This window comes from Coffea arabica, chromosome 10e (genome assembly GCF_036785885.1).
Source record: "Coffea arabica cultivar ET-39 chromosome 10e, Coffea Arabica ET-39 HiFi, whole genome shotgun sequence".
Taxonomy (NCBI): domain Eukaryota; kingdom Viridiplantae; phylum Streptophyta; class Magnoliopsida; order Gentianales; family Rubiaceae; genus Coffea; species Coffea arabica.
This window is the reverse complement of record NC_092328.1, coordinates 17,938,446-18,010,534: the sequence shown is the minus strand read 5'-3', so window position 1 is coordinate 18,010,534 and position 72,089 is coordinate 17,938,446. Positions and strand designations below refer to the sequence as shown.

General features: G+C 38.3%; 2 protein-coding genes across 4 annotated transcripts; one reads left to right on the top strand and one right to left on the bottom strand.

Annotated features, from left to right (window-relative positions):
• Window positions 1-15,233: 15,233 nt before the first annotated feature.
• Window positions 15,234-21,337, top strand: LOC113710844 (inositol transporter 4-like). Of its 3 annotated transcripts, none has more exons than XR_003453013.2 (3): window positions 15,235-16,032; window positions 16,188-17,351; window positions 20,977-21,337. XR_003453013.2 is itself a non-coding variant. In XM_027233892.2 (2 exons), exons 1-2 carry the CDS (start codon window positions 15,382-15,384, stop codon window positions 17,292-17,294), a joined length of 1,758 nt encoding a protein of 585 aa, XP_027089693.1. In that variant the 5' UTR covers window positions 15,234-15,381; the 3' UTR covers window positions 17,295-17,525. The 3 variants fall into 3 exon arrangements, 1 of the variants encoding a protein (XP_027089693.1); XR_003453012.2 differs by having other exon boundaries at window positions 15,236-16,032; window positions 20,968-21,337; XM_027233892.2 differs by lacking the exon at window positions 20,977-21,337 and having other exon boundaries at window positions 15,234-16,032; window positions 16,188-17,525.
• A 16,714-nt stretch (window positions 21,338-38,051) lies between these two features.
• Window positions 38,052-43,030, bottom strand: LOC140014967 (uncharacterized). Its single transcript, XM_072066708.1, has 4 exons — window positions 42,866-43,030; window positions 41,849-41,934; window positions 39,257-41,311; window positions 38,052-39,065 (listed from the first exon to the last, which is right to left on the bottom strand). Exons 3-4 carry the CDS (start codon window positions 41,294-41,296, stop codon window positions 38,175-38,177), a joined length of 2,931 nt encoding a protein of 976 aa, XP_071922809.1. The 5' UTR covers window positions 41,297-41,311; window positions 41,849-41,934; window positions 42,866-43,030; the 3' UTR covers window positions 38,052-38,174.
• Between the last annotated feature and the right edge of the window lie 29,059 nt (window positions 43,031-72,089).

Below are 72,089 nucleotides of genomic sequence, written 5' to 3'. Positions count from 1 at the left end.
TGTCATCTGTCTCAAATAGCTGAAGTATAGGAGTTGCCTTGTCCCCAATGTTCTTTTTAAGCAGTGGCACATGGAAAATGGGGTGTACCTTTGATAATGCAGGTCATTTCAACTTGTAAGCTATATCACCAATTCTCTCTTCTATCCTATAAGGTCCAAAGTACTTAGGTGAAAGTTTGGTGTTTCTTCTCAAGGCCACTGAGCTCTGCCTATATGGTTGTAGTCTTAGATATACCCAATCTCCTTCATTGAATACTCCCCAATTTCTCCTTTCATCCGCATAATTCATCATTCTTTCTCGAGCTAACTTCATATTCTACTTCAGCATATTGTCCATCTGTTGGCTGTCCTTGATGTAATCTCCAACTACAGCTACCCTTGTATGTAAGAAAGGTCCCAAGACTAGCTAGGGAGGAGATATGCCATACAAGGCTTCAAATGGTGTCATCTAAATGGCTATGTGGTACATGGTGTTATACCACCATTCAGCCCAAAGATAGCCACTAATTCCACCTCTTGGGTTCCAAATGAGTTAGGCACCTGATGTACATTTCTAGCACCTGATTAACCCTCTCAGTTTGTCCATCTATTTGAGGGTGGTAAGTTGTATTGTAATCCAATTTGGCCCCTAGCATTGTAAATAATTCTCCCTAGAACTAATTGATAAAGATTTTATCCTTGTCTAACAGCATGCTTTGAGGTATTCCATGGAGTTTACTGACTTGGTCAATGAAAATCCTGGATATTTTTGGTGCATCAAAGGGGTATGATAAACTGATAAAATGAGCATACTTGGTAAATCTGTCCACAACCGCCATGATAGTATCTCCCTCTTCTAAACTTGGCAAGACCTCAATGAAGTCCATGGTGACATGGCTTCATGATACTGTGGAATAGGGAGGGGTTGGAGTAGTCTTGGATATGCCACATGTTCATCTTTGCACTTCCTGCAAATATCACACTCAAGAACTGCCTTCCTGATTTCTTTGTACATCCCTGGCCAATAAAACAATTGTTTAGCCCTCATGAAGTTGGCTTGGATGCCCGAATGTCCCCCCACCTAGGAGTCATGTAATGTAGTGATAAGCTTCTGTCTTATGCCTCCATGTTCTTCTGCCACCAGTCTTTTGTTATACCTCAGAATTCCATCTTGATAAGTATAAGTTGGTACTTGAGCAGGGGTTATCAGCACCTCATTTATAATATTTTGCACCCATTCATCACCCTTATAGCTTTCTATCACTTCCTTGATCCAAGTTGGCATTGTGCATTCCCCAATTACTTCTTTTTCTTATTTGGAGAGGGCATCAGTAGGTGCATTGTCCCTTCCTTTCTTATATTGAATCTCATAACTCAACCCCAATAGTTCAGAGAGCCACTTTTGTTGGCGAGGAGTAGTGATCCTTTGTTCCAATAGGTATTTCAGCCTTTGGTGATCAGTGTGAATAATAAAATGATGTCCCTCCAAATAGTGTCTCCATTTGGCTACAATAGTTACTAGTGCCAACAACTCTTTCTCATATATTGATAATCCGATATTGTTTTGTCCCAAAGTAGATAAGCTACTGGCCTTTTGCCTTGCATTAGTACATCCCCTATGCCAGTTTGACATGCATCTATTTCAATGATGAATGGTCGAGAAAAATTTGGAACTGCTAAAACAGGAGCGTTGCACATAGCTCTTTTTAGCTCCTGAAATGCTCCTTCAAAATTCTCTCCCCACTGGAACTTGTCTTTCTTCAGCTACATAGTTAGTGGTTTGGCAATGGCTCCATAGCCCTTAACAAACCTCCTACAATAGCCTGTTAAACCCAGGAATCCCTTCAGCTGCTTAACATTTTCTGGCCTAGGCCAGTTCTTCATGCACTCCACCTTATTGGGGTCAGCTTGGACTCTTTTTGCTGAGATTATGTGCCCCAGGTACTCCGATTGTAGCTATGCAAAAGAGCATTTGCTCATCTTGGCATATAACTGGTGTTGTCTCAGGATGTTCAGTACTTCAGTTACATGCTCCCCGTGCCCCTCCAGTGTAGGACTATACACCAGAATGTTATCAAAGAATACTAACATATATTTCCTCTACTAGTTCTGGAAAACCTGATTCATTAGACTCTAGAAAGTTGCTGGTGCATTGGTCAGGCCAAAGGGTATGACCTTGAATTCATAGAGTCCCAAATGAGTTCTAAAAGCTGTCTTTGGTATATCCTCCACTTTTACTTTGATCTGGAAGTATCCTGCCCTCAGATCAATTTTAGTAAAGTACCTAACTCCATGAAATTCATCAATCAGTTCATCAATAAGAGGCATAGGAATTTTGTTCTTCACTGTTAGTTCATTCAACTGCCTGTAATCCACACAAAACCTCCCAAGTCCCATCCTTCTTCTTGACTAGCAACATTGGTGAGGCAAATGAACTGTTGCTAGGCTGTATTATACCAATCTCCAACATCTCTTCCACCAACGTCTCAATCTCAATTTTCTTTACATAAAGGCATCTATATGACCTTACTTGGAATGGTTTGGCTCTTTCTTTTAGGATAATTTGATGATCGTGGCTCCTAGATGGTGGCATGCCTTTTGGTTTTTCAAAGACACCATTGAATTGGTCTAACACCTTATTGATTTCAATAGGGATTGGTTCTGATTCTCTATTGTCTTCTGTTGACATTATCTGTGCCACTACTCAATAAGCTTGTTTGCTCAGCCATTTCTTCATCCTATTTCCCTTAAGCATCTTTAGTTTCACCTCATTGCCTAGCCCAAACAGCTCTACTGCCTGGTCTCCCTTCTGGAACTTCACACTCAGTCTTTTGAAGTCAAACACCATGGGACTATGTCTGGCCAACCAATCCACCTGTAATATCATATCACAGCTTCCCAATCTTAGGCTGTTGAAAGAGTGTTGAAATTTACAGCCCTGTGTCTCCCAACTAAGTGGATTAGCCAACCCCTTGGATACCAGTTTCTTCCCATTGGCTACATTCACAGTTAGTTTTGGCCCATAGTGTTTAGTTTCAATTCACCTGCTAATTGTTCATCCAAGAAACAGTAGGTACTACCACTGTCAATTAGTCTAGTCGCCTTCTTCCCTTTGATTATCCCACTCATTCTGATTGTTTTATGTTCATTTCCCCCAGCTAATGCATGTATGGATACCTCCATTTGTTCATTCACCAGTTCTCCATTAATGAAGTCACAGATGTCGCGCCCCATTTTTATAACTAAAAATAAATAGTTTAAAGAGTGAATTTTTGATTTGAAAAATGATTTTTATTTACAAAGAAAATAAAGAAAAATATGGGTCTAAATGGGACTTGAAAATGCGACGATTTGACCCAAAATATAGTTTAAAAAGGGTTCTTTTGAATGAGAAATGGAGTCGCCACTTGGTATTGAGTTAAGGTGTACCAAGTCACCAAAAATGAGTTTTCAAAGGAAAAAGTAGAAAAACCCCTTTTAAACTACTCCTATTCTACGAAAATCAAAGGAAAGGTTCGGGAGTCACATTTGACGAAGGGGAGGCAAGGATAAAAATCCAAGGCACCCCTTCGACCTAGCCAAGGCTAGTTGCGTGATTTAGTCAAAGATTTTCTTGTTTTAACCTAAAGATTTATCACATTTGAATGTACTATATGAATGCAAACCCTAGACTTAGGAGGGTATCGGGGCAAAATTTCTCTTCAAAGTCTGAATGGTGCCAATCACATTAATAGTGATGCCCAATAATGACTCTTTGGAGAGGTCACGAATAATGCTAATGATGTAAAAATGAGTGGAATGAATGTATGCAATGTGAAAATATGAGTTTGTGTGAAGTGAAAAAGTAATAAAAAAAACAATAGTATGTAAGTGGAAGTGCGCAAATGGATGTGCAAAGTAAGGTGAGTAAAGTGATAGCATGAAGTGCGTGTGTGCACGTGATCGTATATAAAGTGCTAGCGGTAGAGTGAGAATGTGTAAGATAAGCGTCATGTGCAATATGAAATGCATGAGCCCTAGAGGAATGCAAGCAAGATGGGTATGGGGGGACTCTAAATCGTGACTTTTGATTTACCTTTTGGTTAGAAAAAGAATGAGCGTGCTAAGGCTATGTATAGCCAAACTCGTCCATCCCCCTTACCAAAAGAGTGACTCCCTAACCTATACAAGCAAATGAGCTAATCTAAATGAAAATGTAATCCTAAATGTGTAAGGGAAAAGGAGTGAAGGGTCATGCAAAAATGTAAAACTAAAAGGAAAGAATGAATGAAGATGTAGTGAAGACATGCGAGTATGTACTAGCGAGAGGAAGTCCTATTGGATCTAGCATTGGACTAGTCCTTCACTAACGCTCTCTCACAAGCATTGGACTTGCAAGAGTTCGAGGGGAAGACCATGACTAGCGTTGGACTAGCCACGGTTTCGTGCATTTGCATCCATCATACATACATAAGTAACTGTGCATAATTAAAGCGAGTAGACATGTGAGCACGTAATTCACATAACACATAACACATAAGCATGCATATCTAGATGCCAAACCCTAAGAAAGCAATTAAACACATAGCACATACGCATGCAAATCACACAACGAAAAAAACAAAGAAACCCTAACTATTACATTAGGAGGGGGAAGCCTACTACAATCTAAAAAGGGGAAATAAGAAGGAATAAAACAATTAAATCCCTAACTATTACAATTTTGGCATTCGAGTGCCTCCCAAATGATAAAATTGAACTAAAATTAAAGCAAAACTAAGCCATTAAAGAAATAAATAAAGTGAAAATAAAATAAACACTTAAAGTCATGCAATTGCACACATAAGACATATATACGCACATAGGGTCAAATAAAGTCAAAAATAAAGGATAAGGTGTACCTCCCTTGAGTTGGAGCTCTAATGGGGTGAAATAACTTATTTACCCTCCAAAAAATAAAGAAAAGGTCAAGGCACCAATTTAATTTGAGACAATTAAAGAAAATATGCAAATACAAACTCACTTGATCATAAAGCTCTTAAAATCATGAATTAAGTGCAATTTAAACAAAGCATGGTGGTTAATTGAAGCAAACAAGCAATGAAAAGTTGTAAAATTAGAGCTGCCAAGGACCAAATTGAGGAAATTAATCAATTGGTTGGGTCATAGTGGAACAAGGGGAGACTTGGGGGCCCAAACTGCAATTTTCAGAAAGACTTTCATGCAAAAAGCATGCAAATGCTATGAGGAAAGCAAAGGAATGCTTGCTGCAATTTCAACTTCCAAACGCAAATTTCAATCCACATGCACAATTTTGATCTAAACTTTACCCACCAAACATCAAAACTCTAAACTAAACAACCGAGTATAGAACTTTAACATCTAAACAAGCAGCAAAAGACAATCATTTTTCTGAAGTTTTCATGCAAATGTTGCGAGGAAAACTACTGCAACAGAAAAGAAAGCTTGCTGCAATTTTCTCATTCCAACCGAGACTCACTGACGTGAAACAAATCAAACCAAAACAAACACAAGTGCAATGACCTCAGGACCATATTGTTAACATCAACCAAATGCCATTGTTTACTTCACTGAAAGCAACAAGGAAACTGAACATAGAATCAGCAAAAAAAAGGGAACTTGGAGCAGCGAATGCTTTTACTCATCTATCGAGCAAAGTTTGTGCTATGGCCTGCTATCATACCATACTTTGCTGCGACAAATTGCAGCAAACGCACACAATGGCATCACCTTCCAACAACCAACAGACCCAAGAAGAATTCTAGCTAAACAACACTTCAGTCACCAACAAGAAACGACTCTACCAACATCGCTGCAACAAAAAAAAAAAACTTAAGACCTGTTGCAGCAGACTTTCATGCACTCGAACGTCGATAAACATTTCAAAGCTAAACCCAACCTCAAATTCCTACCCCAAATTATAATTCCAAATACTCCATCATGCATACAAAATCACACACCGAATGCAAAGCTAACGGGATCTATCATGCAAATAGGCTGATATGCGACGGCTTTAGAAGCTGCTAACTTCGTGAGCTATAAAAACGTAGTGCAGCAAATAATCCTCAACTTTGGTTTGAAATTGCCAACCAAACGTTCAAGAAAACATGCTTAAGCTCAGACCCTAAGACAAACAAGATGCCAAACATGCCATGGGTTTAAACATTTAACAGAAAAACACATGCAAAGCTGGAAATTTTTTTGTTCTTCCCACAGCACTTTGTCTTTGGCTTCAAGAAGACGCAGGAAAACAGCCATGAATACTAGTTGAAAATTCAAACTCCAGCTCTTAAAGGTATCAGATTCCAAACCATAAAATGAACAAGAAAATGAACGCCAAAAACAAGATTCACTTTCCCTTTCCCTACTGGTAATCATGCGGGTTTAAAGGTTCTGAGCTTACACGGCTCAAATGAGCTCCAAATGTTTCGACCCCAAGCCAAATGCTAGCAGCCAGATCACCGTGAAAAGGGAAAAATATCATGCCAGGCCATCATAAAGGCACAACAAGCAGACAAGAGAAAAAGCAAAGCCCCTAGATTTCATGAACAGATTTGAGCAAGACTCCATTTTTCTTGAGAAAAGACTTCTGACCGGATATTCCCAGACCAAAGACTCATAGCCATGATAGTTCCATCAACACAAAACAACAAACAAGAAACAGGCAGCTTGGTCGGATGAACAAAACTGACTTTTGCAGCCCAAATCTTAAAGCGAACAGAGAAAAGATTGAAAATTACCTATTTCAATTGCTCTAGGACTTGAATCTGCAGCAGGAACCCGTAAGAGATTGAATATGCCCCAACAGGGATCGAAAAGGATGAATTTTGCAAATTTCAGTGAAGAAACGCGGGCTTGAAATTCTGGCCTCTGAATTTCTTCTCTTCTTTGTCTGGTTTCACTACTTCCTCCCAAACTTTTCCTTAGCTTTCTCGCTCCTCCCCCCTCGGTAGCCTTTGAAGTTCTCACTCAGTCCCTCTTTCTCTAGTTTCTTTTTCCAGCCGAGCTTCCTCACTTGCTTTTGTTTCTCTACCCGATCCTTTCTCCTAGCTCTCTCTCGGTTTCTCTCCTTTAGCCGTCCTTAGCCTCTCCTCCGCTGTTTTTCTTTTCCGCCGTCACAGAACACTCCCCCTCATTCCGTTTCCGCCGCCGCTATTTACTCTCTGTTTTCCTTCCTTTGCTGTTTTCTTCCTAGCCCCCCCAGCCGTTGTTCCCAAAACCTTTTCCAGCTCTCTTTTCTTTTACCCTAGCCCTCCCAAAACTATCTCTAGCTGCCCACCTCTTCCTTCCTTTTATAACAAACAAAACACTAAACCCTCCTCTCAAAGGTCCTGATGGAAGCCAAGTCATTAGCTTTGTGGATCATCCGATGGTGAACAAAGAAAACAAGGAGTTCGGATGCACATTTTTCTCTGGTTCCGTTTCTTATTTTTCTGCTTGAAATAAGAAATGGGCACGGATCCTGTGTAGCTCAGGTGCATGGGCTTGTTTCCTTCTTTTTTTTTCTAATTAAATAACAATGAACTTGAATCTAAAATAACTGAAGCATATTTTTTTTGTGAATGATTTTCTCTTTTGACAAATTTTATGCTAAAAATCTTAACAATAAAAATAAACAACTAAAAAGGCAAAATGAATACAAAAATAAAAATAAAAACTAAAAAAAATAAAATAATAGATAATAATAATAATCTGAAACGCTATACAAATGCTAAAAAAATCTAAACTAAAATCATGAAGTTAACAAATAAAAATAGATAAGAATTATCACTAAAAGCAAAAATAAAATAGAATAAAAATTATTTAAAAATTTGGTGTCTACAACAGAAAACTTCATTCTCCTATTCATCATTACTTTCCCATCTTTCTGGTACCTCAGCATCATCTACTAATAGGAAATGAATATGGGACTATTTGCATACATGCCTTAAGGTGTATGGTTCAGCACATTTATAGCATAATTCTTTTTCTCTTCTCAAGTTAAACTTAGCAGGAGAGATCTTTCTAAATTGGTTTTGGTTATGACTAAGATTTTTAGTGTTCTAAAAAGGAGCCTTATCAAAGTTTTTGGAGCCAATGCGATTCCATTTGGAGTGGGGTTGGCTTTTTGAATTGTCCTTATGGTTATTATAATTTGTAAAAGGAGATTTATGCATCTTCTGTATGGCTTTCAGATTCTTTTCTTGCAACTTGGTTGCCTCAATGGCATTAGCCAAAGTTCTTGGTTTGGCCAATTTCACCATATTGACTATCTCTTCTTTTAGACCACTCATGAAACAGGCTTTATAATAAGAATCAGACAAATGGGGTAAGGATGGCATTATTAGTGTTTTGAGGATCTCAAACTTCTCCAAGTATTCTGCCACAGACCCTGTCTGCACCAGTTTGTTGAAGTCTTCAATGGCCTCCTTAGGTGTACCTTCTCCAAATTTGATGCACAGAGCAGTTGCTAATTCTGTCCAGGGGATCCTTTCCCTTCCATTGAAAACCCCATGAAACCAGATGTTTGCTCTGTCTCTAAAATGTAGGTCAGCAATTTCAGCTTTCATGTCTTCTTCTATCCCATGAATTTTGAAGTACTTATTAGCCTTTCGGATCCATTCCCTTGGGTTTTCTCCATAAAAAATGGATCTTAGGTAGCTTGTTAAGAATTTTGGTTTCCCTTTTTCCAAATACCTCTTTCTGCAGTTCCAACTTAGATTCAATTTGTTGTGCTTCTCCTCCTGAGTTACTACTCCCCTCTAGCTCCTTACCCTTGTCACTGATCATAGCCATTAGTTGTGCCATCATGATCATCATCCCTTCATACTTTTGATATAATCCCTTTAGTAGCTTCTCAATAGAATCCTGCCTTATCTCTATAGCTCTAATTGCCCTTTCCATTCCTTCACTTTTGTTAGTAAATGTTCTCACTACACTGCCTAGTTCAACTACATCTCATTTCAACATTTCATCCTGAGGTTTTGTCATCCTTATGGCTCGTAGCTAAGCTCTGATACCACTATCGTGATTTAGAACCAGAAATGAATAAATGGGTTAAACCAACAAAGGCAAACAATCTCACAAATAAACTATAAATTTGGGAGTTTAAAAGAGGACTCAACTTTCATTGATGATAATCAATTAAAAAGAGTAATTACAGAAATAGAGTAAATGAAATAAGATAAGAAGCGGAAGAGGTTGAAGGAAGCTTGGGGAGGGCGAAAACAGTAGAGAGGGTATCCCTTCTCTGATACAAATCAAATCTGCCAAAAGTTGAACTAACTATTACAAATCCTTCATGGTTTATACCACTATCATCCTAACTAACTTTCAAGTGAACTAATAATGTTCTAACATGTGGCCATCAAGAATCTTTAGCTGAAATGGTCCCCAACTACAACTCAAGCAATGTGAACCCAGCAAAGGCATGTTTCCCGAATCATGCTTTCCTTCCTATCTTCTTTAACAACTCTCACGCCTTCTCTTCCTTCTTCATCACGCCTTCTCCTCTGCTATTCCTTGATCCTACTACAACCACTGTTAATTTCATTGCATAAATATTGGGAATTTCTTCACAAATTTGGGGGAAAATGCCTTTTTATATCCCTTGTGATTACAACAAATGAAGACAAAAAATTCCAATATCCATAAATATTGTGAAAACCCAAGAATATAGCTCTGATACTTTGATGATGTGAGAATTTTCTTTAAAAAAATTCATCGACCCACTAGCAAAGCCTTAATAAATTGCAATAGGAGTGCAAAACTCCACTTTTCATGAAGTTGAAGAAGTTGAGACCTTATTTCCCCAATTTGGATTTCGTCAGAAATTTCTTAGATTTAAGGAGTAGAATGAATACAGTACAGAGGGTCTCGCTTTCCTTAGTTCGTTATGTTTTTTTCACTTTTTTACTATTTGCGGGTAAGGAGTTCTCCAAACGCAGTCTTGTTACTACTCAATTTTCAATTTTCTTTTCCCCATATGAAACAATAATGTTGCATTGTTATCCCAATAAGAACTCAATCGTGGCTTTATCCTGACCGTCCTTTTATCCCAACTTAATCCTGATCGTGAAATTGTCACAAATGGAAAGTGCCTCAAATTGTGAGGCCTGGCCCCGCTGTAGCTGAACGTAAGTTGGGAGATTGTCTGTTTGTGCGTTGGCCGTTGGATTTATTGGCTTTGAATGCTCGCCATCGATTCACTTTCGGTGCTCAACTCAAATCAAAACACGCTCTTCCTTTAGGCAGGAGTGTTCCTCACCTAGGTGCTGTGGAGGGAATTCGCGAGTTTGCTGCTCCACTGAGGTTATATTTTGCTTTCTTTTGTACTGGCAGGTGAATTAGTTTATTTTCCCTTGAATCGTATTATAATTGTTTCTGCTCAGCTGGATTTTTGCGCATGCATTTGGTTTTTCTTCTTTTTTTTTTTTTTTGAAAAATGAAAGGTTGTATTAATCAATTAGATTGCTGGAAATCGTCCGGTACCAACTGTTTGACAAAAGCTGGGGAAGGGGGAGGGGATTGGGAGTTCCAAAGAGATTCAAGGAGGTTAGATGATCTAGCAAATTTGCTAAAATATGCGCAATCTTATTTGCATCTTATAAATCCAGACTACATCCACAATGTATTAGTCAAACAAGGAAATACGGATATCCTCTATAACAGTGCCTAAGTCGGAGAGGATCTCGTCCGAGCTACTAATTTGCTTTATAACTGAGGACGCGTCTCCTTCACGAATGAAGCTTGGGATCATCAATATCTTGGCTGACAAAACCGCCTCCCTTGCAGCAAGAGCCTCAGCCAACTCTGCACTAGATAGGATGCGCACTTTCCTGGATAAACCTTCTTTGTGATGTTCCTATTCGCCCAGATTCCTTTTGCATCTTTTGCTTTGTGCGTGGGTTCCACGATAGCTTTATTTTTCTCTCTTATTCTATTGGTGTTTTCCTGGTGCATGTATTATTCCATCAGTTACGTGAAGCAAATTGGTCTGCTTGGAGGTTGGACTCATGCAAAAATATGTCTTTCTGTATCTTTTTGATCGTGCATGCTTTTGCCAATGCTTCGAATGATATTTTCTTGCTTTATCCGTCTGTTGGTTTTCATCTTTTGTATTCTTCTGCTGCGGTGTGCCTTAGGTTTGGCTGCCGATTATATGCTTAATTTTTTGGCATGGATGCATGCTATGTTTTTGGTTTCTGGTAGTTTCATTTGTATTTTTTATATGATCTTTCCATGACCCGCCTACATGTCGCTTGTGACTTATTGTGGTTTTAGAATTACGATTACATTAAGGTGCCTCGGCTTAGTTCAGCTGGCATGGCACTATGGATTACGTAGATACAGAGGAATGTCAGTGTTAATTAATGGTGTTACTTATTAGTTGAATTCATTGTGTGGCGTCCATGTTTGCCCTTGAGGTTTACATGTTTGTTGAATTCATTGTGTGGACTCCATGTTCTTTTGTTTTTTTTTTGAAAAAATGATTGAAAGTTATTTTAGTTCATTTATCTATGCATCCATGTAGCTTAGTATAAATTTATACCTCTGCATTTAACAATCAATCTCCTCATTTAACTACGAGGAAAAAAAGAAAATATCAGAATAATGCCTGGTCAACCTCGTGCTCTAGCACGAGGCCACCAACTGACTTAAAGTCGTCATAGAAAGTCTCTCGAGTGATGTTTTGTTTTATCAATTTGTATGAGAATTGATGGTATGGACCACTTAATTAATGACTGGTTGGATTAGTCCATCTCCAAGAATAAGCCGGCCAAAAATTGACAATTTACTAAATAAGTTCCACACACTCTATTAAGCAGATGATCTTGCAATTGTTCTTCATTAAAGTGAACGAGTACAAATATAAAAAAGTTTAAACTTGTTTTTTGAAAGCTCTTTACAATATTTGTACGGGTTTATACTTCTTTTTATGTTGAAAATCTCGCTCAATACATTCAATAAGACTTGATAAACTCTCTCTCTTTTTTTTCACTCAATTTTTTATAAGCAAAACATTTTGGTGGTTTTTAATCTATAAAAAGGTTGAAGCTAAAAAAAGAATAAACAGATGTATCAAGAAATTCAAATGCACATATAAATTTTGGAAAAGCAAAAAAAATTCTAAGTAAATAGCCTTCATGATCTTGACGTGCCCATATAGCGGGCCATTGGGTAGAAAATTTGCCAACGTTCCGAGTCCGGCAACTACCCACCAAACAAAGTCATGACCCACTATAGAAAATACTACTTTCTTGTTGGAGACATATTCTGTTTTGAATTAATGAAAATGTTTTGAATCCCCACAAGTTGATTGTGAACTTGATCTGTTTATTTTACATTATCACACAAAAAGATTTTAACCCTCTCCTTGACAATATAAATTAATTTAAAATATTTTGGCAGAAAATCACAAGTTGATTGAAAATTTGCCAAATATCCTAAACAAAATAGGTCCACGATAAAAAAGTGAGCAAGTAAATTAGTTTTTCATGATAATAATAACAAAATCTAAAGCATGAGGGGCAAAATTACTGTTTAAAAAACTAATCTAGGTTCAGGTACATTGCATGTTAGATGAATACCAATAAAGGTGCACAATTTATCAAAAAGGTTTTGGATAGGTTTTGAATTTGTATTTGTGTACTTCTTCATTATCAAAATTTGATCTCTTAAAAAGTTTGAATCCTTTGAAAAAGAGGCTCGAGCATTCAAAAAATATAAATATATAAAGTGAATTATCAATAGTACAACAATAACCTCAATTGGATGACCTCTATTAGTTTCTCTCAAAGGACATATAAGCAAAAAAACTCTTTGTATTCCTGACTTCCGTTCCAATAGTTTCTGTCAAAGGACGTATAAGTAAAAAACTCTTTGTATTCCTGACTTCCGTTCCAAAACAACTCCATCGAAGATCCCATATTCTCCTCCTCCTCTTCCTCCTCCGCCAAGAAAGATACTAAAAAACTACATCGAGGCCTACCAGGAGGATTTCGTCTGGCCCTTTGTTGTATTTTCTTTTTCCAATTGATGCATCTCCTTCTGATCAGGAGGAAGTTGTGCATGGGCGCTTTTTGAGCAAATGACCTAAAAAAATCCTTCAATTATTTTGCTAAAACCAAAATGGTCCTTCTTCTTTAATTTTAACCAGATTAGTCCTCTAACTAAATATTTATAACCACTTAAAACCTTACATGGCGCGCCACCCAAATTTGCGAGCTTTTTAAAATTGGACCGGTTTGGCTTGGGGCAAAATGGGCAACAAACATTTTGTCGGTCTTATTGGTTATGGAAACGAGGGAAACGAAAAGGCAATGAGTTCAAAATTGGGAATCTTGGGGCAAAAAACCTAATCCCAAAAGTGAGCTCGGTGGGGAGGTAATTGACAGGAAAATCGAAAAGTTGCGGCTAACTTCGCAGCAGCAGGTAAGATCGAATCGAAAGTTTAAAAGTATGCGAATTAGAGCCTTAGAGGCCAATTTGGCGAGGGGGCCTCAGCAAACAATGGCGTCCAGTCAAAAAAAAAAAGCTATCAAGTCAAGACTGATTTTTGGTGGACATTAGGGAAAATGAATTTACATATTTTGAACTGTAGCAGAAGTGATGGAAGACTAGTACCTGAATTTCCATAGCGCAACTATTGACTGACTTTGTTTAGCAGTGACAATGACTTTTGTAATTAAACTTAGCTACTGACATTTAGCTATCCAGAAATAAAGTTTTTTCTGGCTTTTTGCTTCTACGTTGGCTGTAATTACTCAGTCCCATCACAACTTGTTCATTGGAAATATGTAATGGCAGATTCTATCTTCTTTGTCCAATTGCCTTTTAAAAAAGTTTTTTTCTGGCTTTTGACTTCTATGTTGGCTGTAGTTACTCAATTCCATCACAACTTGTTAATTGGAAATCTGTAATGGGAGATTCTATCTTCTTTGTCCAATTGCCTTTTATTTCCACACATTATATGACTATGTCATGGCCAGATTATACAGTGGCTATTTCATGCTTAGATACTATGTCGGCTCATGCCACCAATATTCATAGTAAAGACGTCAAACAAGAGTCATGTATAATACTGCAGGATAATTTTAGAAACCTCCCTTAAGGTTTCTGATAATTTTACTGACCTCCCTTAAGGTTTGTAAAATTACACTTACATTTCTTGATAGAATTGTGGGCCCAATTATTTATATCACATGGGGAGAAATTACTCATATGCCCTGTGACATTATGTCTTATTAGAAACTAATATCTAATGATTGAGTAATCAAAGCACTAATTAACTCGTAGTAACTAATTAATGGAAATAACAATTGAAAATTTCTTTAATGATAAACGATGACTTGCAATTATAAAGTAATGCCAATTGATATATCAAATGGCGCTATTTTGTGATTCATAGAATTTGACAATGACCAAAAATCAATTGTACACAACGTGAGAAGAAAGGTTTTAGTAGAAGACAAAACACAGGGCAAAAGAAGGTTGTTCATGAGGAAAATTTCTTTGAAACTCTTAAATCTATGATAGTTGTAAAATAATTTTGTGGAAGCAAAGGAGAAAGAAGGGAAAAGAAAGGCAAATTTTAAATTTTTTTTTGTTCAAATTTATAAGAATCATAGTAAACTTCAAGTTAAGAGAGATGACTGGTTTCTTTTGCTTAATCTTGTGATCATTAGTGTCGTTTTGTTGTATATTTGTGTTGTTTAATATATTAAATGTAAATATTTTGAGTAGTGAAATATGTGTGTTAATTGTTTTTAATTTTTCTTTATTTGTATTCTTTCACTAATATAACTTACATACATGTATAAGGGATATTTATAAAATAAAAGTTTCATCTCTCTTTTTAAAGCACTTTTTTTATGTTACTTTTTCTTATTTGGACTCATTTTATTATCAAAATCTTAACCTTAGGAGAGGTTTGTGTAATTTTATAAACCTCAGGGGAGGCTAGTGAAATTAATAGAAACCTCAGGAGAGATTTCTGAAATCATCCCTAATACTGTAGCCTTTTCTTTTTCTAATTTAATGTACTTCAAGTCCTCCAACAATTTTACTAAAACCAAAATGTTTGCTACCTGTTAGTTCAGATTGGTCAAATTTTAGACAGTTTGAAAATTTTTGGTGGTGCTACCGGATAGGGCTGTAAGTGGCCTAATCTGGCCATAATTAAACAATAGGGACCATTTTACTTTTACTTTTAGTAAAATAGTTGGAGGATTTTTTAGGCCATTTGCTCACGTTTTTTTTTCTAGTTGATAAGGAGCCTTTCGGCTAAGAAAACTGCTGTGTACATGTCTATAAAAGGGAAAACAAAGTTTTCTTGATCCCGGGAGCATCTATTGAAACTTTCTTCTTTCTTTACCCGTTTGGAAACTTGTTTGGTGAAGTTACTACCCAGTTGGAATCAAGATGGTGGAGGGGGGTGTTACTAGTGTGAGTAGAACAGAGCTCACGGAATTCTGGCGGACAATATGGAGAACGCCTTATATTATGCGCCTTGCCTTATCAGCTGGAATTGGAGGGCTTCTGTTTGGCTATGATACTGGTGTTATTTCTGGTGCCTTGCTCTACATCCGGGATGATTTCAAATCTGTTAAAAACAACACATGGCTGCGAGAAACTATTGTTAGCATGGCAGTAGCAGGAGCTGCGATTGGTGCTGCAATTGGTGGTTGGCTCAATGACAAGTGTGGTCGAAAGAAATCAATTCTTTTAGCTGATGTGCTGTTTGTTGCAGGTGCCATACTTATGGCTGCTGCTCCTGCTCCCTGGATGATCATTCTTGGAAGAATATTTGTGGGATTGGGAGTTGGAATGGCATCCATGACAGCACCTCTCTATATTTCGGAAGCTTCTCCAGCTAGAGTTAGAGGTGCATTGGTTAGCACCAACGGCATGCTGATTACCGGAGGAGCTTTTCTGTCTTACGTGATCAACTATGCATTCACCAAGATACATGGGACATGGCGCTGGATGCTTGGAGTAGCAGGTTTACCGGCTCTGATCCAATTTCTTTTGATGCTTTGGCTTCCTGAGTCTCCTAGATGGCTTTATAGGGAGGTAAACATGCAGAATACATCTCTAGTAGTAACTAGTAATGCAAATTTTCTGCTGCAGTCTAGTGTTTAAATAATAACAATTTTGTTTAAATAATACCAATTCTCTGTCAATTTTCATCAAATTTGATGTTGGCAACCTTGCATTTTGTTGATTAGAATAAAACGGACGAAGCTAGGAAGGTTATGGAGAAGATTTATCCTGCTGATGAAGTTGATGAAGAAGTCAAGGCATTAAAAGCCTCTATCGAAGCTGAGAAAGCTCAGGAAGGGTCTATAGGTGAAAACTTTTTCACAAAGCTAAAAGGGGCCTGGAGTAATGTAATAGTCCGGAGGGGACTGTATGCTGGTATCACCGTTCAAGTAGCTCAACAGTTTGTTGGTATCAACACCGTTATGTACTATAGTCCTACCATAGTACAATTTGCAGGATTTGCTTCAAATTCGACAGCTTTGGCGCTATCTCTGATTACCTCTGGTCTTAATGTTGTGGGTACCATTATCAGTATGCTTTTTGTTGACAGATATGGCAGGAGGAGATTGATGATAGTTTCCATGTTTGGGATCATAGCCTGTCTGGTGGTGTTGTCCCTCATGTTTTTTGAAGCTGCCTCTCATGCCCCACGAGTCAGTCACTCCGAATCCTTCAATTTTAACGTCAATTCTACCTGTCCTGGATTCGTCCAAGCCTCAAATCCAGCATCTTGGAATTGTATGACATGCTTGAAGGCATCTCCTAAGTGTGCCTTTTGTTCTAATGGAGCGAGCCAATACCAACCTGGGGCATGCTTAGTGTCGGATGATGATATAATGTATAAATGCCACAGCGAACATCGTGTTTGGTTCACCGAAGGCTGTCCGAGCAAATTCGGAATTTTCACCGTCCTACTCCTAGGATTGTACATCATTTCATATGCTCCTGGGATGGGGACTGCTCCTTGGATTGTCAACTCCGAAATATATCCGTTGAGATTCAGAGGGATAGGTGGTGGAACTGCTGCAGTTGCTAATTGGGTATCTAATCTAATTGTTAGTGAGACGTTCTTGACCCTAAAAGAAGCACTTGGCTCTGCCGGTACTTTCCTTTTGTTTGCTGGATTCTCCTTTCTTGGACTGGTGGCCATTTTCTTCCTTGTACCTGAAACCAAAGGTTTGCCACTGGAGGAGATTGAGAGCATGCTCCAAGAGGGTTACAAGCCAACCTTATTCTGCTGCAAAGGAAAAGCAGAGGAAAAGGATAGCGCCAAGAGAATATCCAACAAATGATGCTGCTGCTGCTGCTGCCGCGTAAATAAAGTCTGCCCACGAATACATACAAGCGGGGTAATGTTTATTTAACTTTTTTAAGTTTAATTTCCAGCTACTCTTGGGTTGGTTAAATTTTAAGTTTGATCTCCAAGACTCCAACTACTACTCCTAGGTTGGTTTGTTTGCTCCTAGGTTGGTCTAGTGAGTTAGTGTATTATTTGACCAAATACAATTTCAAACTTGGACCAATTTGCTATGTTGAGAATTTTCCTTAAAAAAAATAGACAAACAACTTGGAATTTAGATTTCAAATCAAGAAAAATAAAAGAATATCGTAAATGTGTAGCCTGCAAGATCTGGACGTGCACGCATCTACAAGGGGTTAGGATGGCAGTTTACGGATTCCAAAACTTTCAATCGCTGTAGGGTCGCAACGAAGTTTTGAACTATTCATGCCTGTGATTTATATTAGACCTATTAATCCAATCATCTGAGTCAGGTTTTAATAAGTTCAGACTCAACTAATACAGTTAGTATCATTTTTAGATTTCAGTTTATGAATTTTAAATTGATAAATATGAAACTCATAATTGATTTACAAAAGTTTCAAACTGTGAGTCTAAAATCAACATCCACAAAACCACAATATTAAAACTATACATAAATAAGTAATAGTTAGTTAAAAAGTATACAAACCGAGATTTTTCGAATAATAGTATATTCAATTTGTTCAAAATACATGAAAAATAGTAATAAAACATGATCAATAGCCAATATATCTTCAAAGATCCTCAAGTTGCTCGTATTAAGATTTGTCTTTCTGAATCTTTTGACATAATTTTGTATATTTAATATTTAATATATATATATATTAATATATTTTGACACGTAACTCATAAGTATAAAGTATTAGGATTATGTATTTAGATAAATAATTATGTATATCAAAATATGAATATATTATATATAAATATATATATATATATATGTGCAGATTAAAGGGTTGAACCTATATCAAATTTGAGTCTAATAAGGTTCAAACTCGATTCCCATTTAATTTAGGTATAATATTTAGATCCAAACTCAACTCAATTCAATAAAATGTTAGACTTATCAAACTTTTTCTCGAATCGAATGAGCTAATCTTGGGCTGGCCCGGCCTTGTTCACCGTCCTAATTTAGATGGATCATTTTAGAAGGAAAAGTCTGCTTGGATAAAGCCACCCTATTTGACAATGACGTCAAATTCAAAACTTTATCCAAAAACCAATCCATGTATGGTTGGCGTACAAAATGCCAAATGACGTATTAATTGTATGCATGTAGTCCAGGAAAAATCTCGATTGGGTGGAGATTCTTGGCAATTGCATCATGCAATTCACCTAATTCATGGAAATTAATCCCTAGACTTTGAAAAGTTTACGAGTATATATGGAGACTTTTGACGGATACATGTAATTAGCTTCAAGAATTGACTTAAGCTGATGATATCTTGAAATCCAATCTTCATCTAAAATTTATGTGTGGTGAAAATTAAACAGGGAAACCCAGTAAAACCAAACATGTTTGGTGGGGATTTAATTCGATCTTAAAACTTGGCCTTTATATGCCTCATAGATAAGTCATCAAGAGGCTGATCTTCAATAGCATATTTGTATATAGATGGTCAGTAGACTGATTGACAGCGCATTCAAATGAAGAAAATCAGAATCCGTGCTAACTATATATCTTTTTCCATGACCTTTTTTTTGAGAGAAATCTTTTTTCATATACAAAGAAAAGTCTGAAGTCCCCAGAACAAACAATTTAGTGGTGGATATGATGCCATAGGTAGGTTTTAACCTGCGATCATAAATTCACTACGGACAACATTGTGATAGTAAATTTGGTGTAACTAATAGTAAGTTTTTGCACAAAACAAGTAAGTTTTATAATTTTTGTAACTTGCTATTTAAGTATAATAAATCTTACTAGATTTTTTTTAAGCAAAAACTACTACTTCTTTTTCCAAAACTTACCATTTTTATATAAAACTTACTATTTTTCAAGAAAATATTATAACTTCATTAACAAATCTTACCACCTTTTTAGTAAAATTTACTATATCGTTAACAAAACCTTACTATTTCTTAAGCAAAACTTATTGCATTTTGTACAGAACTTACTATTCGTTCGAACAAAATGAATGACTTCATTAATAAATCTTTCCATTTTTTCATGCAAAATATACCAATAAAGATCTAAATAATGATAAGCTTGTCACTACTGCCAAATGGGAATTGGCTGGAGACTTGAATAAAACTGAATAAGAGCAGTAGCAGTAAAGATGGAAAGATTTATTTTTCACACTCAAAGTTGCTGAAAATGATAGTATAATCAGTCATGATTATTGTTCACAAGGGAATCGGAGCTAGTGATGTGGCCGCTTAAGAATCACATGGTCAATGAATGGAGCCATGGAACGGTCTATCCAAGTTTTTGCCTTTTTATACACAAGTTTCTTAGCCTCATATGTAGGCTAATTTTGTAAACTCTGTATTTCTGTGTGAAGTATTAAGAACAACTTCAAAAAGATTTGAGTTAATTACATTTACCTCCCTCAAAGTTAGGCCAAAGTACTAATCAATCCTTATGGTTTCAAAAAATAACAGATAACCCCACAAAATAACTTCTGACACATATGCTTAATGGAAGTAAGGAAAAAGACTAAATGCCCTTAAACATGTCTGATCAAATTTTAAAACAAAAAATTATTTTAAAATTATGCAAATACCCTTTTTGGTGGGAAAAACTATAGAGGTCTCCCATATGTTTGCCACTACTCTTCCAATCATCGTATTCATCATCATACTTCTACACTCTCTCTCCCTCTTTATTAACCCATTCTCCTTTGCATAGCTCACAGTTTTAATCTTTAAACTCTCATTATTTTACTTCTTCTTGTTTATTCAAATATTTTACTTTTTAATCCTATTGATAACCAAAACAAAACAGAAGATCGTAGTAGTGTTGTTTGGCTTCTTGAAAGTGACAAGAGTTTGGAAGGATGGTACATCATTAAACTCATCATAGTTTGCACGGCTAACTTGTAGCATTTTAACCAAAAGTTTTACTCACCTACATAGTGATCTATCAATGGAAACAACTCGTAATGATTTGGAAAAGATCTTTATGATATTTATTGGAAAGGATTTAGGGGGTTTTTCTGTATTGTGAACTGTCCATGTTTTATTTTCACGAATATTAAATTTTCATTGTATATTACATGTACTGGACTTTGAAAAGTTGATCTATTGTCATGAAAAGTGAGTATCTATAACTATGTATACACAACTAAGGTTATTTTTTCCCTATTTTGGATTTTTGTTTAAGTGTAAGATATTTCTTCTGTTACCAACAAAGACATGTGATTTTTACATGTTTAATGACTAGTATGGCAATATATTTGAGATAAAGATTCACAATCCAAGATTTATGTAAATTCATGCATTATTGTGCAACTGTTTTTTAAATCTATTATTCTAGTTGAAATTTTGTTTATAAAAAAGTTTGTTTAAGTTGTGCATTATTGTGTGACTATTTCTTTAAATTTGTTACGCCTGTAAAGTTTTTAATTGAAGAGAAGTTTGTTATCAATTTTTATGATTAATTAGTTTATAAAAATATTGAAATGTTGCTCCTAATTCACCAGCTACTGCAGAGGCTTTAGCTATGCGAGGAACAAGAGCAGCTGCAAATACTAATGGAGAAGAGACATTTGCACATTCTAGTACCAGCCCTTCTACCTTATCTGTTGGACCAACTGCTGGAAAATCTTTTATATATTAATATGTTATGTATTGAGTCCTATGTTACAAGTACTTTATTTTGGTTGCAAACTTCATTAACTTAATGCTTTTAGCAAGTCTTTTGTGGTATCAACAAAAATTGGATAGCTGCTTGGGTCTTATGCAGCATTTCATAAGTCCTATCAACAACTATTTATCTAGTCTTGCTTATGATGTAATAAATTGATACAACTTGGCTTTATATATTATTGATGGTTCCTTATCTAGCATAAATGGACTTATCTAGTAGTGAAGTTCTATATAATATTAGTACTACTAATTACTATGCTATTAATGATATTCGTGACCCTGATGCATCCATTCTATTTATCCCCTTGTGTAGTGATCTAGAATTGATGATAGAGTAAGGATTTTTCAGTTCTCTGTGTAGACAAAGAAAATTTATTTAATTTATTTTTGTCAAGATTTATTTAAACTAAATCGATCTTGATTAAATTAAATTAAATTATAGAAGTCCATCATGTTTTGGACTGGCAAATCGGGCCAATATTATATGGGTTATTAAATCAAATTAAATCCGTAATGTCCATTTAAGTTGGACTGAATTAATTGATTTATTAATTCACAATGGACTATCTGGGTTGGCCCAATATTTAAGCCCAAGTTAAATGGATTTCTTGGGTAACAAGTGATCCAAAATGCAGGAAGATTCTGAGGGTTTTCTTGAAGTCCTGGCCTACATATTTTGGCTATAAATAGAGGTCTTTCCTCAAGGCAAAGATATAGAAAAATCCCTAACATTCGGAGAAACTCTGTCAAATTCCCTCAAGAGCTTTCTTCCTCAAATCCAAGTCCAAATCAAGTCAAACAAATTCTCCTGCTATCGGTGTTGAAGACTCGAAGTTCCAAGTGTTTGACGCCATCATCAAATCAACCGTTTTCTACGCCGAAATTGTAGGAAACACCTTTTCGATTGTAGAACAAGTCTTTTCGACCCTTCAATTGAAGCTATTCGAAGAAAAGAATCAGGGGATTAATTTCTTTGATTCAAGAATTTTCAGAGATTGTAGCCTACTTATTATTTAATTTAATAAATTTGATATTTGTGCAAGTTTTCTTGTCTTTTATTTTAGGCAACAAAATTTGTGCTTACAAATTTCTGGCACGCCCAGTGGGACAATCTCTGCCTCTCATCTCTTTTCTTCCAACAACTTACCAGTTTCAAAATTCGATGGAGTTCAAGAAGGTGAACTTTTCTCTTGAAGGCTTAGTTGCTGATGTCTCAACCACTCAAGGGACGCAGTATACTGCACCTCTGACAAGGAGTAAGGCCAAGGAGTTAGCAGAGAAGGCTAAGGCGAACGTTGTGACTGAAGAAGCAAATCTCGAGATGCTTCCTAACAAGAAAGGAGCCCATGATGAATCCATTGGTAGCCCAAGTGATTCGGCTGCCTCTGTGGTGATGCCCGTCATGATGACCAATACCACAACTGTGGAAGACCAGATCTCGAATCTAGCCAAAATTGTCGAAGGGCTAGTAGTGCATGCACAAAGTCAGGATGCCAAGATAGTCAAATTAATGGATATGGTGGAAAATATAGGCGAAAATAGCCTTAGCATGTCCAAACAGAAATTCAAAGTGCAAGATGAAGGGGACTCGTCATCAAGGGAGAAGGAGAAAGAGGATGCGAAGTCACAAGCCGCGAAGGAGTTTTCGATCTCCCCTGATGGCACCATTCATGTTGACAATCCGAAGGAATTTATCGAAGGCACAATCAAGGACAAGATTGGTGGAGGTGCCAAGTCATATAGTGGTTACACCAAACCTTACACCGCTAGAGTGGAAAGTTTGAAAATGCCTGTGGGGTATCAACCTCCAAAATTTCAACAATTTGATGGCAAGGGCAACCCTAAGCAACATGTAGCACACTTCGTGGAAACTTGTAACAATGCGGGCACTGATGGTGACTTGCTGGTTAAGCAGTTTGTTCGCTCGCTGAAGGGTAATGCCTTTGATTGGTACACGGATCTGGAGTCTGGAACCATTGACAGTTGGGAGCAGCTAGAGCATGAATTCCTTAGTCGCTTCTATAGCACAAAGAGAACTGTCAGCATGACTGAACTCTCTAATACACGTCAATGGAAGAGTGAACCTGTCATTGATTTTATCGACCGTTGGAGGAATCTAAGCTTAAATTGCAAAGATCGAATTTCTGAATCTTCTGCGATCGAGATGTGCATTCAAGGTATGCACTGGGGACTCAGATACATCTTACAAGGTGTACAGCCAGAAACATTTGATGAATTGTCCACAAAAGCCCATAAGTTAGAGATTAATCTTGATGGACAAGAACCGCCAGTTCCTGACCCTTACAAGGCCAAAGAGAGACAAGAAGCGAGGAAAGGGGGCAAGCCACCATTTAAAAATGAAAAGAAGGAGGCTATGGCTACAAGCGTAACGCCCTTTAAGGTTGTTCCCAAAACTGCCAGGAGAGAAGACAGCAAAATCAATGCACATCAAGAACAAGGAAAGAGGAAACCAACTCTCAAGGAGATGCAGGATAAGGAGTACCCTTTCCTTGATTCTGATGTCCCTGGTATGTTTGACGATCTGTTAAGTATAAACTTGATCACGCTTCCTGAGATGAAGCGACCTGATGAGGCCAGGAACACTGACGATCGAAATTACTGTAAGTATCACCGATTGGTCGGGCATCCCATTCAAAAATGCTTTGTCTTCAAAGACAAAGTAATGGAGTTGGCAAGACAGGGAAAAATTCTCCTTGAAGAAGACAAGGCGAGTGTGAATCAAACGTCCATTGGTTCCCTGCAGTCCATGGAGGATAAAAGGGTCATGGTACCTGTATTGCCAATAATTCAATTTGGATCACTTGATCCTATAGAAATCAAACAAGAAGGTGCTCCTTCAACTCTTCAGGAACATGTATATGAAGATGAAAAGGCGCTACAGTCTGATGTAAATGATGAAGGATGGACTCTAGTCACGCGAAGAAGGAGGCGGAAGTCTTGTCCATCTAGTAGGGCGAGCAAGGTCTTAACAAGAAGTATGGTGATTTGGAAGGGGAAAGAGAAAGACGTAAAGAAAACTAATGATTGTCATAATTTTCAAGGAGGCCGAATCTTCAGGCAAAAGTCGCGAACTCCTATCACTTTAAAAGAATTTTTGCCAAAGGAATTCTTTGACGTTGATGTGGTCGCAAGTCACACAACGCGAGTAGATCATATCGAGGAGCAAAAAGATAATACTTGCGAATCTCTCTGTGAGATGGCCCGTGCGTCCACCGGCAATGAAGAAGGTCGTGTGCCTACCAGCAATGAAGAGGTGAACGTCACAAGTATCACTTTTACTAGTGAAGACTTGTTGCTTGGGTCAACACCGCATAACCGTCCTTTGTTTGTGACTGGTTATGCAAAGGAGCAAAAAGTGAATAGAATGTTGATAGATGGAGGTTCCGCAGTCAATATTCTCCCTTTAAAAATCCTGAAGGAGCTTGGTATCCCGGTTGATGAACTCTCCAATAGCCGACTGATGATTCAAGGCTTCAACCAAGGAGGGCAAAGAGCTCTTGGGTCACTAAATTTGGAGATAATCATTGATGACATGACGTCCAGAACACTATTGTATGTGATAGATGCTAAAACAACATACAATGTATTGTTGGGAAGGCCCTGGATTCATGAAAATGGAGTTGTACCTTCAACTCTTCATCAATGCTTCAAGTACTATCAAAACGGGGTGGCAAGAAGTGTGAAAGCTGATGATAATCCTTTCACTGAGGCGGAAGCATATATCGCCGATGCCAAATTTTACATCAAAAGGCACATTGCGAAGGATAAAACTGAACAACCTCTATTTGGGGATAAAATCCAGAACCCCGAATCTCCAAATGCAAAAGGGGAGAAAGTGATGACTTCAAAATCAAAAGAGGAAGTTCATGAAGAAACTGATGTTTCATTGCCAAACAATGAATCAGTTGTCTTTCGCTGCCCTCCCAAATCAAGAATGGAACAGGGACAGTCACCTGCAATTCAGCATGAAACTCTAAAAGATTTGACTCTTCCGATAGTTCATCTTGATATAAAAAAGGCGTCATCTTCTCAACTTAAAAGGGCTAATCTTTTAAGCAAAGAATCTGAAGTTGAACAAGACACCATACCAAAGTCAAGAACCGTTGAAGGTTTTGATCCTATCGCTTGTAAGCTTCTCGCTAAGGCTGGATACGATCTCAAAAAATCTGCGGTGTTAAATGTTCCATCTCGTCAATCTACTAGTGACATGATTCATGGGTTGAATTCTACCCAAAAGATGTTGAAGGAAAAGGGATACGCTGTTGAAAATCCCAAATTTGGCCTTGGCTACTCCTCTCCTACACCAATCCGTATCAAGATCAATAGAGTTAGTAGCCAATATATTGCTGTGGAGGATGAGTCTTCTCAAATAGTTGGTAAATTTCAAGTTTTTCATGAAAAGGAGAATAAAACTCCACGGGTATCTGTTTTTAAGAGATTAGGACCACAAAGAAGACAAAAGCCTCAAAACTCTCATAAGAGTAAAGGAAAAACGGCAAAGTCATTGCAAAATCTTGAAAACCTTCTAATGGTTCTCATAAATTTGGTAGTATCATTCCTTCGAGAATGAGAAGATGCACAGATCTTGTAATAAAGTGTGGGACTGAATTGAGGGTCAGGGAGCATACCGTGGTGTACACAAGACCAAAAGAGGATGATGAAGAGAGTGTTGCTTCATGCAATCATATAACCATAATTGACGGTGACTCGCCTGAAGAAGAAGAAGATGCTGAAGACGCTCCACCTGAACTGGAGGAAGGTATTAAGGCCACTGTGGATGATCTAAAGGAGATCAATCTTGGTACTTCAGAGGACCCGCGTCCAATATATGTAAGTGCTTCATTGAGCCCTGACGAAGAGAAGGCATATATTGAACTCTTGTGGGAGTATCAAGATATTTTTGCATGGACTTATAAAGAAATGCCGGGTTTAAACCCAAAAGTGGCCGTCCACCATTTGGCTGTTAAAAAGGGAGTTCGACCTGTGAAGCAAGCACAACGGCGATTTAGACCCGATTTGATTCCGTTGATCGAAATTGAAGTCAATAAACTCATTGAAGCCGGGTTTATTCGTGAAGTTAAATATCCCACATGGATTTCGAGTATCGTGCCTGTGCGAAAGAAGAATGGACAAATCCGCATCTGTGTCGATTTCAGGGATGTTAACAATGCTTGTCCCAAAAATGACTTCCCTTTACCAATCACTGAGCTCATGATTGATGCAACTACGGGGCATGAAGTTCTGTCGTTTATGGATGGCTCTTCTGGATATAATCAAATTCGATTGGCACCGGAGGATGAGGAGCTCACTGCATTTCGTACTCCTAAGGGTATTTATTGTTATAAAGTGATGCCCTTTGGTCTCAAAAATGCTGGTGCCACATATCAAAGAGCAATGCAAAGTATCTTTGACGACATGCTTCATAAGAATATCGAGTGTTATGTGGATGATTTAGTTGTGAAATCAAAGAAAAGAAATAATCACTTGGAGGATTTGAGACAAGTTTTCGATCGGTTGAGAAGGTATCAACTCAAAATGAACCCTCTCAAGTGTGCATTTGGAGTCACGTCGGGGAAATTTCTTGGTTTTGTGGTTCGCCATCGAGGCATTGAAATTGATCAGGCCAAAATTGATGCTATATTGAGGATGCCTGAACCTCGTGACATTCATGAATTGAAAAGTCTTCAAGGGCGATTAGCTTATCTGCGGAGATTTATCTCAAATTTAGCAGGAAGGTGTCAGCCATTTAGTCGCTTGATGAAGAAAGATGTGCCATTTCAATGGGATGAGGCATGTAGTAATGCATTCAATAGCATTAAGTCTTATCTTATGAAAGCACCTGTGTTGGCTGCACCTATTCATGGAAAGCCCTTACTCCTTTATATTGCCGCCCAAGAACGATCGATGGGGGCATTGCTCGCTCAAGAAAATAATGAAGGAAAGGAGGTTGCCCTTTATTATTTAAGCAGAATGATGACCCCCAACGAACTAAATTACTCGCCAATTGAAAAGTTGTGCTTAGCCCTTATTTTTGCAATACAGAAGTTAAAGCACTACTTTCAAGCGCATAGTGTGAGGCTCATTTCCAGGGCGAATCCCATAAAATATGTGATGAGTAGACCAGTGTTGTCCGACCGTCTAGCTAGATGGTATCTTCAACTACAACAGTTTGAAATTATTTATGTGCCTCAAAAAGCTGTGAAGGGACAAGTTCTGGCAGATTTTCTTGCTGATCACCCGATACCTCCTGAATGGGAACTAAGTGATGACTTACCGGATGAGGATGTACTTCTTATCGAGATTCGTCCACCATGGAAGATGTATTTTGATGGTGCGGCTCATCGTCATGGAGCTGGAGCAGGGATTGTATTCGTGACTCCTGATGGAGGGATATTGCTATACTCCTTTACTCTAAGTCATCATTGTTCAAACAATGTCGCTGAGTACCAAGCTCTCATACTCGGACTTGAAATAGCTGTTGATATGGAACAGTTGGACATTCAAATCTATGGTGACTCTCAATTAGTGGTTAACCAACTCTTGGGAAGTTATGAAGTCAAAAAGTCCGAGTTAATTCCGTATCACAAATATGCAACGCAACTAATGAGGCGGCTTGGAGGTGCAAGTATTAAGCATGTTCCTAGAAGGGAAAATAAGCAAGCTGATGCATTAGCTGCGCTAGCCTCTTCACTTACCATGCCCGATCATGAGATACAAGTCCGTGTGTGCCGAAAGTGGGTAGTTCCATCACTGATTGATGATGAAAATATTGAAGGAGGCGACGCTCATGTGGTCTCAACCTATGAAATTGACAAAGAAGATTGGAGACAACCCCTCGTTGATTATCTCAAGTATCAAAAATTACCTGAGGAGCAACGTAGAAGAACTGACATCCGTCGTCGAGCCCCTCGTTTTATCTTGTACAAGGACACGCTGTACCGAAAATCATTTGAAGGTGTACTGTTGCGCTGTCTAAGCGAAGACGAGGCATATCGGGCGATGCACAAGGCTACACTATTGATTTTAACAACGACTAAAGTTTGGTGAAGCCTAATTTGCAGCAGCAACAAGTGCAAGAAAATTAAAATTCCAGCAACAGCAAACGTGAGAAAATTGACTTTCTTGGCATGAAAGTTTCCAGATGAAATTGTGAATTACCTGGTGTGAAGCTTACGGGTGTAATTCTTTAAGAAAGCTGGAGAATTTCTCTGTGGTTGGGATATGTTCTAGCAAATTTTGCCACTTTGTATAGAACTTATATAAGTTAGGTCCAAGGAAACCAACTTTCGTACTCCAAGGTTGTAAGAACTGGTTTTGGTATCATATGGTTTAAGAAGCTTTTGAAATTTAGAAAAGTCCATATTCCTGAATTTGGCACTTTCTGGTTTCAATTCTTTGCTAGATACTGAAAAGAAAATTGAGGAGTTTTGGAAAGTGGAGTAATGCATGGCGGTTGTCCAGAAACTTGAGTCCCCCAATGATCGTGATTAATCACTCATTCAGTTCAATGTAGTTTTTTTTTTTTCGGGCAAGTCTTGGTTGTTTTAAAAATCATACCACCTGGAAATATGGGTCCAGTAGCCAAGTCGGATGCTGCGTATTGACTTCAAAGGATTTGTGTTGAAGTTGGAAAGCTGTTGGAAGTTGTGAACTTGTGTTGCCTAATTTGAGTTTTGGCAATTCCCAAATTGATGAACATTGTTTGGCAGACAAAGGTAATTGCCTGGGCATTGATTCTAGCAATTACTCCTTGCTCGTAAGACTCGACTTAGATGACTACTAGTTGCCGCATCATGAGAAATGGAAATGGTTGAAAGTGGTTATCTAATTGTCATGGAATCCACCGCAAGTCAAATGGAAAGTGGCCTCATGACTTCTTAAAAAAAAAAAAAAAATTTCTGAGCAAATGAAGCCACTGCATTATGATTCTATACATGAATCAATTGGAAGCTACAAGTTTCGGCAATTGTGCTTCTTTAAATCAAGTTTAAGAAATTAATTCCAATTTGGAAGCTACAAGTTTCGGCAATGGCACTTCTTTTCAAGTTTAAGAAATCAATGCCAATTTGCTTGTGAATAAGATTCGGCAACCATCAATTTTGTTTCCTGGTTTGAAACCTCATGCAAGGTGGTGAGAATTAACATGTTTGGTTGGCGGTTACCTAAGTTAAGAAGGTTCCAAATATTTGTGACCAGTTTCTCGTAGCATGTGGAAATATAAAATTCAATGGGTCTTGCTCCTTCAAATCGAGCTGGTGCCAGGTTGCCAAAAAAAAAAAAAAAAAAAGAAAAAAGAAAAAAAAAGAAACCGATGGCCGTCTGGAATTTGCAAAGGCTAGTTATAACAAGATCATGAACTTGGAAGCTGCCAAATTCGAGTAACTTCCAATTAGCCGAGATGCGAATTGGAAATTATCTTCGATTTAGCAAGTCTGCCGCATATAATTTTGAGTGCCGAAGTGTGAAGACATTTCCTAATCTTTGCACCACGTCTCGGCTCTCTAAAGTGGAAGTTTCATGATAAGTATTCCACCGAACAAAGTGATAGCCATGCTTTGATTATTAGATGTTGGGCTTGAGTGCCGAAGTGTGAAGACATTTCCTAATCTTTGCACCATGTCTCGGCTCTGTAGACAAAGAAAATTTATTTAATTTATTTTAGTCAAGATTTATTTAAACTAAATCGATCTTGATTAAATTAAATTAAATTATAGAAGTCCATCATGTTTTGGACTGGCAAATCGGGCCAATATTATATGGGTTATTAAATCAAATTAAATCCGTAATGTCCATTTAAGTTGGAGTGAATTAATTGATTTATTAATTCACAATGGACTATCTGGGTTGGCCCAATATTTAAGCCCAAGTTAAATGGATTTCTTGGGTAACAAGTGATCCAAAATGCAGGAAGATTCTGAGGGTTTTCTTGAAGTCCTGGCCTACATATTTTGGCTATAAATAGAGGTCTTTCCTCAAGGCAAAGATATAGAAAAATCCCTAACATTCGGAGAAACTCTGTCAAATTCCCTCAAGAGCTTTCTTCCTCAAATCCAAGTCCAAATCAAGTCAAACAAATTCTCCTGCTATCGGTGTTGAAGACTCGAAGTTCCAAGTGTTTGACGCCATCATCAAATCAACCGTTTTCTACGCCGAAATTGTAGGAAACACCTTTTCGATTGTAGAACAAGTCTTTTCGACCCTTCAATTGAAGCTATTCGAAGAAAAGAATCAGGGGATTAATTTCTTTGATTCAAGAATTTTCAGAGATTGTAGCCTACTTATTATTTAATTTAATAAATTTGATATTTGTGCAAGTTTTCTTGTCTTTTATTTTAGGCAACAAAATTTGTGCTTACAAATTTCTGGCACGCCCAGTGGGACCATCTCTACCTCTCATCTCTTTTCTTCCAACAACTTATCAGTTCCAAAATTCAATGGAGTTCAAGAAGGTGAACTTTTCTCTTGAAGGTTTAGTTGCTGATGTCTCAACCACTCAAGGGACGCAGTATACTGCACCTCTGACAAGGAGTAAGGCCAAGAAGTTAGCAGAGAAGGCTAAGGCGAACGTTGTGACTGAAGAAGCAAATCTCGAGATGCTTCCCAGCAAGAAAGGAGCCCATGATGAATCTATTGGTAGCCCAAGTGATTCGGCTGCCTCCGTGGTGATGCCCGTCATGATGACCAATACCACAACTGTGGAAGACCAGATCTCGAATCTAGCCAAAATTGTCGAAGGGCTAGTAGTGCATGCGCAAAGTCAAGATGCCAAGATAGTCAAGTTAATGGATATGGTGGAAAATATAGGCGAAAATAGCCTTAGTATGTCCAAACAGAAATTCAAAATGCAAGATGAAGAGGACTCGTCATCAAGGGAAAAGGAAAAAGAGGATGCGAAGTCACAAGCCGCGAAGGAATTTTCAATTTCCCCTGATGGCACCATTCATGTTGACAATCTAAAGGAATTTATCGAAGGCACAATCAAGGATAAGATTGGTGGAAGCTCCAAATCATATAGCGGTTACACTAAACCTTACACCGCTAGAGTGGAAGGTTTGAAGATGCCTGTAGGATATCAACCTCCAAAATTTCAACAATTTGATGGCAAGGGCAACCCTAAGCAACATATAGCACACTTCGTGGAAACTTGTAACAATGCGGGCACTGATGGTGACTTGCTCGTTAAGCAGTTTGTTCGCTCGCTGAAGGGTAATGCCTTCGATTGGTACACGGATCTGGAGTCTGGAGCCATTGACAGTTGGGAACAGTTAGAGCATGAATTCCTTAGTCGCTTCTATAGCACAAAGAGAACTGTCAGCATGACTGAACTCTCTAATACACGTCAATGGAAAAGTGAACCTGTCATTGATTTTATCAACCGTTGGAGGAATCTAAGCTTAAATTGCAAAGATCGAATTTCTGAATCTTCCGCGATCGAGATGTGCATTCAAGGCATGCACTGGGGACTCAGATACATCTTACAAGGTGTACAACCAGAAACATTTGATGAATTGTCCACAAAAGCCCATAAGTTGGAGATTAATCTTGATGGACAAGAACCGCCAGTTCCTGACCCTTACAAGGCTAAAGAGAGACAAGAAGCGAGGAAAGGGGGCAAGCCACCATTTAAAAATGAAAAGAAGGAGGCTATGGCTACAAGTGTAACGCCCTTTAAGGTTGTTCCCAAAACTGTCAGGAGAGAAGACAGCAAGATCAATGCACATCAAGAACAAGGAAAGAGAAAACCAACTCTCAAGGAGATGCAGGATAAGGAGTACCCTTTCCTTGATTCTGATGTCCCTGGTATGTTTGACGATCTGTTAAGTATAAACTTGATCACGCTTCCTGAGATGAAGCGACCTGATGAGGCCAGGAACACTGACGATCCAAATTACTGTAAGTATCACCGATTGGTCGGGCATCCCATTCAAAAATGCTTTGTCTTCAAAGATAAAGTAATGGAGTTGGCAAGACAGGGAAAAATTCTCCTTGAGGAAGACAAGGCGAGTGTGAATCAAACGTCCATTGGTTCCCTGCAGTCCATGGAGGATAAAAGGGTCATGGCGCCTGTATTGCCAATAATTCAATTTGGATCACTTGATCCTATAGAAATCAAACAAGAAGGTGCTCCTTCAACTCTTCAGGAACATGTATATGAAGATGAAAAGGCGCTACAGTCTGATGTGGATGATGAAGGATGGACTCTAGTCACGCGAAGAAGGAGGCGGAAGTCTTGTCCATCTAGTAGGGCGAGCAAGGTCTTAACAAGAAGTATGGTGATTTGGAAGGGGAAAGAGAAAGACGTAAAGAAAACTAATGATTGTCATAATCTTCGAGGAGGCCGAATCTTCAAGCAAAAGTCGCGAACTCCTATCACTTTAAAAGAATTTTTGCCAAAGGAATTCTTTGATGTTGATGTGGTCGCAAGTCACACAACGCGAGTAGATCATATCGAGGAACAAAAAGATAATACTTGCGAATCTCTCTGTGAGATGGCCCGTGCGTCCACCGGCAATGAAGAAGGTCGTGTGCCTACCAGCAATGAAGAGGTGAACGTCACAAGTATTACTTTTACTAGTGAAGACTTGTTGCTTGGGTCAACACCGCATAACCGTCCTTTGTTTGTGACTGGTTATGCAAAAGAGCAAAAAGTGAATAGAATGTTGATAGATGGAGGTTCCGCAGTCAATATTCTCCCTTTAAAAATCCTGAAGGAGCTTGGTATCCCGGTTGATGAACTCTCCAATAGCCGACTGATGATTCAAGGCTTCAACCAAGGAGGGCAAAGAGCTCTTGGGTCACTAAATTTGGAGATAATCATTGATGACATGACGTCCAGAACACTATTGTATGTGATAGATGCTAAAACAACATACAATGTATTGTTGGGAAGGCCCTGGATTCATGAAAATGGAGTTGTACCTTCAACTCTTCATCAATGCTTCAAGTACTATCAAAACGGGGTGGCAAGAAGTGTGAAAGCTGATGATAATCCTTTCACTGAGGCGGAAGCATATATCGCCGATGCCAAATTTTACATCAAAAGGCACATTGCGAAGGATAAATCTGAGCAACCTCTATCTGGGGATAAAATCCAGAACCCCGAATCTCCAAATGCAAAAGGGGAGAAAGTGATGATTTTGAAATCAAAGGAGGAAGTTCGTGAAGAAACTGATGTTTCATTGCCACACAATGAATCAGTTGTCTTTCGTTGCCCTCCCAAATCAAGAATGGAACAGGGACAGTCACCTGCAATTCAGCATGAAACTCTAAAAGATTTGACTCTTCCGATAGTTCATCTTGATATAAAAAAGGCGTCATCTTCTCAACTTAAAAGGGCTAATCTTTTAAGCAAAGAATCTGAAGTTGAACAAGACACCATACCAAAGTCAAGAACCGTTGAAGGTTTTGATCCTATCGCTTATAAGCTTCTCGCTAAGGCTGGATACGATCTCAAAGAATCTGCGGTGTTAAATGTTCCATCTCGTCAATCTACTAGTGACATGATTCATGGGTTGAATTCTACCCAAAAGATGTTGAAGGAAAAGGGATACGCTGTTGAAAATCCCAAATTTGGCCTTGGCTACTCCTCTCCTACACCAATCCGTATCAAGATCAATAGAGTTAGTAGCCAATATATTGCTGTGGAGGATGAGTCTTCTCAAATAGTTGGTAAATTTCAAGCTTTTCATGAAAAGGAGAATAAAACTCCACGGGTATCTGTTTTTAAGAGATTAGGACCACAAAGAAGACAAAAGCCTCAAAACTCTCATAAGAGTAAAGGAAAAATGGCAAAGTCATTGCAAAATCTTGAAAAACCTTCTAATGGTTCTCATAAATTTGGTAGTATCATTCCTTCGAGAATGAGAAGATGCACAGATCTTGTAATAAAGTGTGGGACTGAATTGAGGGTCAGGGAGCATACCGTGGTGTACACAAGACCAAAAGAGGATGATGAAGAGAGTGTTGCTTCATGCAATCATATAACCATAATTGACGGTGACTCGCCTGAAGAAGAAGAAGATGCTGAAGACGCTCCACCTGAATTGGAGGAAGGTGTTAAGGCCACTGTGGATGATCTAAAGGAGGTCAATCTTGGTACTTCAGAGAACCCACGTCCAATATATGTAAGTGCTTCATTGAGTCCTGACGAAGAGAAGGCATATATTGAACTCTTGTGGGAGTATCAAGATATTTTTGCATGGACTTATAAAGAAATGCCGGGTTTAAACCCAAAAGTGGCCGTCCACCATTTGGCTGTTAAAAAGGGAGTTCGACCTGTGAAGCAAGCACAACGGCGATTTAGACCCGATTTGATTCCGTTGATCGAAATTGAAGTCAATAAACTCATTGAAGCCGGGTTTATTCGTGAAGTTAAATATCCCACATGGATTTCGAGTATCGTGCCTGTGCGAAAGAAGAATGGACAAATCCGCATTTGTGTCGATTTCAGGGATGTTAACAATGCTTGTCCCAAAGATGACTTCCCTTTACCAATCACTGAACTCATGATTGATGCAACTACTGGGCATGAAGTTCTGTCGTTTATGGATGGCTCTTCTGGATATAATCAAATTCGATTGGCACCGGAGGATGAGGAGCTCACTGCATTTCGTACTCCTAAGGGTATTTATTGTTATAAAGTGATGCCCTTTGGTCTCAAAAATGCTGGTGCCACATATCAAAGAGCAATGCAAAGTATCTTTGACGACATGCTTCATAAGAATATCGAGTGTTATGTGGATGATTTAGTTGTGAAATCAAAGAAAAGAAATAATCACTTGGAGGATTTGAGACAAGTTTTCGATCGGTTGAGAAGGTATCAACTCAAAATGAACCCTCTCAAGTGTGCATTTGGAGTCACGTCGGGGAAATTTCTTGGTTTTGTGGTTCGCCATCGAGGCATTGAAATTGATCAGGCCAAAATTGATGCTATATTGAGGATGCCTGAACCTCGTGACATTCATGAATTGAAAAGTCTTCAAGGGCGATTAGCTTATCTGCGGAGATTTATCTCAAATTTAGCAGGAAGGTGTCAGCCATTTAGTCGCTTGATGAAGAAAGATGTGCCATTTCAATGGGATGAGGCATGTAGTAATGCATTCAATAGCATTAAGTCTTATCTTATGAAAGCACCTGTGTTGGCTGCACCTATTCATGGAAAGCCCTTACTCCTTTATATTGCCGCCCAAGAACGATCGATGGGGGCATTGCTCGCTCAAGAAAATAATGAAGGAAAGGAGGTTGCCCTTTATTATTTAAGCAGAATGATGACCCCCAACGAACTAAATTACTCGCCAATTGAAAAGTTGTGCTTAGCCCTTATTTTTGCAATACAGAAGTTAAAGCACTACTTTCAAGCGCATAGTGTGAGGCTCATTTCCAGGGCGAATCCCATAAAATATGTGATGAGCAGACCAGTGCTGTCCGACCGTCTAGCTAGATGGTATCTTCAACTACAACAGTTTGAAATTATTTATGTGCCTCAAAAAGCTGTGAAGGGACAAGTTCTGGCAGATTTTCTTGCTGATCACCCGATACCTGCTGAATGGGAACTAAGTGATGACTTACCGGATGAGGATGTACTCCTTATCGAGATTCGTCCACCATGGAAGATGTATTTTGATGGTGCGGCTCATCGTCATGGAGCTGGAGCAGGGATTGTATTCGTGACTCCTGATGGAGGGATATTGCTATACTCTTTTACTCTAAGTCATCATTGTTCAAACAATGTCGCTGAGTACCAAGCTCTCATACTCGGACTTGAAATAGCTGTTGATATGGAACAGTTGGACATTCAAATCTATGGTGACTCTCAATTAGTGGTTAACCAACTCTTGGGAAGTTATGAAGTCAAAAAGTCCGAGTTAATTCCGTATCACAAATATGCAACGCAACTAATGAGGCGGCTTGGAGGTGCAAGTATTAAGCATGTTCCTAGAAGGGAAAATAAGCAAGCTGATGCATTAGCTGCGCTAGCCTCTTCACTTACCATGCCGGATCATGAGATACAAGTCCGTGTGTGCCGAAAGTGGGTAGTTCCATCACTGATTGATGATGAAAATATTGAAGGAGGCGACGCTCATGTGGTCTCAACCTATGAAATTGACAAAGAAGATTGGAGACAACCCCTCGTTGATTATCTCAAGTATCAAAAATTACCTGAGGAGCAACGTAGAAGAATTGACATCCGTCGTCGAGCCCCTCGTTTTATCTTGTACAAGGACACGCTGTACCGAAGATCATTTGAAGGTGTACTGTTGCGCTGTCTAAACGAAGACGAGGCATATCGGGCGATGCACGAAGCACATTCTGGAATATGTGGAGCACATCAATCCGGTCCCAAGTTACATTTTCGGATTAAAAGGATGGGCTACTATTGGCCTACTATGGTCAAAGATTGCATAGAATATGCTCAAAGATGTCAAGCTTGCCAGTTTCATGCAAATTACATTCATCAACCACCTGAGCCGTTACACCCGACCGTTGCTTCTTGGCCTTTTGATGCTTGGGGCCTTGATGTTGTGGGGCCATTACCAAAGTCGTCCGGTCAACACTTATATATATTGGCTGCGACCGACTACTTTTCTAAGTGGGCTGAAGCCATACCGCTCAAGCAAGTTAGAAAGGAAGATGTGGTGAATTTTATTCGTGTGAATATTATTTACCGTTATGGAGTTCCCCGGTACATTATCACTGATAATGGAAAATCCTTCTCCAATGGCTTGATGGATAAGTTATGTGAGAAATTTAATCTCAAGCAACGCAAGTCCTCCATGTATAATGCCCCCGCCAATGGTCTCGCAGAGGCATTCAACAAAACTTTATGTAACTTGTTGAAGAAAGTGGTGGCAAAGTCAAAGAAGGATTGGCACGAAAGGATAGGCGAAACTCTTTGGGCCTATCGCACCACATACCGAACTCCGACGCAAGCCACACCATATGCCTTGGTCTATGGTGTAGAAGCTGTTCTGCCCCTTGAGCAACAAATTCCTTCTTTGAGAATTGCTATCCAAGAAGGGCTCACGGAGGAAGAAAATGTTCGCCTGCGCCTTGAAGAATTGGAAGCTTTGGATGAAAAGAGATTGGAGGCCCAACAAAATCTGGAGTGCTATCAAGCCCGTCTCTCTAGAGCTTTTAATAAGAAAGTTCGACGTCGCTCCTTTCAAGTCGGGGACATGGTACTTGCCGTTCGAAGGCCAATAGTTATGACTCATCGCACTAAAGACAAATTCGTCTCTAAATGGGATGGGCCGTACATTGTTCGAGAAGTCTACACGAATGGTGCGTACAAATTGGTGGACAAAGATGGCGTGAAAGTTGGTCCTATAAATGGAAAATTCGTGAAGCTATACATGCCATAAAAAAAAAAAAAAGTGAAGTACTCCACGACGCATGAGTCTAAACTGCCTGTTGCTCCAGACCCGCATGAGCTAAAACTGTGGATAACAACCACCAATAGTGTAGCACGTGGTTAAACTGCTGAAACACTCCACCAAATCTAAGGTGGTAAACAAATGGATACTCCTGACCCGCAAGAGTTTAAACTGTGAATGGTAGGAACTACGTGTGACTTGATTCCCTGTTGGGATACGTAGGCAGCTTAGAGGGCAACTTCTAAGTTCAGTTACAATTATATAAAACTAAATCCTTTGTCCGGATGATTCTTTTGAAAAAAAAAAAAAAAGAGGAGCGTTCATCTTTAAGACAATTCGAATTATTTTGTGACATATACTTGAAAGTGTATTATTCAGATTACCAAATTATTTGGATAATTATCTTTTCAAGTGTGATCAAAATTATGCAAAGATAGAATTGTTCATACTACGGTTGATAGTCTAAAATGGTGGCTATCGAAAAAGCAAGTAAAGACGAGGGCGTCTGCAAGAATGTGAAAAAGAGAGAGCAAGCTTCATTATGAAATGTTTGTGCTCATAGCTACACGCTTTGAGCAGGTAACAAAAGATGAAATTTGAAACAAAGTAAAAAAAAAAAAAAAAAAAAAAAAAATTTGCAACTATTCCTAGAATTCAAATGACGACAGCTCCTTTTGGTTGCTTTCAAGTAACGCTTGCATCTTGTCCAAAGTTTGACTCTCCTCAGCAAGTAGGGGCGGGGAATTCTCGATCTTTCGAACTTCATTTTGTAAGTCGACCATCACGCCTTGCACTCGGGTAAGATCATCTTGCTCTTCTCGTAGCAGTGAAAGCGTCTCCTTCCTGTGAGTATCCAAGAACTCAAGTCGCTTCCTCAACTCTACTTCCTCGCGATCAATCTCCTTAAGCTTCAACATGTGTGTTGAGATCTTCTCTGCCTGTTGTCTCTCCTTACTCTGAGCGTCTCTAAGATGTTGGGTAGCCGTAGAAAGCAACTCATCATATGATTCAGCTGGAATTTTATTTGAGAGAGAAGATTTCACTGCAACGTAACGAGCTGCATTTGCAAAGAAAGCCTTTAAAAGGCCTTGCAAATTTGAGATATCCGCGGCATTGAAGCTTTGCATTTCCTCTATGATTTCGTTGGCTTTCATTTCAAGTGCAGGCATGCGCTCTAAGGCTGTTTGAGATATCATCACCCTCAAGTTATTCCACAACATTTGGATATAGTCTCGACGGCATGTTGAGATCACATTTTGGGGGCAAAATTCAGATACTCGAGGTGCCCTTGGCCACGATGGTGGATCGAAAATTTTGAGTTTCTTTTGGGCCGATGGAGTCATATGTTCCACCTTCTGTGGCGTGATTTGCTGAATCACATTTCCATCCTCTACTGCCTTTTTGGAATTCTCACTAGCACCCATTTGTTGGGTAGAACTGATCACTTGTTTGGCCAAAAGTTCAAATGCAGTAGGTCCTTCAACTGATATTTGACTTGGTTCTCCATCATCAATGAAGATCAAGTCTTGATCATCCAACTGTAAGGAAAACGTTATGAGACAAATCATGAATATGAAATTGACAAGTAGATTTCAAATGCTAAATTAAAGAAGGCAAGGGGGGTCCTTACAATATTGACACGGCTTATACCAGGCACAGATATATCCGGAATGTCTTTAAAGAGTTCCTTAGGATCTAAACCAATATCATCCAAAGGGAAAGTCATTACCTTGGACTTCTTGCGCTTCCAATGCTGGTCCGTGCTAGTGGATTGCTCATCCTCCTCATCAAAAGGCTCGCTCCTCTTCTCCTCATGTGAATTGCAAGAATCATGATCAATGGCTTTCACAATTTTTGAGGGAAGACGAACTGAAGTACCCTTCGAAAATTGTTCATTAGGGGTAAGGTCCTCAAGGGTAGCAACCTTGTTGTTTGAACTCTTCAAAATTTCCTTCTCGTTTCTCACAGTCTTTTGCTTCATCTCAAGGCTGTTGTCAACCTTGGAGAGATTGTTCAGATTTGCAAGTTCCTTCCCTTTTGACCTCTTCTGCTCCCCACTTGATTGGATACTCTTAATCAAAGTATCACGCCCTTTGAGGAGGTAATCATCATGTACCGCAGACCACCATGTTTGAAAGCCTGAAGATGTGTGCTTGCTAGCATTCAAGGGATAGCTAGGAAAAAGTATCTTTGACTCTGTTTTACTACGAATGGCAGTGCGCCAGAGTATTCGACTCAAGTCATAATTTGTGGAACGCACATCTGCCCCGAGTTCCTGTGGAGGAACTTGATAAAATCCGAATTGTCGCGCGAATCTATATGGACTATATGGCTCAACAAGGAAATCCCCTTCAGCATGCAAAACTAAGTAATTTGAGCAGGCGCTTACAAAATAACTTAGTTCGAGATTTGCTAGTTTGCCATCGTCAATAAAGAGTTCATTGCGATTCTTCACAAGAGAAGTGATTCCCCAAGTTACTTTATCTCCCTGATGAATGAGGTCGCGAGCACTATTTTCATCAAAGTATCGTGCGCCACCCTCTCCAGAATAGTTGGTCATGGTAGGTCCAGGCATGGTATTTGGAGTCGAATAATGGGTAGAGAAATAACTCGCTAACCAAGCATATACGTAGTGCACCGGAAAGGCCGCACGTGCACATCCTGGGGTAGCTGAGTTTGAAATTTTATCAAGCCCACGGTATATGCTTAGCAGGACAGGAACAGCAAGGCAAGTCTTACGACCGGCAGCCATCATACTAGCCATTTTGAAAGTAGATGGTCTAATATAGTGGGGGTCCTCATCTGGTAAAACAAAGACACAGAGCCAGCTAGATATAAATGCTGCAAGATAACTCTCTTCCCGCAAGTGAAGTTTAACTCCGATGGTATTAAATACACCATTGTCTTGACTTGAAAATTTGCGCGGTTGTCCAATTTCGCCATCCGGATTTTGGGTTGCTTGAGCACGAGATGCCCTCTTTATCCTTCTCTGCTTTGGCTTTGAGTACCTGGTTTTGCCTTTAAACCAGAAATTAATCCACTGGTCAGCAGAAACTCCAGCTTTGTTGGATTCCCCACGTTGGAGATGATGTAAGGCTGCGAACAGATACTCACAACTTTGTGGAATATGCCTTAATTTCTTTTCATTAACCCCAGTTAGCTCCTCCGCGCATGGGATTACCTCTTCATAGATACCCCCGATGATTGGAAGTCCCCCCAACTTGTGCAAGTCCCAAAGTGAAAGAGACAGTTCTCCAACAGATGTATGCAAGGTATTAGTGTCCGGACACCACGCCTCGCAGAATGCTCTAAGTACATGGAGGTTCCTATCATATGTGAAAAGCGAAGCATATAAGGCATCAAACAAGCAATTTTCACGGAGTTCTTGTTTGTTCCTGCCGAGAATATCCTCCAACCACTCCCAATAATTCTCGATGTAACTGAATGCACCACTGAGTCTCAAGGAAGGACCCCAATGTGCACCTCCATCTATGATCCGCCTGCCAAGGGTCTGAAAAGGAGTTGTCCTTGGCTCCTTATCATGAATAAGGGATTTCAAGGAGTGAACCTTCGTGCCATCATCTTGAGGAAGGTCGAGTGACCAATTCTTTAACTCTGGGTACTGGTGAGAAGGCCACTTACCTGAGTAACTTCCTTGTATAGGGGGATGCACTAATAATTTCGTTCCTTTGTCACCGGAGTCACCATCGCTGTCAGTGATAAGGAGATACTTTTCGTTTGAAAAAGCGACTTCCTTGAACACCACCATTGCATCAAGATTAACCTGCAGCAAAAGGAAGGAAAAAGAAAGTTTGGTTAAAATGGCATGGTCGAAGATAGTAAAAGCTTCTTGAATTTTTGGGTGAGTTTTATTGAAGTGGGTAGTCGTGTCTTATTCTTCATGTACTCCTCAAGCCATGATATGGCTCTCGTGGGAGTTTGCGGTTGCGCCTTCTTCAAATTTCTTGGTTGCACCGTCTTCATGTACTCCTCAAGCCATAATATGGCTCTCGTGGGAGTTTGCGGTTGCACCTTCTTCAAATATTGGTCGCACCTCCTTGGTGTACTCCTCAAGCCATAATATGGCTCTCGTGGGAGTTTGCGGTTGCACCTTCTTCAAATTTCTTGGTCGCACCTCCTTGGTGTACTCCTCAAGCCATAATATGGCTCTCGTGGGAGTTTGCGGTTGCGCCTTCTTCAAATTAAATGTCCACCATACAGGATGTGTCGGGGATCCTTCTTTCATATCACAAAAAAAAAAAAAAAAAAAAAAAAAAATTGGCATTGACAAGAAATAAAAGCCATAAGGTATGTGAATTACCTTAGTTTTTTGAACTCCAAGAGCTATGGTCCTAAAATTGTGGACACAATTGGAACAACAATTTGCTCTAGCAGAAATGTCAACGTCTGCTGCAAATAAAAAAAAAAAAAAAAAAAAAATTCGTCAAGCAATGAAAATTTTGCCTGGCTTCGCAAAAAGTGACATGCAAAAGAAAGTTGTGATGCGTGGCACGTGTTGGTGAGCACTTCGTGCTAGCTACCAGTTGAATCAGCATGGAATTATATTAAAACAAGAGGGGACCGTGGACTTGGCCTAGCTCTACATATTGTGGCCTGAAACAAGGAAAGATGTCTTGCATGTAAGACAACGAAGAAAGCTTGAATGGTCTTGGAATAGGGACACTTATTAGCTAAATAATGGCATGAAGTAATCATCTGGCAAGCAGCCTCACCCTATGGTATTGGTGAAAACAATGTGAATGTGCCGCGAGGTGGGTTTTGTCATGTTCAACTTGATGGGTCCAGCAAGGTTTATCGCTTTTTAAAAAAAAAAAAAAAAAAAAAAAATCATGAATACAGGTGGTTATGCTATTGTGAAGTGATTCATTGGCCCCAATTTGGTGAATAACCAGAATAAAGGGTCATACCATGCAAATTTCGAGAATTCAAGGTTCGGGAAAGACTTGATTCTCAATGAAAGCAAGAGCTTTCATACGATCTTATGATGAGCCAGGTTTCATCCGGCAGTACAAAAAAAAAAAAAAAAAAAAAAGAAAAAAGAAACGGAATTGGTGCTTATAAATTTCGTATCTTCATATGATGCCAATTCACATGCAAAGTGACAATGAAGTCCGAAATTGACTTGAGACAGGGGGTCAAGCATGAATCAAAGCCAGGCAGTCCCTATGTGCACTAAGTCTCATTGGGTCAATTGAACAAGCAACACATGCAATTTTTCAGCAATAAAGGGTGCACGAAAATTAAAATTCCAGCAATGACAAACGTGAGAAAATCGAATTTCTTAGTAAGAAAGTTTCCAGATGAGATTGCGAGTTACCTGGGGTGAAGTTCACAAATTGTAATTCCCCAAGAAAGCTGGAAAATTTCGGTCTGAGTGAAAGCTGGAAAACTGCACAAGCTAGAAGGCTTCGCAAATTGTAATTCACCAAGAAGGCTGGAAAATTTTGGTGCGATTGGAATAGTATCAAGACGAAAGCTAGAAAACCTCACAAGCTTGAGAGCTTCGCAAGTTGTAATTCTTCACGAAAGCTGGAAAAATTTTCGGTATAGCTTCGGGCAGCTCTACCTCTGTATATAAAACTCATATACGCTAGAAAAGAGGAAGTCAGTTTCTCATTCAATTGAGGAAGCTGGTGAAATTTGGGAAGTGCCGTGTTGCCGAAAAACTCGTTTAGGCCATGAGTTGGTCTTAGCACTTTCTGGTTTCAGTATCTTGCTTGACGCTTGAGGGGTTTGGAAAGTGAAGCAATAGGGGTTTGATTGAACAATTGCTCGGAAGCTCGGTTGCCTAAAGGTCCGCGATTTGTCTCTTGGGACATCTGGAATTCTAAAAATCAATGAAGCCATCTTGCAGACAATACCATTGGTTTGATAATTACCAAACCACTTCGATGATACAACTACAATTTTAGCATCTTGGGTTCAGTTTCCAAAAGTCATTCGGTTGATAGTTTCCAATGGTTTACAAGTTGATTTTAGCAATTGTCGATTTGCTCCCATGGTGTGTGATTCTGGGCGGTGGACCTATTTTGATTGGTACGTGAAAGTAAAGGTCAGAAGGAAAGAAATCACCTACCTTCTACACCGTCCAATAGTTGGTTTTGGCAATTAGCTAATTCATTGCAAGTGCTCAATGGATTTGGCAGTGCTCAATGAAGTTTGTTCAATTCCGAATGCATTCGGCAGTACTCAATTCAGCAGGCACTTGCCCAATTACCAATTCATTGCAAGTGCTCAATGAATTCGGCAATGCTCAATTTGGAAATAATCGAAGGTGGTATGTTTCTAATTCTCTTGGAATCAATTGCAAGTCAAAAGGGAAAATGGGCTCCTGTCTCTTTAAAGCATTGAAGCCACGGCAGTATGATTCTATACATGAATCAATTGGAAGCTACAAGTTTCGGCAGTAGTACTTCTTTAAATCAAGTTTGAGAAATCAATTCCAATTTGGAAGCTACAAGTTTCGGCAATGGCACTTCTTTAAATCAAGTTTAAGAAATCAATGCCAATTTGCTTGCGAATAAGATTCGGCAACCATCAATTTTGTTTCCTGGTTTGAAACCTCATACAAGGTGGTGAGAGTTAACATGTTTGGTTGGCGGTTACCTAAGTTAAGAAGGTTCCAAATATTTGTGACCAGTTTCTCATAGCATTTGGAAATATAAAATTCAATGGGTTTTGCTCCTTCAAATCGAGCTGGTGCCAGGTTGCCAAAAAAAAAAAAAAAAAAAAGAAACCGATGGCCGTCTGGAATTTGCAAAGGCTGGTTATAACAAGATCATGAACTTGGAAGCTGCCAAATTCGAGTAACTTCCAATTAGCCGAGATGCGAATTGGAAATTATCTTTGATTTAGCAAGTCTGCCGCATATAATTTTGAGTGCCGAAGTGTGAAGACATTTCCTAATCTTTGTACCACGTCTCGGCTCTCGAAAGTGGAAGTTTCATGATAAGTATTCCACCGAACAAAGTGATAGCCATGCTTTGATTATTAGATGTTGGGCGGTGCAATGGTCATAGAAGTTTCCCAAATGCACGAGACTAATTGCAAGCAACAGTTTCATTGTAATCACTTGGGTAATGATCCTACGCATTGCACCTTGGTGTAGACCACACGTGATTCAAGGGAAATCAGCCTCCTTATATTAAACAAAAAAAAAAAAAAAAAACAAGTATTTCAAGTCTCTATTTCAATCCTTGACAAGCAAGTCTCAATTGAGTCTTGAAGTGGGGGCATTCCCTAACAATCGAATATTTAATTTGAGGCTTTTCCCTAATTTGATCTACTTATCGAGACTGAAGCAAGAAAAGCTGCAAGAATTATCATCAGTTAATCAGTTGCTCTTTAATGTTTGTATCAATCGAAGCTGCAGTTGTCATTGTTGGCCTGGCTGCTTATCGTTTTTGTGCTGCAAAAAGAAATTCATCATGTTAAATTGGTAAATAGCATTTGCTTGTTTTCTGCGTAATGTTTACTTCCAAAAAAATATGCATTATAGTGCAGATCTAGCATTAAGATGGATAATTGAGTATTTCATCTGAAGTAGTTTCTGGAGAATTTGGAAGACTAGTTCTCAATGTTGATGCTATGTCTAGCTATTCTGGAGTAGGTTTTTCACGTTTTGCCTACCATTGTAATGACTACTCACTAGATGTAGGTTTCCCAAATGGAAAAAGGTGGTGGCAGCAGCATGGGGGATGTGTAAATAGAGATGTGCATTATAAAATCAATATTTTGCAAATTTTGATTGATTTACATTTCAAAAACAAAAGATTCAAAGGATAAATTAAGTGTTCAATCACTTGAAAAAACACAAATTGAAATTCCATTTCCTTAAAACCTTTCTACAAACATCAAATATTAGCAGTACATATATACATCTATAAGCTGGTACAATTGCCAAAATTTGGCATACAAGATTTCAATCTTCATTCTTCAACTTCTCATTAGGTTAATCACTAAGCCAAACAAATACATTACTTACAAAACAAGATTAACAACCACCAACATCCTTAGAAATCATATGTCATGATGGGTGTCGAGAACATTAAAAATAAAAATTTCTACTCCAAAAATAATTCCTAGTATAGCGATGGGTAGGGTCATATTTTCAAGGATTGGGTGATATTTTTATAAAATGGCAATAAGTAAAATGGGGAATTTTGGAAAATTAACCTAAGTAATTTACTCAAATAAAGGCAATAACGCAAAATTAAATAAAACTAAATTAACAAAAGACAAATCTCTAGTCAAAGATATAATCTCCACTTTTGGTTTATTCACTACAAGAAATTTGGCCATCTGTGACAACATTCTCTGTGACAAGAAAGAAACTTGTCACAATTGAAAACTTTACTGACAACTTTTAATGTCGTCATACTTGGTCATGGGTTCACCCATCAACAGTGACAACACGGGATAAGTCGTCACAATATGGATAGCGCGCAACTAGGCGGTGTGGCGGGAGATCACCATTGTGACGACTGGAAAATAGGTTGTCACTGAAATTGGTCCTACAGTGATAACTTAAAATATCGTCGCAATATGGTTGCCAGTTCTAAATTAGTGACAACAATTAGTCGTCACTGTCCAAAGTGTTTATTCCCAGTTCACTTTCACTAATTCTACTATGTCACCCTAATTTTTTCAGTATGGCCCATATATTGTAAATAAATTTTATTAATTCTACTATGACACCCTAACTTTTACATTTTAATCCCATATGTCACCCAAATTTTTTCAATATGGCCCATATGTTGTAAATAAATTTTATTAATTCTACTATATGACACCCTAACTATTACATTTTAGCCCCATATGCCACCCTAATTTTTTTTATATGGCCCATATGCTGTAAATAAATTTAATTAATTATGTTATGACACCCGAACTTTTATATTTTAGCCCCGTATGTGGTAAACTAATATCATTAATTCTACTATGACACCTTATCTTTTGCAATTTAGCCTCCTATGTGATAAATCGATTTTATTAATTCTATTATGACACCCTATGCTTTACACTTTAGGTTGTATTTATCATTGGCAAAATGAGGAAGGTATTGTAAAAACAATGTATACCTATTTTTTAATTATTCCAAACTTAGCTAATACCGTGTTACAAAGTTAAAAAATATAATGAATTCATTATCTAGTTCTCTTGACAACATATGGGAAATTACTGATTAACATAGTGTGAAAATAATGGCAACGAATAATAAAATTTAATATGAAATTAAGTAAAAATCTTGACAATTGCATGACTGGAGTTTGTTATGTATTACAATTTACAATAATCAAATTGTTTATGGTTTATGAATCAGTACTTGTATCAAATAGATTTAGTGTTTCATGCATGTATTAGTAAACTATTTTGGTTATTTGATCAACTAAACAGATTGTTTGGTCTTATCAGACCACAATTCGTGCATAATTGATAAAATTATTAAATTGATACAAAAAATATTTGCATTAGTTCTATTATGGCACCGGATTGATAAATTGATAAATCAATTTCATTAGTTCTATTATGGCACCCGATGCTTTATACTTTAGGCTGTGTTTATCATTGCCAAAATGAGGAAGGTATTGTAATAAAAAATGTATACCTATTTTTCAATTGTTTCAAACTTAGCTAATACAAGTTAAAAAATATCATGGATTCATTAAAAAAAATTCCATTAATTCTATTATGACACTTTAACTTTTGCAATTTAGCTCTATATGTAGTACACCAATTTCTTTAATTCTACTATTACACCCTAACTTTTGCAATTTAGCCCCATATGTAATTCACCAATTTCATTAAGTCAACTATCGCACTCTAACTTTTGCAATGTATCCCCATATGTAATACGTGAATTTTATTAATTGTATTATGGCACCCTATGGTGTTGCAATTTAGCCCCTTTTTTATTAGCAAAATACATAAGGTATCTTAATGAACTATGTATACATATTTTATAATTTTTCCAAACTTAGGTAATAATTTGTTATAAATATAGAAAAAATCATACATTTCCTATTTATCTTGATGGCAACATGGTGGAAAATTAATAATTATGATAATCTAAAAATAGAGGTAGTCAATAGTAGAATTTAACAATAAAACTGAATACAAACTATTTTGATTGTTCGATCAACTAATTTGGTTGTCAGGTTTGTTAGACTGCAAGTCATACATAATTGATAACACCATAAAATGAGTACCAAAAAGATAATATTGATTGTAAGCGACGTAGAAGATAATATTCATTGCTGGCTCAAAAAAAAAAAAAAAAAATACATACATACATACATAAACATAAATTTGTTGAGGGTTTGACATCACAAAGCACATTCACTGGTTGTGCTCGGGTAGCTTGGTATTAAAGTCTTATTCGGACTGTTTGAGTTTCTGGGAAGTGATAAGAAGCCCCCTATACCTGCTAGTTATGACGGTCTCTCAAAAGATGAAGAAGACTGCGATAATTTTGATAAGAGAAGAAATTGATAAATATAAGATTTATTTCTATTATTAGAAAAAGTTTAATTCTATTACAAGAATGAAATGCAGGAAAGAAATATAGAAAATCTTCTAATAGGTACTCAAATGATATTTTAACATCTCCATATATCATCTTGGAGCTCTTTAAAAAAAAAAAAAAAAAAAAAAAAAAAAAGAGTACCAAAAAGATTTTGATAAAAGAATGTTTATTTTTTTTCAAATCATAAACATATTTCTAACAACATTTTTAGTTTTTAAATTATTTTATTGTATAATAAATTAGAAAAGTCTTATATTAGTTAAAAATGCTAAAAACATTTTGCCCAAACACACTAAATTGTCATATTCTATTAGTTTAATACAACTTGAGAGTAAAAAAAATAAAATTAAAAATAATAGAAAAACTTAATTACATAAAGATGAGAAAAAGAAAAAGAGAGAGGTAGGAATAAGGACAAACAAAGTGTGATTTTCTTGCATCTATATAGGAAGAATGTGTGTTATTTATACGTACAAAACAAAGCGCGGCAAAAAATTCAAGAGGCATGGCGGACTAAAGGAATTTTGAGGAAACGACATCGTTTGCTTCACTAGTATGCACTCTGTGTCCAAAACACTTAGCCAGAATTTCAGACACTTTTTCCCTTTCTCTTTGTCCTTCTCACTTCCCCGAAGATGAACTCCTCTGTATCAAGCTCGCACTACCAAATCCATCATGAACTGAAGTTTGCCATTGTCATCAATTTGGGCAACTTTATCAAGTTCGCACCACCAACATACCTAATTCAGCTGTTACACTGGCTTGGTGGCAAGAAATAAAAAATTAGGGCTTGAAAATTTGGGTGAAAGCTGGAGTTTAGAGCTTGAAGCTTGGAAAAAATGAGAAGTTAGGGATTGAAGGTATAGTTTGAGGTAATTTCAATATTATGTGTCCGATTTTGCAATGCATGGTATATATTTTTGTGGGTACGGCTAGTTGCACCTTCTCTGTTTCGTCAGATTTAGTTTTTAGGTTCAATCTTGTTAGTCTCTGATTTAAGCATCAACAAGTTTTGAATCCCTTCTGTTCTGTTCTTATAGATTTGTTGGATTTTCATGAATTGATTCTTTGTTAGTGATTTTTGGCTAGAATGCTGTGAATCTTGATTTGGGTTCTAGCAAATTTGGTCAAATTCGTCAGGTCTCTTTGGAAATGCTATTTCTTATAGCTAAGAATAATGAACGAGTTGGTCCATTTTGGCTTTTCATAAAATCTGAAATCTGAGTTATTTTTAAGAGGTGAACGCTTCAGTCTTGATTTGGTTTTTTGGTAAAAGTAAGAAAGATTGTTGCTTTTCATCCTTTTGTGGAGTTGGATATAAACGGTTGTTTTAAATGAAAACTTGCAGTTTACTTTTTCTCATCCCATTTGTCTGCTACTTCCAAATGTACTTTTATGATTGCTGAAGGGAGCTAATTCTCTTTAAATGAAGGCTTTACAGATTTGGCTAGGGAACTTGCAATCATGCACTCACCGTATAATTGCTTAAAAACTGGCATTTGTCTTTGTAACTTCCGTAAAATAGGGTACCTTATACATTCAAGGACCAAGTTAGGCATGAAAGATCTTTTTGGCATATTGTTTTTGGTCATATCTGTTGCTCTCTCAGATTGAGTCAATCAAGGCAAGATATTTATTTACGGATAATAACTTAACAAGCACTATATCATACACATATGTGCAATTCCGTTTAACATAAATTATGGTCTCTCAAATAAGCTATGGACCAAGTCAATGAAAGAAACCCAGAAGAGGCATAACCATTCCATAATAATAATAACAACAATCTAAACTAAACGATTGCTGTGAGATGCGAAAGTTGGATACTGTAAGTACCAGCAATCATCTTGCTTTGAACTTCCACCTCTTGAAAATGTATTTATCATCTTGCTCCAAATTATCTAGTTATTAACATTCTCTATTATGTCTCTTAAATGCTTGCTCAGATGGAAATTTTGATGGCTCCTAATTACTGCATTTTCTTTGGATAATCCTTTCTTGTTTAGTTTCATCATAGCAGAGTCTTTTTCATTCCCTTTGTCTCTGCTGACCAATGCTTCTAATTTCTTGTTGCAAATATGGTGCCTTCAAACTGTCAATCAGCTGTAGCATTTTTGGTCATGATTTCTGGCTATAATCCGCTGATTATTGTCCTCAATTTGCTAATCTATCTCAGATTATTCATTTCTCGAATTAGCTTCTACTTAGTTGCAAAAAACTGTTGTAGTATCTTTAACTGTATAAACAGAACCACACTTAGGTGAAAAGCCTAAAGGAAATCTGCTCAACTTTTTCCGTGATGATTTTAACGTATTGAAGCTCAGATATGAAGTTAAACCAGGCTCGTATTTGGTGGAATTATGCTTTTAGGTTCAACTACAATGAGCTCTAGCCTGCGAGCATTGGAGTGAAACAAAGAGATGGAATTTTTGGCCGGATGCACTGATTGTTTATGTAGAACAATGAGGAAAAAAAAGAAAAAAAGAAAGAAAGGAAGGAAAAAGAAGGTGAGATAAAAATTCTAGTGCCCTTAGATCTTCTATTTTTTTACTCTGCAATAATCCTAAGTAATAATAAACAATCCTTGAGATGCTTGTGTTCTGTAGCTTGAAGTTTGAACAAGCCAAGAATCAAAATCCATTGGAAATGGACAACATCAGAGGTCTTTGTTTTAAGTTTGGGCTAGTGTAGCTTACAGTTGAAAGTTTGGGTTTGTAAGTGTGTGTCCTTTACAATGTAGACATGAAAGAAAGGAAAAAAGCTGGAAACTTTCAAGCCTTCCCCTAGCTTGTTAGATATAGTTAAAATTTGAACTTCAGCTTATGAATGTATCACAAATTTGACTCGGGTTCATACTTGAGCCCAAGGCAGATTCAAATCGATCAAATAAAATTGTCAAAATCATCAAAAGAGTGCTCAGATCAATTTGATTGAAGCTATACTTGGTGTTAAGTAGATGATTTTTTTTTTATATAACTAAAGCCTTTGGACAAGTTATAAATTTTTGTGGTAGTTACCATGAGGTGTATGTGACGCCCCACATCTCCCTAAGGCGGACCAAAGGGTATCCGCGGACGCCTGCCCAGCTCGCGCCAGGACTCAAGCAATTCCATTCCATTCAATTTCAAACCGAACTAATCACTTCGATGAGAACAACATGAATACAATAATGCGGAAGCGTTCAAGCTTAATAAGTCACTCAATGTATAACCAGTACATCGGGTAATCATGAAACGACTTAAATTCAAAGTACACATCAGGGCCCAAACTTTTCAAGTTTACAATTTCCAAAAGTACAACCCAAACCAGGGCCTAGTCAAAATATATAACAGGAGTCTTAACAAAATTACAACGGATGGTTTCTCCATATTTCTCCAAGAGTCGGTCCTGTTAAGGAAAACAAAACTATAGGGTGAGCTAAACGCTCGTGAGGCCAAGAACACACAAGCAAGCACTTAGTCAAATAACAAACCCAAACTTAATAAATAAAACCATGTCTTTTTAATAATCAATCATTCTAACAGGAAAAGTAATCAGAAACAATTCAAGGATATAGTAGCTCTCAGGAGCTAAGTTCCACTCGATCTGCCGATGTCATTCGTATACCTTCCCGCATTGACCCTCCTGTCAACCGGGTCGGTATTTCCATTTCTGTAGATCACCACTTACTTTCCTCCGTCCACCGTACACCCCAAGGGCCCACAAGTCTATTATTGGGCGATACTCAACGAGTATGCCAAGCAAGACCTCTTATTAGGTCGAGCTTATGTGTATCTCATGGCTCGCCCCAGTCCCCGACCAAGCCCATTACCGGCTCGAGTCTAAGGTTGGCCTATGAGTTTGGGCGTCCCCCATTCATTTGAAGGTCGAGGAGGTTCACTCCAACGACACAAGCATTCATGACATAACATTGCATTTCATTCATTCATTTAATACATTCCATTCATTCATTTGAAATTAGAACGAGTGCGATAAAGTACGCACCCGCCCTTATTTTTAAAACTTTCAACAAATACCACAATTAAACAAGTATCAAAATTCACACACTTGACACTCACCGAGCAATTCAATAAGAATTATTTTCTGGGAGTTCAAGTGTCCACGGTGAGATCCTCTTGAAGGTCTCCTTGTGCGCCTGGCAATTAACAGTGGATAATCACACAATTAATCCACTTATCAAGAAGATTGTACACTAGTACAATCTAAGGATTATTTTGCAAAAAGGAACCTCAATTACACGTAAATCGAGGTTCAACTTGCCTTTTATTATGTACAATAATATTTGAGTTTTTATCTTGAAAATCGTAAGCAAAACGTTTAGGAATATCAAAAGAACAAAGAGTTTTTTGAAAAACTCTATTTCTTTGGAATTGGAAAATTTTTTCAGTTTTATGATGAATCTTTGAAAAATCATAACTCGCTCGGTATAAGTCGAGAATTGGAAAACTTTATACCGTTGGAAACCTCTTAGAGAGTACTATAAGTTTCTAGAAGACACTTTTCCATGAATCGAAGTGAAAAGCGGTCAAAAATGAGCTTGAAAACGCAGGGTTGGTTTTCATGGCAGAATTAAGTTGGATTTCGGCCAACTTTGGAAATTCGGCACGATTCACACGTTGCAAACCGGCCTCTGAAATTTGCAGCTCAATTAGTGTTACAAGTGAGGTTTATAACAAAACAAGCGGATCAAGAATCGGAGTTTTGAGTACCGAGATACGGTAGCCCGAAGTTGAGCAAATTCAAGACTGGATGAGAATTTTCCAGATTTGAACCTCCAACATGAGGAATTTAATTGGGTATCGAAACGAACTTGGATTGGTACCAAAATTGGCAGTATTTCAATTGGTTTGATATATATATATATGTATGACTTGCATACTGCCTGGAATTCCAAAAACCCTGTGGCTAGTTAATCGAGTCGAGCCGGCAAGGGTCTGGTCGATAAGATAACGAACCCTGGGTCTACTACTTTGTCGAGTGGAGTGTTATCTCCTCGACTAATTGGTATGCTCGAGTATTACCACTACTGTTTATAGTGGAGTTCGGGCCAGTAGGGGATTAAAATGGTGGACGGAGATTGGTGTTAAGTGGCGCGCTACTGGACTGGTTACTCTACTTGAAAGTTGACGGAGTGTCAACTACTACTTGGTGAAACTATGGCGGAGTTAGCTTGCAAGAGCTACTGTATCCTTTTACTTGGAAATGTTGGATATCTAATGATTTGCTATTTGAAATGTTATTGCTCACTTTTATGAACTTTTGCTCGCTACTTTAATATTTCAAGTTTTATATAATAGTCAACTTGCTACTTGGGTTTGCATGATGTTTTTGAACCTCACTGAGTTTTGGCTCACCCTATTAGTTTTTATTTTCCTTACAGGGGGAACGAGCATAGGCGTGAGGTTGGTACAGGCTGGTGCCGTCTAGTTTTTTTTTTCACTCGCGCTAGCGCTCGATTAGGGTTGAAAGTTATTTAGAACTTGAACTTTTGTTATATTTGGAAATGTTTGAACGTTTGAGATAGAAATAGGTATAAATGTACGTTCTAAATTTGGGAACTGTTGTTTCATTTACTTTTGAAGATATAATTTATTTTCTAGAGAGTGAGTGAGTCCTGGCGAGAGTTGGGCAGACGTTCCGCTAAACCCTGGGTTACGCCCTAGGGAGATGTGGGGTCGTCACAAGGGATAAAGTGAATTGCCTTGGGTGCTGTAGGGTGTTTTTAGCTTAATGATATTATACACTTATACTTGAAATACATGCTCTTTTGGAATCATAAAACAAGTCGCAATTCTATCAAATGGGTTATCATCCACTTCTATCAAAATAAAAGAGTTTAAAAACTAATTTGGAAAGTAGTTAAAAACTAATTATAATATACTTTAAACATACTAAAGTTTTATGTAAGGAATCAAATGAAAAAAGGTAACATAGTTTCATTTGATTTTGTGCTATTTTATTTATTCACATAAACTTCTACATTATACAAGTCTAACATATTAATCTAATGGTAAAGTAGTTTCAGATTGAGTTGATACTTTAGTAATTAATTTACTTATCAACAACTAATAGTCTGCTCAAACTATGGGAGAAGGGATAGGTTGGATGGTATGAGTGGAGAGAGTGTAATTGAGAAGTCCCAAATTCAAGTTCTCCCACTTACACTAAAACAAAATTTCCTCAAACTATGTTAGTAAAATTTGACAATTAAGATTAAGTCTCACAAAATTTATTTCTAATGAATTTAAGTCTAGTAAAAAGTTTAATCATGAAAATGAAACTTCTGTAAAATTTTAGTCATTGCTAAACCATTTTATCCCTTAACAAAGAAATAAATAGGGAGGATACAAAAAAAAAAAGATCCCAAAATGTTTTTCCCTAACAACAAAATTGTAACACATTTTCAGGATGTATTTTGAAACTAGACAATGGAAATTTCTCAACACTTCTATTAGTTTGCATACCAATGAGCTAACTACAATATGGCTACTAAATCTGATGCCATCTCTGTGACGACCCCACTTCCCCCTAAGGCGTACCAAAGGGTTCGGCGGACCGCCTGCCCAACTCTCGCCAGGACTCACTCACTCGTATCACATGCATACATCCATAGACCATAAATAACATCGCAATTCAAGCTTATAATTTACATTAATGCACAATCAAGATACAAAACCTCAATATACCCAAATTGGTTCAAAGTGTATACAATCTAGATACAAAACATTCTATTCGAGTAATAGCGCGAGTAGAAGTCAAAAGTAAAAAACAACTAGTCTACGCTAGTCTTTACATATCTCACGCCTCGGTCGTACCCCTGTAAGGAAAACAAATGGAGTGGAATGAGCTAAAAGCCCAGTGAGGTTCCAAATAGCAAATTGACCATTATTTATAAGTACAACTTTTCGATATAGCAAAGTAACGAGTATGAAGAGTTCATAAAAGTGAGCAATAACACGTCAAGTAGCAAGCTCAAAATGAGCGAGTATAAAAGTTTTCAGAAGAAACAATAATCCAATAAACAATAATCATTCCAAAGCATAAGGATACGGATGGCTCTCAGGAGCCAACTTCCCATTTCATCATCAGGAGCTTGATTACGTAATAGTTGACACTCCGTCAACTTTCAACTGAAGGAATCAATCCAGTAGAGCACCACTTACACTACTCTCTGTCCACCATTCACACCCCCTACTGGGCCCAAAATCCTCAATAAACACGGGTGGTAATACTCGAGTATACCGATTAGTCGAGGAGATATCACTCCACTCGACAAAACAAGAGACCCAGGGTTCGTTACCCAATCGACCAAACCCTTGCCGACTCGACTTGAGTAACTCGCCACAGGGTTTCTGCAATTCCAGGAAGTGCGCACCTCATAACAAGTATGTCAAGTCAATTGCAACAATAAACAAGTATATGCCACCTAATGGCAAGTGCGATAAAGTACATTCTCGCCCTAACAATTCACGTATACAACATGTAATCACATTGGTCACGTATCAAATACAAGTATCAAGTTCAATTCGGTATTTGAAAGCACTCACCAAAAGATATAGTGCCTTTACTGGTCACTTTCAGGTGGTACTCCGGGTTTGGAGTCCAAATCTACGATAAAACTTTGTTTCAGAACTTTAAAAATCGACTAAGGTTCGAAACGTAGACGTTTCGTTCAATAAGAATCAAGAAATGGAAATTCACTTGGAGAATATTCGTGAAACACTCGCTCGCTTTTCAAACTATATAACTTTGTAACATTTATACTTGAAAATGCCATTTGAGTCGAAAGTACAAGGAAAACGTATTTCTAGTAGTCATGGTTGTATTTCTCAAGGGTACAAGTTCGGCCAAATCCTTACCTATATACCTCGGTAAAAGAAGACGCAAATATCCTAAATAGTTCAAGTGGTAATCACTCTTAACCCTTACTCAAGTTGCAAGTATATTTCTCTAGTCCACGAGCGTAAATTTTGGCAGCATGCCCTTTGTATTTACCTAATTTTTCAGCCATTTTTGGCTTCATTATTTTCCTCATTCAAACCCAAAGGTACACACAAAACATCTAATTTCAATAGCCGTTCCATAGGCTCAAGACAATACAAGGACATAAATCAAACTAATACCAAGTGCGGAAATGAAATTTAACAAGAGACAGATTTGACGGGTTTTTGCGGAATGGACACATCCGAGGCTACACTTCTCAGATTGGGCTGCAACGTATACCGTTTCGAAGCTAAGACACAGGGCTACAATTTTTATGAAGACCACTTAGTCCAAATTCCAGTGTAACCTAGTCAAATTCCCAATTCACAGAACCAAATTCCAACTAATCGGCTAGTTAACCGTACCACCTTTAAATGGCCACATCTCAGGCTACCAAACTCCATTTATGGCGTTCTTGGAGGCGTTGAAAAGCTAAGACAGAGTACTAAAACTTTCATGTTTTGGAAAATGGTAAAATCTGCACGGATCATAGTGACTAAACACAGCCAAACGGATGAACTGTCTAAAACGGATCACTGGAAACATCCTAGGGCAGCGAGGGTATTTTGGTCTTTTCACCGAATACGTTGCTCCGATTGAGCTGAAATTTTGTAAGCATCTATAAAATATCATTCTCTACAGCTTTCATGTTTGATGCTAAGCCTAATTCGGCCGCTAACATCACGAACTGGAACCGGACAGAACAGGGCTACATTTTTCCAGAAATCTGGAATTTTTCCTTTTCAATGGAAACTTTCTTCATTTCTTGCTCCAATCATCACCACAACCTCTTATATAAGCTTAGATACAACATATATTATCCATACAACAAGTTTAGGCAGAAAATCATCAAACCCTAACTTACATTCATCACCTCAAATTCATCCCAACAACTTGGATAACTACTAATCTAACCAAACTATGAGTTATATAACAACTTAAGCAAAAATAAAAGGACCAAAGCCATGGTTAGACCTTATACCTCAACAAAAGAAGCTTGCAAGAGTAATACTTCACCTCCTCTTGAAATTTTTGTTTCCCCTAGCTTCCCAAGGTCACAACTCACAAATTAATCGGTTTAGAATTTTGTTTCCTCACTTGGATGATCCAATTTCAAGATGGATTTGGGCAGCTCTCCCTTGGGTTTTTCTCTCTCTCTCTCTCACTCTCGGCCAAGGTAGCAGAAAAATGAGGAAGAAAGGCTGCTCCATGGTGATAAGAAGGCAAGACAATTAGTCTTGGTCAAGGCCCTTAGATGGCCGACAAGTGTCCTCACCAACCTCCACTTATTTTTTTGTTTCTTTTCCTTGCCATTTTGGTCCAAATTTTCGGTCAAAGCCAGCTGGAATTGAGGGGATATTTTGCTCAAATAATAATGATCTTGTATGGTAAGAAAGTGGTGATCAAGTGGTGGGTTCAATCGGTAGTATTCGGCACACGTCGGTTCGCACCTTTTTTTCCTTAAATCACACGTACTAGGGTTTTGATTAGACTTTAGGGTTTCTAGTCTTTAAAACAAAACAATATCTTAAAATAAAAATAAACTAAAGGAAGCGTAATATATATCTATATATATTTTTTTTTGAGACTAAACAGCAATAGTATCCTAAAAGTTGGGGTATCACAATCTCCCCTCCTTAAAAGAATTTCGTCCTCAAAATTCATACATTTATTCATAAATTCATATGTTTATTCGTAAATAAGTATAAGCAAATAAAAGCATTTTTACAAACACATTGAAAATAACATACTTTCTTTATATACATATCATAGCAATTAACACATCCTACGGTACATTAACCCTGGGTATTACTCAGGCACTACACTTAATCAAAACTCGAAACACGTGAATCATAAGGATCCCAAATCCCACGAATCTCTTCAATATATTTCAAGTTCAGACTATTCGCATTCCCCGTGCCTTTGCTTTCACCATCCAAACTTATCCTAATATTACGCGAGATTTCAACTTATCGTAAAGGTATCACTCTTTGGTACTCGGGGACAAGAATCCGAAAATATGGTAATTCACCACTCAAGTTGGCCAGGCTCAAGAGCAAATCACCCGTATTAGAGATTCCTACCCAACATACATATCTAAGGTCCACAACAATAAACAATTGTTCCACACTTAACAAGTCATTCCCCACAGTCCGAGAACCTTCTCCCGGCATGAGCACAATAGGAGTTCTGATACCATCTGTGATGACCCCACCTCCCCCTAAGGCGTACCAAAGGGTTCGGCGGACCGCCTGCCCAACTCTCGCCAGGACTCACTCACTTGTATCACATGCATAAATCCATAGACCATAAATAACATCGCAATTCAAGCTTATAATTTACATTAATGCACAATCAAGATACAAAACCTCAATATACCCAAACTGGTTCAAAGTGTATACAATCCAGATACAAAACATTCTATTCGAGTAATAGCGCGAGTACAAGTCAAAAATAAAAAATAATTAGTCTACGCTAGTCTTTACATATCTCACGCCTCGCTCGTACCCCTGTAAGGAAAACAAATGGAGTGGAATGAGCTAAAAGCCTAGTGAGGTTCCAAATAGCAAATTGACCATTATTTATAAGTACAAGTTTTCGATATAGCAAAGTAACGAGCATGAAGAGTTCATAAAAGTGTGCAATAACACGTCAAGTAGCAAGCTCAAAATGAGCGAGTATAAAAGTTTTCAGAAGAAACAATAATCCAATAAACAATAATCATTCCAAAGCATAAGGATACGGATGGCTCTCAGGAGCCAACTTCCCATTTCATCATCAGGAGCTTGATTACGTAATAGTTGACACTCCGTCAACTTTCAACTGAAGGAATCAATCCAATAGAGCACCACTTACACTACTCTCCGTCCACCATTCACACCCCCTACTGGGCCCAAAATCCTCAATAAACACGGGTGGTAATACTCGAGTATACCGATTAGTCGAGGAGATATCACTCCACTCGACAAAACAAGAGACCCAGGGTTCGTTACCCAATCGACCAAACCCTTGCCGGCTCGACTTGAGTAACTCGCCACAGGGTTTCTGCAATTCCAGGAAGAGCGCACCTCATAACAAGTATGTCAAGTCAATTGCAACAATAAACAAGTATATGTCACCTAATGGCAAGTGCGATAAAGTACACTCTCGCCCTAACAATTCACGTATACAACATGTAATCACATTGGTCACGTATCAAATACAAGTATCAAGTTCAATTCGGTATTTGAAAGCACTCACCAAAAGATATAGTGCCTTTACTGGTCACTTTCAGGTGGTACTCCGGGTTTGGAGTCCAAATCTGCGATAAAACTTTGTTTCAGAACTTTAAAAATCGACTAAGGTTCGAAACGTAGACGTTTCGTTCAATAAGAATCAAGAAATGGAAATTCACTTGGAGAATATTCGTGAAACACTCGCTCGCTTTTCAAACTATATAACTTTGTAACATTTATACTTGAAAATGCCATTTGAGTCGAAAGTACAAGGAAAACGTATTTCTAGTAGTCATGGTTGTATTTCTCAAGGGTACAGGTTCGGCCAAATCCTTACCTATATACCTCGGTAAAAGAAGATGCAAATATCCTAGATAGTTCAAGTGGTAATCACTCTTAACCCTTACTCAAGTTGCAAGTATATTTCTCTAGTTCTCGAGCGTAAATTTGGGCAGCATGCCCTTTGTATTTACCTAATTTTTCAGCCATTTTTGGCTTCATTATTTTCCTCATTCAAACCCAAAGGTACACACACAACAATCTAATTTCAATAGCCGTTCCATAGGCTCAAGACAATACAAGGACATAAATCAAACTAATACCAAGTGCGGAAATGAAATTTAACAAGAGACAGATTTGACGGGTTTTTGCGGAATGGACACATCCGAGGCTACACTTCTCGGATTGGGTTGCAACGTATACCGTTTTGAAACTAAGGCACAGGGATACAATTTTTATGAAGACCACTTAGTCTAAATTCCAGTGTAACCTAGTCAAATTCCCAATTCACAGAACCAAATTCCAACTAATCGGCTAGTTAACCGTACCACCTTTAAATGGCCATATCTCAGGCTACCAAACTCCATTTTATGACGTTCTTGGAGGCGTTAAAAAGATAAGACAGAGTACTAAAACTTTCATGTTTTGGAAAATGGTAAAATCTGCACGGATCATAGTGAATAAACACAGCCAAACGGATGAACTGTCTAAAACGGATCACTGGAAACATCCTAGGGCAGCGAGGGTATTTTGGTCTTTTCACAGGTTACGTTGCTCCGATTGGGCTGAAATTTTGTAGGCATCTATAAAATATCATTCGCTACAGCTTTCATGTTTTATGCTAAGCCTAATTCGGCCGCTAACATCACGAACTGGAACCGGACAGAACAGGGCTACATTTTTCCAGAAATCTGGAATTTTTCCTTTTCAATGGAAACTTTCTTCATTTCTTGCTCCAATCATCACCACAACCTCTTATATAAGCTTAGATACAACATATATTATCCATACAACAAGTTTAGGCAGAAAATCATCAAACCCTAACTTACATTCATCACCTCAAATTCATCCCAACAACTTGGATAACTATTAATCTAACCAAACTATGAGTTATATAACAACTTAAGCAAAAATAAAAGGACCAAAGCCATGGTTAGACCTTATACCTCAACAAAAGAAGCTTGCAAGAGTAATACTTCACCTCCTCTTGAAATTTTTGTTTCCTCTAGCTTCCCAAGGTCACAACTCACAAATTAATCGGTTTAGAATTTTGTTTCCTCACTTGGATGATCCAATTTCAAGATGGATTTGGGCAGCTCTCCCTTGGGTTTTTCTCTCTCTCTCTCTCTCTCTCGGCCAAGGTAGCAGAAAAATGAGGAAGAAAGGCTGCTCCATGGTGATAAGAAGGCAAGACAATTAGTCTTGGTCATGGCCCTTAGATGGCCGACAAGTGTCCTCACCAACCTCCACTCATTTTTTTGTTTCTTTTCCATGCCATTTTGGTCCAAATTTTCGGTCAAAGCCAGCTGGAATTGAGGGGATATTTTGCTCAAATAATAATGATCTTGTATGGTAAGAAAGTGGTGATCAAGTGGTGGGTTCAATCGGTAGTATTCGGCACACGTCGGTTCGCACCTTTTTTCCTTAAATCACACGTACTAGGGTTTTGATTAGACTTTAGGGTTTCTAGTCTTTAAAACAAAACAATATCTTAAAATAAAAATAAACTAAAGGAAGCGTAATATATATCTATATATATATTTTTTTGAGACTAAACAGCAATAGTATCCTAAAAGTTGGGGTATCACAATCTCCCCTCCTTAAAAGAATTTCGTCCTCGAAATTCATACATTTATTCATAAATTCATATGTTTATTCGTAAATAAGTATAAGCAAATAAAAGCATTTTTAAAAACACATTGAAAATAACATACTTTCTTTATATACATATCATAGCAATTAACACATCCTACGGTACATTAACCCTGGGTATTACTCAGGCACTACACTTAATCAAAACTCGAAACACGTGAATCATAAGGATCCCAAATCCCACGAATCTCTTCAATATATTTCAAGTCCAGACTATTCGCATTCCCCGTGCCTTTGCTTTCACCATCCAAACTTATCCTAATATTACGCGAGATTTCAACTTATTGTAAAGGTATCACTCTTTGGTACTCGGGGACAAGAATCCGAAAATATGATAATTCACCACTCAAGCTGGCCAGGCTCAAGAGCAAATCACCCGTATTAGAGATTCCTACCCAACATACATATCTAAGGTCCCCAACAATAAACAATTGTTCCACACTTAACAAGTCATTCCCCACAGTCCGAGAACCTTTTCCCGGCATGAGCACAATAGGAGTTCTGATACCATCTGTGACTACCCCACCTCCCCCTAAGGCGTACCAAAGGGTTCGGCGGACCGCCTGCCCAACTCTCGCCAGGACTCACTCACTTGTATCACATGCATACATCCATAGACCATAAATAACATCGTAATTCAAGCTTATAATTTACATTAATGCACAATCAAGATACAAAACCTCAATATACCCAAATTGGTTCAAAGTGTATACAATCCAGATACAAAACATTCTATTCGAGTAATAGCGCGAGTACAAGTCAAAAATAAAAAATAACTAGTCTACGCTAGTCTTTACATATCTCACGCCTCGCTCGTACCCCTGTAAGGAAAACAAATGGAGTGGAATGAGCTAAAAGCCTAGTGAGGTTCCAAATAGCAAATTGACCATTATTTATAAGTACAAGTTTTCGATATAGCAAAGTAACGAGCATGAAGAGTTCATAAAAGTGTGCAATAACACGTCAAGTAGCAAGTTCAAAATGAGCGAGTATAAAAGTTTTCAGAAGAAACAATAATCCAATAAACAATAATCATTCCAAAGCATAAGGATACGGATGGCTCTCAGGAGCCAACTTCCCATTTCATCATCAGGAGCTTGATTACGTAATAGTTGACACTCTGTCAACTTTCAACTGAAGGAATCAATCCAGTAGAGCACCACTTACACTACTCTCCGTCCACCATTCACACCCCCTACTGGGCCCAAAATCTTCAAAAAATACAGGTGGTAATATTCGAGTATACCGATTAGTCGAGGAGATATCACTCTACTCGACAAAACAAGAGACCCAGGGTTCGTTACCCAATCGACCAAGCCCTGGCCGGCTCGACTTGAGTAACTCGCCACAGGGTTTCTGCAATTACAGGAAGTGCGCACCTCATAACAAGTATGTCAAGTCAATTGCAACAATAAACAAGTATGTATATGTCACCTAAGGGCAAGTGCGATAAAGTACACTCTCGCCCTAACAATTCACGTATACAACATGTAATCACATTGGTCACGTATCAAATACAAGTATCAAGTTCAATTCGGTATTTGAAAGCACTCACCAAAAGATATAGTGCCTTTACTGGTCACTTTCAGGTGGTACTCCGGGTTTGGAGTCCAAATCTGCGATAAAACTTTGTTTCAGAACTTTAAATATCGACTAAGGTTCGAAACGTAGACGTTTCGTTCAATAAGAATCAAGAAATGGAAATTCACTTGGAGAATATTCGTGAAACACTCGCTCGCTTTTCAAACTATATAACTTTGTAACATTTATACTTGAAAATGCCATTTGAGTCGAAAGTACAAGGAAAACGTATTTCTAGTAGTCATGGTTGTATTTCTCAAGGGTACAGGTTCGGCCAAATCCTTACCTATATATCTCGGTAAAAGAAGACGCAAATATCCTAGATAGTTCAAGTGGTAATCACTCTTAACCCTTACTCAAGTTGCAAGTATATTTCTCTAGTTCTCGAGCGTAAATTTGGTCAGCATGCCCTTTGTATTTACCTAATTTTTCAGCCATTTTTGGCTTCATTATTTTCCTCATTCAAACCCAAAGGTACACACACAACAATCTAATTTCAATAGCCGTTCCATAGGCTCAAGACAATATAAGGACATAAATCAAACTAATACCAAGTGCGGAAATGAAATTTAACAAGAGACAGATTTGACTGGTTTTTGCGGAATGGACACATCCGAGGCTACACTTCTCGGATTGGGCTACAACTTATACCGTTTCGAAGCTAAGACACAGGGCTACAATTTTTATGAAGACCACTTAGTCCAAATTCCAGTGTAACCTAGTCAAATTCCCAATTTTGGCAGCGAGGGTATTTTGGTCTTCTCACAGGTTACGTTTCTCCGATTGAACTAAAATTTTGTAGGCATCTATAAAATATCATTTTCTACAACTTTCATGTTTTATGCTAAGCCTATTTCAGCCTCTAACATCACGAACTGGAACCGGACAGAACATGGCTACATTTTTCCAGAAATTTTGAATTTTTCGTTTTCAATGGAAACTTTCTTCATTTCTTGCTCCAATCATCACCACAACCTCTTATATAAGCTTAGATATAACGTATATTATCCATACAACATGTTTAGGCAGAAAATCATCAAACCCTAACTTACATTCATCACCTCAAATTCATCCCAATAACTTGGATAACTACTAATCTAACCAAAATATGAGTTATATAACAACTTAAGCAAAAATAAAAGGACCAAAGCCTTGGTTAGACCTTATACCTCAACAAAAGAAGCTTGCAAGAGTAATACTTCATCTCCTCTTGAAATTTTTGTTTCCCCTAACTTCCCAAGGTCATAACTCACAAATTAATCGGTTTAGAATTTTGTTTCCTCACTTGGATGATCCAATTTCATGATGGATTTGGGCAGCTCTCCCTTAGGTTTTTTTCTCTCTCTCTCTCGGCCAAGGTAGCAGAAAAATGAGAAAGAAAGCCTGCTCCATGGTGAGAAGAAGGCAAGACAATTAGTCTTGGTCAAGGCCCTTAGATGGCCGACAAGTGTCCTCACCAACCTCCACTCATTTTTTTGTTTCTTTTCCTTGCCATTTTGGTCCAAATTTTCGGTCAAAGCCAGCTGGAATTGAGGGGATATTTTGCTCAAATAATAATGATCTTGTATGGTAAGAAAGTGGTGATCAAGTGGTGGGTTCAATCGGTAGTACACGACACACGTCGGTTCGCACCTTTTTTTCCTTAAATCACACGTCCTAGGGTTTTGATTAGACTTTAGGATTTCTAGTCTTTAAAACAAAACAATATCTTAAAATAAAAATAAACTAAAGGAAGCGTAATATATATCTATATTTTTTTTTTGAGACTAAACAGCAATAGTATCCTAAAAGTTGGAGTATCACAATCTCTCTCTTTGTTCTTTGATTTTCTATTTCCCAATCAAATTAACAACCACCAGCCCTCTTCCTCCCACTCTTAGATGAGACTAGTCTACCTCGCACATCCAATCTTAGAGTCGCTTCTCCGGGTATGCAGAACTCCACCACCTTAGCCTTGCAGTTTAACTGAGCATTATAACGAGCCAACCAATCCATGCCTATAATCACGTCATACCCCTTGAGATCCAAACTTATCAAATCTACCACCAACTTTCGTTCCCGTACCCAAATCTTACAAATCTACCACCAAATTTTTGTAAACCATGTTGGTAATTAGGTTTTGATCCCTAGTAAGTGTTCTAACCTCCAAGTCATAGGGTAATTTAACAGGACTTATATCAATACCATATATGAAGGTGGGATTCACAAAAGAATGGGTTGCCTCAGGGTCAATTGAAAGTTTAGCTAAGCGGTGGAATACAGGGATCGTACCTTTCACTACCTCAGATAATTCAGGGGCTCGCTGATGGTCCAAGGCAAAAACCCTAGCAGAGGTTTTTGGTCTACTCCCATTGGCAGTAGGTTGTTTAAAGTTTGACTTCTCTGGCTGCATACCCTCATTCCCTTCACGGAGTTTAACAGGACAGGCTGCGATCTAATGCTCAGAACTACCGCAACGGAGACACTTCTTCATTTTTTGCCAACAAGCATCCTCGGTGTGGTTTGCCTTACCATAATATCCACAACTTGCTCGAGGAGCGGGTGTCGGACCTCTTTGGGAAACAGTCCTCCGTTGGCCTCTCCCGTTATGAGCCCCTCTGGATGGAGCTCCTCTCGGTGTCCCTGAGATACGAACTCCACCCGTACCTCTTCCAAACTTAGGAGGCGGTACGTTCTGATTGCCTCGCCCGGTAATACTGCTAGATGCACCTCGTCTCTTTACTTGAAAGATCCGAACTTGAAATCGGGCCTGTTCCACTCGTTGAGCCTTCTCCAGCGCATCTTTAAACGTATCAATTTGGGCTGCAGCTAAGTCTTTCTGGATCTCCACATTCAAACCTTGTACAAATCGCCTTATACATTTCTGCTCATTAACCACCAGTTCCGGAGCAAATTTAGAGAGTGGTGAACTGGGTCTTATATTCCGCCACACTTGAAGTGCCTTGGCGCAGTTTGATAAATTCATCATTTCTTTTCTTCTGAATTAAAGGCGGAAGGAACTTCTCATTAAACTCTCTAGTGAAGTTAAACCAAGTGCGTGGAGTTTACTCCCTGTCCCATTTTGCCCTTACTACGTTCCACCTGGAACGGGTCACACCTTCCAATTGAAAAACGGCGAAGGTCACTTGCCTTTTCTCTGTATAGTGCAATGCAGCAAATATATCCACCATTCTTTCGAACCAATTCTCGGCAATTTCGGGATCCGGTCCTTCAAAAAATTTAGGAGGAGAAAACTTTTGGAACCGTTCCAGGACCCTATTTTCACCTACTTCAGGGTCCCTTTGCTGGTTACTAGGTACTTGACCTTGCTGGTCAACCAATCGGGCTAATAAATCAGTCATACAATTGATAGCTGTAGCAACCTGGTCCCCTCCTTCACCTCTGGGTTCCTGGTTCTAGTTTGCTACTGATCCTTGTTCCTCCTCTTGGTCCTGAGTTTACCTGGATCCGCGCCTACGGCCCCGACCACGTTGTCTTCTACCCTCCATTATTACTCACTGGGTTAGAGTTCAAATATCATAACTAATAGTGTAAGCAAGTTTTGGGATATACAATAGATACTTATTCACAATCAAAAGTCAAAGAAAAATGAAATCGGAATCACGATAAGCAAGTGAAAACACGAAGCAGTTAAATGCCAAAATCGAAATAAAGTCAAAGTCAAAATCAAAGTCAAAATCAAGGTCAAAGTCAAAGTCAAAATATTATACATTCAAAGGCTCATAGCAGTTATTTACAAGCTAATAAGGCCAAAAGTATCAAGTACGAACCTCAAAAGTACAGACACAGTTCATCAAGTCATATCATGCAAAAACCAGTGTACGTAGTCAAAAGAAAACTGTACAACCACCGAATCACCACATCCCTTATCCTTTCTATATACAATAGTCAAAATCATCCAAAATAGTAGCCTAGCAGTCAAGACTTAGTCCGCCACGGGACTAGCTGGCCCCCCATCCTGGGCAGGTTCAGCTTTTGTCTCGCCTCCTACGTTAGAAGCCTTGTCGCTTAAGTCCCCAAGTAGGTCATCACAAATATTCAAGATCGACTCAGCTCTAGTCCTCGCCTTCATTGCCCCCTTAACCATGCGCTCTTAGGCTTCTCCAAATTGCGCACAGAGGTCGACGGTCCTTTCTTGACTCTCAACTACATCATTCTCAAGTTCCTTAATAGTTTCCTTTAGTTGATTCACTTCAACTTCAAGCCTAGCATTGTCCTTTGCCAGCGCCTTCCTTTCCTCCACCATAGCCAAAACTACAGTGTTGGGATAGGCGCAAGTATGGCGGTACTCGCAACGCCGAAAGCGATTGGCTGGACTCCAGTGTATGGTAGGTCCTCCGGGCCTGATCTGGTAATTAATCATCGGTAATGGAGCACGAGACTGCTCGCCACCTTCACTATCACTAGGGCCACTAGGTCCGTCCATCCTACACAAAATATAGATAAAACTTAAGTATTCTTAAGGGGAAAATGATCAAATATAATTTTAAAGTCAAAAATTTCTAATATGCCCAGGCCAATTCAAACCTAGGCTCTGATACCACTTGTGACAGCCCCACCTCTCCCTAAAGCGAACCTTAGGGTATCAGCAGACTGCCCGCCCAACTCTCGCCGGGGCACGTTCAATAAAAAAACTAACAACTCAAGAAAATTGATGAAATGTCTTCAAAACAAAGAGTGCAAACCCTAATGGTAATATAATCACCACGCCAACTTTCCAAACTTAGAATATAAAACTAAATGTCAAACTTACCACTCCACACTTAATTTACATAACATACGTCAAACTTATAAATTCAAACTTACAAGAGTCAAAAGTAAAGGTCTTCTAAACAAAAGGGCTACAAGCCAAAGTACAAGTTCAAGACAAAAGTTAAACTATGAAAGTTTTTGACCATAAGTTCATCCCCGATCTGTTAAGGAAAACAAAAGGAGTGGGGTGAGCTAAAACTCAGTGAGGTTCCAAATAAACACGTAAGCACATAGCCAAATAAAGGCGTAATGTAGACAAGTAAGCACCGTATTATATTATAACAATTTAATCACAGTTCAATTCAAGGATACGGGTGGCTTCCAAAAGCGAAATCCACTGGAGCTTGATCATGCGAGAATCTATTGACTCTCCGTCAACGTTTGCTTTTAAGAATACAATGTCCGTAGAACACCACTTTCTCCAATTCCCGTCCACCAGTCAACCCCCTTACCGGGCTCGAACACCACAAATAGTAAGTAGGTAATACTCGAGTATACTGGATCCAGATTCAGTAAACAGTCCTCAGGGTTTATCGGCCTTCTCGACCAAACCCTTGCTGGTTCGATACAACCGACTCACCTATGAGATTGGGTACCCAAACAGTCACAGTAGTTGATGGGGTATCACCCAAACAACTCACATACAGTCAAATATAGAGAAATCATATCTCATAATAGCAGTATGCAGAGCCTCAGTGAAATCAAAGGAGGTCGAGTATGATAAAGTACACGCTCGCCTCAATTTTGTCAAAACAATGTTTGGCTCAACCAGTCGCAAATCAAGTATTTAGGTATTTCACATAGACAGTTAATGGGCAGTGGAACACTCATCTGTCAAGCAATGCAGTCATTAAACATCAAGTCCTTTGGTTACGATCACCTCCGTTTCCCAATCCTAGGGCAACGAGTGAAATCGTTAACAATCTAGATTCATTTCCAACCCAAATGTGAGCTCATTAGGTGACCAAGTGAGTGGTTAAATCTACTCAATTCACCATGCAAATTAGGCTCAAAATGTAGTAAAAGGTCATAAGAAAACAAGTTTGACAAGTGCAAGAAAGTTGAGCAAAAGAAAATTTTCATTCAAGTTCAAAGTCTTCTTCGCGGGTAAAACAGTCGCGCCTGCGCAGTTTTGGGAAAATGGCCATATCTCATTGTAGGAAGGTCAAATCTGGTACCGTTAGTGACGTTGGAAACTAGACTCACAGGGCTTTCCAACGGTACCAAATTCACATTCCAGTTTGTCTCCTATCAATACCAGTGATCCAGGGAAGTCAACTGATTTTCCAATTCTGATCAGCCCTAAAAACCCTAGCAAAGTTACACTAGTTCTTATTGCTAACTTCACTTGTTTTGGTTCAAATACATCCAAATCAATCTCCTAGGGTTCATATACAGGAGAGAAAGTTAACTAGTACCATTAGAACTCAAAATGCAACATGCATAATTGATTAAAAGAGCCAAAATAGTCTAGTCAACCAAAGGAATCAAAACAGTCCACTACTTGCTCAAAATAACCACTTTTCTTGCTTAATTTCCATTTCAACTCACACCAAACCTTAAACCAATGTTTAGCCAAGTTTCTTAGGCTTGATTAAGGTGTAAATGAACCACAAAATCAAGGAGAAACCTCTCCTACACAACCGGTCAGCCAAGAGCAAACAAAACAGTCTACTAATTCACTTATCTCACCAACCTTCACCCTTTCATTGTAATTGACTTAACATCATACCAAGTGTTATCCTTAACTCAAAAAGGGTCCAAAACATGTTAATACTTCAAGAAAAATCATGAACAAAGACAAGACAAAATATCAAACACATGGTAGGCTAACCAACCAACCCTATTACCACTTGTTTAGTTCAAGAGATTTAAACACAAGTAACATCCACACAACTCCTAGTTTATCATCAAAGCTTTAAATACTTGATATAACACCATAAAACCAAGAATTAAGGATCAAATACCTCTCTTGTAAGAAGCTTGAATCACCCAAAACAACCATCAAACCAAAAGCTCCAAGCTTGAAATCACACACTAGAGTTGAAGGTTGATCGCTCAACTAAATCAAGTCTGTCACTTTTGATTTTCACTCAAGGATCAAACTAGGGTTAGAAAGCATGAAAATAGAGTTTTCTCTCCTTCTCTTGGAAGCTAAGAGGGCCGGTCAAAGTGAAGAAAAATGGAGCCAAGAATGGTTTAAAATTTCCTCTAGTTTCTTTGGTCAAAGGTTGGATGGCTAGGGTTTGGCCACGTGTCTCAATCCTGTCCATTCTCTCTCTAATCTTTGTCAAATCATGTTTCTATCCTCCAATTGTTTCCATTGTCTTACTAACACCTCTAAACTATTATATAAAGTCCCAACCACAAATAAAAGGATATTTGGTCATAGAGTATGTGGTGAAACAAAATAATACCAAGTCAAGGAAATGTTTTAATTCAAATAAAAGGTAATGAAATGCAATACAAGAGAATTGTTATAATGCATGAAGAATGCAATGCAAGGACATATTTTAAATGATTTAATCATAGGGTAAGACAAGTGATTTAGGAAAAATTTTGTTTTTAAGTGAGGGTTCTCACACCTATTCTTACTCTCCCTCACCACATATATCCTGATTTGGTCCGAGAATTCTATGCCAATATTGACAACAAAAAGGGCCATAGTAGTGAAGAGATTAGATCTTTTGTGAGAGGGTTGACCATCACTAGAGCCACGATTGCTCGAATTCTTGAGTGCAATAATCAAGGACCGGTCATTGATTTGAAGAAGAGATTTACTTCGCCCAACAAGCATTGGGTTCCTTCACATGCCATAACAAGGTTTGATCTACAATACCAACCATTTCATTCATCGAGAAAAAGGCCATCCTTGCACGAGTGTTCAACTATCGACACCGCTTCATTATTTATGTCATGATGCACAATATAATTCCCAAGAAGAGTGGACAAGAGGAGGTTTGACATAGCGATATCTACTTCTTGGATCACATGTTCTACAACTAAAAGTCTCCTTATGCTCGCATTCCACTTCTGAATATAATCATTAGTAACATAAGAACGGCTGCCTGAAGGAGTGCGACTTCCTATTGATTGGGGTTTCCACGTCTCCTATTCTTAATTTTCGAAAGGGAAGGCGTCAATTTGGAGGGTATTTCGCAAGTTCTGGTGCGACTGGTGGATGAGTTAAGTGTTGCTACTCTTATTGGTATGGGCATTCCGACGGACAATTTACCTCGCACAGGAAGAGATAGATCAAAACAAGTTGGTCACACCGAGCAAGACGAAACCGGTCCCTCTACTTCTGCCAATCCCTCTACTTTTGCTGGTCCCTTTACTTCTGCCAGGCCATCTATTTCCTTCCCACCGCCGCCGCCACCTACTTCACCTCCACAACGTTCCAATTGGTATTGGTTTTTCAATATTCTAGGCTGCCATCAGACTCAAGTCGTTGAGTGACTTGATCGAATTGATGCTTGCCTAGATTCTTATGATGTTCGGATGCGTTGAAGGAGGATCAATTGGGCATCACTCCTTAGCCTTGCCCTACTCCTGGAGATTGTGGTGATGGTCAAGGATCCGCTAGTGAGGGAGGCATTGGGCCGACACCTTGAGTTGGATTTTGCTTTGCTTCGATGTTCTTTTAGCTTTTCTTTTCTTTTCTTATGTAGGGTGACATTAATTTTTTCTTTTCAATGTGATCTTTTGGACAGTGTTAGTAAATGTTTGTGTCTTTTGGTGAAAATTCGTGACTCATAGTTGATCTGGATCTTAGTCATTGCACTGAGTACTTTTTTCTATCTTTGTTGTTTTTCTTTCCCTACATATTGAAAACAATGTGTATTTTAAGTGTGGGGAGAAAATGTATGGTACTTGTAGTATTTTTGTGTTTATTGCTTGGATTTGATGTTGGAATATGAATTGCACTTAAATGTTGTCAATCTTGCGTTTGTTGGCAGGGAGTTTTGACCAGTTTTAAGAGGAAATTTTGCCAAAATTTTTTCAAAATCTTGTTCAAAATTACAAAATTGCCTCAAAAAGTTTCAAAATTTTCAATTTTATCCAAGAGGTAACAAGTTCCATACCATTAGTAATTTAAATTTCTTCTACTTTTGAGATAAATATATGGGGCTTGAAAACTTGTTTTCTCATTTAACTTGGAAATGACTATTATGTGATTATAATTTGTGCATTTATAGGAAAACATATCATGTAAAGTGAAGAAATTATACCTACATTTTACAAATTTGATGAAATTTCTTCTCTTTATTTGATTTTATAAGTTAAGTGATAAATATGGTTAATAATTGCAATACACTTCTCATGATTATTCT

What these genes read in the sequence shown, in the direction of transcription:
- LOC113710844 (XM_027233892.2), top strand. Translation starts at nt 15,382, where the DNA reads ATGGTGGAGGGGGGTGTTACTAGTGTGAGTAGAACAGAGCTCACGGAA. An exon ending in CTAGATGGCTTTATAGGGAG is followed by an intron (nt 16,033 to 16,187) that starts GTAAACATGCAG and finishes TTTGTTGATTAG; the next exon opens with AATAAAACGGACGAAGCTAG.
- LOC140014967 (XM_072066708.1), bottom strand. Translation starts at nt 41,296, where the DNA reads ATGGTGGTGTTCAAGGAAGTCGCTTTTTCAAACGAAAAGTATCTCCTT. An exon ending in GGAAGCGCAAGAAGTCCAAG is followed by an intron (nt 39,066 to 39,256) that starts GTAATGACTTTC and finishes TTTTCCTTACAG; the next exon opens with TTGGATGATCAAGACTTGAT.